The sequence below is a fragment of the Camellia sinensis genome, chromosome 12 (genome assembly GCF_055761805.1).
Source record: "Camellia sinensis isolate YWXY chromosome 12, ASM5576180v1, whole genome shotgun sequence".
NCBI lineage: Eukaryota > Viridiplantae > Streptophyta > Magnoliopsida > Ericales > Theaceae > Camellia > Camellia sinensis.
The window spans coordinates 132,939,220-133,011,308 of NC_138972.1; the positions used below are offsets into that span (position 1 = coordinate 132,939,220).

The 72,089-nt window shown below is 39.7% G+C and overlaps 5 protein-coding genes and 1 pseudogene across 6 annotated transcripts in view; 5 read left to right on the forward strand and 1 right to left on the reverse strand.

The window, feature by feature from the left end:
- LOC114275469 (COP9 signalosome complex subunit 5-like) overlaps nucleotides 1-1,394 on the forward strand; it is a 9,879-nt pseudogene extending 8,485 nt beyond the window's left edge. Inside the window, exons 3-6 of the transcript XR_014347202.1 lie at nucleotides 104-250; nucleotides 434-516; nucleotides 900-977; nucleotides 1,097-1,394. The product of XR_014347202.1 is annotated as a COP9 signalosome complex subunit 5-like (transcript). The remainder of the gene's footprint in view (nucleotides 1-103; nucleotides 251-433; nucleotides 517-899; nucleotides 978-1,096) is intronic.
- Nucleotides 1,395-7,021: 5,627 nt separating this feature from the next.
- On the forward strand, nucleotides 7,022-7,668 carry LOC145803880 (uncharacterized). Its single transcript, XM_082897263.1, has 2 exons — nucleotides 7,022-7,047; nucleotides 7,305-7,668. Exons 1-2 carry the CDS (start codon nucleotides 7,022-7,024, stop codon nucleotides 7,666-7,668), a joined length of 390 nt encoding a protein of 129 aa, XP_082753389.1.
- Nucleotides 7,669-47,107: 39,439 nt separating this feature from the next.
- Nucleotides 47,108-52,845, forward strand: LOC145803881 (uncharacterized). Its single transcript, XM_082897264.1, has 2 exons — nucleotides 47,108-47,531; nucleotides 52,751-52,845. Exons 1-2 carry the CDS (start codon nucleotides 47,108-47,110, stop codon nucleotides 52,843-52,845), a joined length of 519 nt encoding a protein of 172 aa, XP_082753390.1.
- Nucleotides 52,846-57,431: 4,586 nt separating this feature from the next.
- Nucleotides 57,432-59,123, forward strand: LOC114275487 (uncharacterized). Its single transcript, XM_028217524.2, has one exon. It carries the CDS (start codon nucleotides 57,432-57,434, stop codon nucleotides 59,121-59,123), a length of 1,692 nt encoding a protein of 563 aa, XP_028073325.2.
- An 8,008-nt stretch (nucleotides 59,124-67,131) lies between these two features.
- On the forward strand, nucleotides 67,132-68,934 carry LOC114259503 (uncharacterized). Its single transcript, XM_082897265.1, has one exon. The coding sequence runs from the start codon at nucleotides 67,132-67,134 to the stop codon at nucleotides 68,932-68,934; it is 1,803 nt and encodes a 600-aa protein (XP_082753391.1).
- A 1,644-nt stretch (nucleotides 68,935-70,578) lies between these two features.
- Nucleotides 70,579-72,089, reverse strand: part of LOC114259568 (putative E3 ubiquitin-protein ligase RHY1A) — a 3,566-nt gene continuing 2,055 nt past the window's right edge. Inside the window, exon 5 of the mRNA XM_082899910.1 lies at nucleotides 70,579-71,243. Within this exon, the coding sequence (XP_082756036.1) occupies nucleotides 70,793-71,243 (451 nt within the window). The 3' untranslated portion in view covers nucleotides 70,579-70,792. The remainder of the gene's footprint in view (nucleotides 71,244-72,089) is intronic.

The following is a 72,089-nucleotide window of genomic DNA, read 5'->3' on the forward strand; positions in this document are numbered from 1 at the left end:
CCTCCTCCTACTTTTTTTTTTGGTGTGTGGAACTTGCCCACCTGTACCTTTCTCAAAATCATGGTTTAAAGCTGGATAACTTAATCTGACTGTGTTTTTGCAGTATTATTCATTAGACATCACAAATTTCAGTCATCACTTGACTGCCACCTCTTGGATCTGCTATGGAATAAGTTTTGGGTGAATACTCTTTCCTCATCACCTTTACTGGGGAATAAAGACTACGTTGCAGGACAACTTTCTGATCTAGGTATCTCTCACTATTGTTGAGGTATAGAGCTTTCATATTTAGTACTCGTATAACTAACTATTGGTACATTAAACAAGTTTGAATTACTGCAGTAGCTGATCTTGCCTATGAATGAGATGAACAGACTTGTTTGCTGTGGTTGATTCATAATTATTAATTATTAATTTTCTTTACATGATGCAGCTGAAAAGCTTGAGCAAGCTGAAAATCAATTGTCTCATTCACACTTTGGGCCCTTAATAGCACCCTCTCAAAAAAAGAAAGAGGTTAGTGGATATCTGTCCCAGTGTTATATTGTTTGGTGTACATACTTCAATGGCTTGTTTCTTTTATTCCCTTCATCTTTTTAAAAGCTTTGTACATTGTTGCTAGGATATTTGGCTCGGTAACTTATAATGTGTATCCATCTAGTAAAATGGATGTCTACTCAGGAAACTGGCCATTAGTTAACTATCTGCTGCTCCAGTTTTGCTTTTGAATTTACAAGTTTCTGCACATTGGTTAAGATTCCTCATTTTCTTATGAGCAGCTACAATGTGGTTTCAAGATGGATATATGTATATAAAAAGGCAAAAGATTATGTGATACTTATTGCAAATGTTGCTTGAATTCTTATTGGATACCACTTTTTAAATTTTTTGAATTGCAGGAAGAATCTCAACCTGCAGAGATTACTTGAGATAGTGCAAAGATAACTGTTGAGCAGGTCCATGGATTAATGTCTCAGGTGATTTTATTTTTTTTGGGTGAAAATTCTTTGCTTCTTGCATGAATAGCAATGCAAGCATATGTTAGTTTTGTTGTGACATTCTTGTTCATCTTTAACACCTTTTCTTCACATTTTAGGTTATCAAGGATATATTTTTCTACTCAGTTCATCAGTTAAACAGGCCTCACACTGAGTTATCTGGTCCCAAACCCATGGTTGACAGCTGATGATGGTTTTTGAGTGTTGCGGCAACTAACGAATCCTTACCTCTCACCAACTCAACCTTATCCCCAAATGTTTGTGTAAATCCTGAACCTCTCCTTGAATTTATACTGCATTTTGGATTTCTTCACACTGTGAAGGTGATGGTAATTGAAGACTAGGCACTCTGCCTCCATTTTGATTAGCAATTTAATGATTAGGAAATTATTAACATGTCCTATGCTTGTCGAATTTGGTGCTAAATATATTTACCCATGCTCCCACTTTGGTTTTTTGTGAAATTTTCTGTTTGAAACAACGGACTAGTCACATGTAAGTTTTGGGATGTAAGACCATCTACTCTACGGGATCCTATCACTGAACACAAGTACCGTCTTCACCATCCTATCTCTCTTCGGCTTTTTGGTAAAACCAACGGGCAAAATTATTTTATATTCTTTCTGAAATTGTATTTCTCACTGCACACTCCAATGGCTTAGCAGTCTTTTGTGTAGTGTTGTGTGTTCTTTATCTAGTGAGTGTGAGCCGTATAAGCTCTCCATTCATTTGTGCTCTTATAAGCCCTCGATAGAATTATAAATTACTGTATTGCATCATGAACATTTTCTGAAACTGCTTCATGAAAATATATTAGATGTGTTGGTACATATCATACATCAATCATGTACGAATAGATCCCCTGAATTCTTATGCAGAAATGGCTGATTTCACACCTGTCTAAAAAACATAGCCACTGCACTCTTTGACAACCCATCTACAGTGGTTACCCCTTTGTGCTTCATCCCAGGGTTCCAAAACAGTCTCCGGCATTGTCCCGTACCCTCAGATTCTGATAAATCCACCTCAAATACAATTAGAAAATTTAATTTCTTTCTAAAATTTGAACTTATTATTATTTTTTTTCTTAGAACATAAAGATACCTAATCTATTTTGTTATATCAAATTATATGGAATGCTTGATCTTTCCATGAAGCTGGTGTAGTCTGTAGATAACGATCATACTATTAAAATTAGGGTCGTGGTAAAGGAAGAAGATTTTCGCCATCACTTTCTTTGTTAACTGTTAATTGTAACTTTCTAAAACTGTTTCTTGAGGGGGGGTGATATCAAAATTATTAGATTCTCAATCCATTTTTCTTATTTTTATTTATTTCTTCTATATATTTTTGGGTGCTCGGGCCAAAAATCCAAAATTAGATTGTTTTTGGGTCAAAGGTCCAAGCAGAGAAATAGTTTAAGCTAAAGCAAGCGAAATGATCACAATGTCCTTTCTTATATGTATCTCTCTATACATATCTCTCTCTATACATATATCTCTCCACACAGTCAAAACGCTAACAAAGTCACTCTCTCTCTCTCTCTCTCTCATGTAGACTCCGTCACCTTCGCCATTGCTATTGCTGTGACCACCACCTCCGTCACCGGCCTCTCTCTCTCTCTCTCTCTCTCTCTCTCTCTCTCTTCTTTTCACTGATCTTCACTGGCCGTCAGCCTTCGCCTAAACATTTCGATGGTGGTTTCATCTCAGTCGTTTTTCACCCACAATCTATTCGAATTTGCGGAAGAGACGATGCCACCAGCACCCAACGCCAGTGCTAACTAGATTGGCTTAGATCTCAAAAAAGTCTGATTCGTCGAGGATGAAGGCAAATTGGTAGTAACAAACTCATGAGAGAGACTGAAGATCAGTACCTATCTGACCTTCTTTGAGATCTATGATTAACGAAGTCAGATCGTCGGCGAAGAAGGTCAGACTGTGATCAAATGTCTCTCTCTCTCTCTCTAAATTGCAGTTGAGACGGCTCGTATTCTGGCGGAATTCTTGGAGGTTGTGGTCACTTCCGTCGTCTCCTCAAAAGAGTATACCCTCCAGGTGAATGTTCTTCCCTCTAATTCTCATATATGTGTGTATTCACTTGAATCACTACTATCCCCTCGTTTGGCTCCCGAGAAAAATTATAAGAAAGAAAAACAAATACACAAATGATAGATGATTGTTGATTTTATATATACAAATGAGGTTTTCTTTATCCCGAATAATCAGAGACCTCGAATCAACGAAGTTCTATGTGCGAATTCAATTTTTTTTTTTTATTTGAAGCAATCAACCCGATTAGGGTTTATAAACATTCATAATTGTATTTTTTTTTAATAGATATTCTTTGGCTCTAATTCGTTCTTTGTTTCATCAGCAACAGTGGTGCTCGGGTTCCAGCCAAGGCAGAGAGTAGCGTGGTCGGGTTGAGTCGTGTCCCTGGTTTTTTGTTTTTTGCTGTTTGGTTACATCAAAACCCTGGCTTCTCTGTGAAGATCTATTTTCTTTTTTTTCCAAGCTTCTGAATACATATTTTTTTTATATGTGCAACTTTTGAAGAGGTTGTTCTTGTTAATTTTTTTGTTTTTGTTGTTGTTGCTGTTGTTTGTTGATGATTTGCCTAAGGTAGTTTCATTTTGTACAGATAATTGATCATCTGTGTGCTATTTGGTATTGGTGTTGGTGTTAATGATGATCAAACAGATAAATTTTCGTTTTTATTTTCGTATTGAACATATAAGAATGATGGAGAGAGAGAGATAGAGAGATGAGAGATTTGAACAGATAATAAAATATGTTTAAAATTTGAACAAATAAAAAAATTTAAACAGATAAAAAATTGAACAGATAGTTTTAAACAAATAAGTGAAAAAATTGAATAGATAATAAAATTTGGACAGATATTTGAACAGATAAAGGATAAAAAATTTGAACATATAGGAAAATTTTTGAATAGTTAAGAAAAATTTTGAACAGATAGTCAACGAAAGTCAATAACAAAAAAGTTAACAGATAAATTAAGGCGTAAAATTAAAAATAAAATGTCCTTCAAAACTATCGAACTTCTCACTAAATTATTTTACAAATGATGCACCTCTCATCAAAATAAATAAATAAAAATAAAAATGGACATAATACTTTAGACATTCTCTAAATTAAATTTAGCACTAATTTATTCTATACTTTTTAGGGAGAATTATTTATAAGTCTTATTAGGGAGACTTATATAATGTAAAGTCTTGTGTAATTTCTTATAGAGTTTGAAGTTCTATTTAAATTAGAAAGTGTTTCACAATGTCCTATAAATTGTGTTTAAATGGTATTAGTGTACCATTATACCCTTTATATATGTTTCCATGGTATAAGTTATTAACCGTATTATTTATTAGAGACTTTTAGGAAACTTTATTGTGTAGGCTTCGTCTGGTGCCATGATCTGCGCCATGATCGCGGAGGTTGGCGGGTTTTGAAAATGTTACTGGTTTAGATGGTTTTGTTGTTTGATTTTGTCGATCTGGACTCAAATTATTTGAGGAAAGGAGATAAAGTTGTCTGCTTCTTCAATTGGTAAGTGTTACTCTATGTTTGCTGATTGTTTTGTTTTCAATGTCATCATATATGATATGGATTTCGCAATCTGGTACAGTCATTCATTGGCACACTTTCATTAGTCTCCATTGAAGTTAGATTTAGGTTGTAATGATAATCACGCATCAACTTGTGTGGTAACGTTATTGTATTGTAATGTTTATATACGTGTCACATTACGTTTCGTAAAAGTACATTACGTTCGCTTATTAAGTTTTATTTAAATGTGAGAATGTTGCTGAGTTGTGCGAAATAGTACAGCCATACATTGGCACAATTCCGTTAGCCTCAAAGGACGTTACGTTTAGGTTGTAATGTTAAACCACACCTGTGATGTTGTCATTTTTGATCTGTGTTACGTTCGTTTGTATTTAGTTTGTGTTGTGCAATTGTTGTACTTATTGAAAACATATGTGTCACGTTACGTTTCACAAACTTGTTGGGTTTTTATTTTTTCCATTTTAATGTCACAATGTTGCTTGTTCGTGGAAAGTATTGGAATGTATGTGAATATAACTCACATACACATGGATATGTTCATGGTTTTTGTATTATTTATTTTGTGTTGTCCCATTGTTGTATTTACTGTGGACATATGTGTCACATCACGTTTCGCAAACTTATTGGGTTTCTATTTTTTCCAATTGAATGTGACAATGCTGTTGGTTTATGGAAAGTATTGGAATGTATTTTAATGTTACTCTTACTTTTCATTATATATTATTCAATTTGGATTTTTATTGTTTAGCTATAAAATTTCTTATGATTGATTATGGGTTGAACCACGTTGTACGATGTCGACATTACTGCGCTCATATTTGATTACATATCACATATCTTCAATGCCTTGTTTTTTTTGATTTTTTGCAGAATGTAGTAACACGGTTAATGTTTCATTTATTTTGTTGCGCAGGATATGGACATCATGCTATTTTGCATCTTCGGTTCATCCACTGTTGCTATTAGGGGTGTTAATAGATTGACATTCAAACAATTGGTTGAAAATTTATGTGATAGGTGGGTGGATGTGACACCATCATCGATTTCCATATCTTATAAACTACCGTGTCACGAGAACCAATTCATGATGAGTAATGATGTGGACATGGAAAACATGTTTTCCATTACAAGGTCCTTCCGTGTTACCCATATCAACGTTGCGATTGACTCGCAAAATGAAATGACTGATTTGATTTGAGGTAATCAATACGGTGGGACTATCTCTGCAAGTCAAATGGATCCTAACATTGAACAATTATTAGGTCCCGAAACTAACGTAGATTTGTTGCTCAATTATTGTCGCCATAGTGAGAAAACGTTGATGATAGTTGATTGGTCACACGACATTAGTCACGTAGGCCAATGTTTCGAAGGGGGTGCTGCTGCATTTCGTTTGGTTCTGTCCAAATATGATATTGAGTATGGGTTTGACTTCAAATTCATGAAAAACGATTCAGTGTGCGTTACAGTTGTATGTACGTTGTGAGAGCAAAAAGGGTGTACATGGTTGATAGATGAAAGGGTTCAAACATGCAATGGATACTTTTATTTGAAAAGGTTGAACAACTTGCATCATTGTGGTGTTGTTGTTCGCATTGGGAAGAATAGTAGACTCAACTCTGAATTGGTTTGCAATGTTATTGGTGATCGGTTACGTGATAAGCTATTTACACGTCCCACTGACATCGTATTTGACCTAAAAAAGGAGTACGGACTGAATGTTAGTTATCACATAGTCTGGTTAGGCGTGGAGAAGGCAAGAGGCGAAGTGCATGGTGACTATGATGTTTCATTCGATCAACTTAGGTGGTATGCGGATGAGGTTATGCAGTACAACCGTCGGAGTTATGTCAACTTGGATTTCGAGCAGTCAACCAACCGATTTAAGCGGTTTTTCATATTATTCAAATCTTGCATTGACGGATTCAACCATATTCGCCAATTATTGTTTCTTGATGGCACTTTTTTGAAAGGGAGATTTAAAGGCAATTTGCTTGCAGTGATGGGGAAAAATGGTGACAAAGGTACATGTCTTATGATGATTACTTCAAAATTCCATATAGTAACGCATCACATTACGGCTAAACATTTTTTATTAATCCACTATAGCAGTGGGGGATCCCTAGTGGTAAGATTGTTTCCAATTTAATATTATTTTCATATCATTGTCTATGGTGCGATTTGAATTGTGAACAATTGTTAATGTGAATGTAAACTTTGTTAAAAATATTACACATCTAACATAAAACTTGTCAAATCTGCTAGGTTTATTCCTATTAGCTTTTGCTATTGTTGACTCTGAAACGACTGCAAATTGGACTTGGTTTTTACAGCACCTGACAAACGTTGCCAGTAGTGCTTGCACATTAACTTTCATATTTGATCGTAATGCTGGGTTGCTCGAATCCTTGCCTACTGTATTCCCATCTGCATACCATGCGTACTGCTTACAACATCTCCAGGCAAGTTTGAGGGACAAATTACGATGGGTTAACAATTGTGTCCATTTTGGTTTAATGGCCAAGTTGTGTGAATGTGCATATGCTCCAACTGAGGCTTCGTTTTAGCACCATTTGACCATGCTAAAAGGATCAGGACGATCTGGAATAAATAATTTCTTGGAAGATATGCCATCGAACCATTAGGCCAATGCGTATTTCAGGTTTGTACGATATTTACATGTGATAATATTTTCATTATGTTTTCAAAATATCAACAGGGGCAAACGGTATGAGGAGATGACCTCGAATGTTGCAGAATTGTTTAATAAATGGATACTTGATGCCCGTAATTATCCAATCACTAGGTTAATTGATACAATCAGAAATCAGATAATGACTATGAGGGCTGAGCGTAAATTATTGGCTACTAATTGGAATGGGTTACTTTGTTCAAAAATGGAAAGTCGTGTTAAGGAGGCGTACTCTAATGGTTGCACATGGATTGTTAGCCAGGCAAATGAAGACATATACGAGGTCCATTCATTTCCAATGGTGTTGGTAAACATTGGTAAGCGTTCATGTTCATGTTTCCAGTGGCAATTGAATGGATTTCCATGTGCACATGCGGTGGTTGCAATATAGAATAGTGGAAGGGATTTTAGTACATGTGTTGAATAATTTTTCACCGTTGATCAATACAAAGCAACTTATTCCGGATACATTCAGTCAATACCAACAGTTGACAAACCCTCATTCTCGGAAGATGACTTCATCATATATCCACTAGCAGTTAAACGTCCTCCAGGGTGATCGAAGAAGAATCGGATACCATATCGGGGAGAGAAACTAAGTCAGATAAGGTGCGGTCGATGTGGCCGCATGGGCAACCACAACCGAAAGACATGTAAAGAACCAATTTAGTAATAGATACTTAGAGGGCAAGTTTTATAATCACTTTTGAATAGCAACATCGTATTATCGTAGTAGAATGTAGCGACACAAAATGATGACAAATTTTAATGAGTGAACACATTATTTATAAGTCATTATTCAGCTAGTTTTTTCCTTCACACTGCTTTCATTCATATGTTAGGTTTATATATTTATTTATTTGTTCATGCAACTATATGTTTCAAACCAGCAAAACACGTTTGGGTAATGCATTGCACGATGGCCTTGTATGTGAGAATCCATATTTTTTGAAGCTAGGTCACATTGGTATTATTCTGTCAGTGTGACACAGGTTATCCTACAACCAGTTCATCAATCTTAAATTACAACATATTCTTGAGAGATTAAATTGACAAAGCACATCTCTAACGTTAATAAGCCAACATATATACTGAGTGAATGACAATTTCAAAATGTGAGGCATCTACAGACAACGTGACATTTGGTAAATAAAAATTGAACCACATCTATCTAACAAAACCCACCGCCCTCAACATCTTGTGACAAGTAGTAAACACTCCAATACATTCACCTTCATAATCTTTAAAGTATACATGGGAAGTCAAATTTTGTTACAACAATCCACCATCGACATGTAACGTGAATGTCCAAAGCAACAATTTTAGCAACGTAAACAACAAATGGCATATTATCAATCCTCAATCTTTTTAGTTGCATTTTCCAACTCCCTATGACAAGTACCAAACACTGTTATACATTGACAATCACAATCTGTGTATTAGAGACGGACAACCAAGATCCCTTCTGACATTCATATTCACATTCACAATCAAATTAACATTTGCATTAACATTTACACAACCACATTTACATTTGCATTTTCCAACTCCCTAAGACAAGTACCAAACACTGTCATACATTCACAATCACAATCTGGATATTAGAGATGGACAACCAAGATCCGTTCTTATATTCACATTCACAATCACAGTAACATTTACATTTATATTTACACAACCACATTCACATTTGTATTTTCCAACCCCCTAAGACAAGTACCAAACACTGTCATACATTTACAATCACAATCTGGGTATTAGAGATGAACAACCAAGATCATTTTTGACATTCGCATTCACAATCACATTAACATATATATTCACATTTATACAACCACATTCACATTTAGTCACCCAACATTCCTACTGACATTACTGAATGATACATAAAGCCATATTACCAAAACCAAGTGCATACAAAAAATAATGAATGAACCATTGTAATATATTTCCAAAACAAAATGTACGAATCCTCAATCTATAATGTCAATGCAACCAAAAACATCCAAAACATCCAAAATTTGTTTAATGTCAAACATGCTATACCATTCGAAAACTAATTAACCATGAAATTATACCAAAAAAAACAATGATGCACCCATCTATCACCATTGGAAGATTGTTTCAATTGTCATTTGGCAGCAACAAATGACCTTTTCTAGTCATTCACAAATGACTTCACCATACCGGCTCGCATCGTTTTGTAGCTCTCTCCTCCTATTGACTTGTCCACATTTAGGTGACGCACAAGTTACTTCATAATGAAGCATACTATAATTCCACAATCAGCCCTATTAGAAATATTTACGACAGTAGTAACAACATCAAAACAGACCACGTGCAATGTATGGAAACATGAATGACATACGTTGCAAACAAACGTAACCCACACTTACGAGTTTGCTTTTTGTTGCGGACAATAATCAACCACTAAAAGTTCCTTCAGCAAATCATGCGTTTCAACTACGCCAACCTTCAGTCTCCGCTTTATGTAATCCTCAAAGTATCCCTTCTACGTTATTATCAAATTTATATTACCAAGTAATTAGTTTTGTTGTCCAAAATAAAATACAAAGACCATTGCAATTAAGTAATTCACGTTTACTAACCAGCAACCATGCTTCCCAGTAATGTTTGTCTTCCCTCTCGCGTCTTGGTTTCATTGAGTTGTAATGCATCCAAAACCTCTCCTCAGTGTCATAAACCATTAGTGTCCAACGGTTATCTAAGTGGATTAGGAATTGAATATATCTAGCTTTGAGGGCATGAGGGGCACACACGGCCAAGTACCTGCCACGTACATCTTCGCCCACATCTCTAATCGTAGGCTGCGCACATTCATTTTTGTGTTCATTAGCACAAACACAAAATGACTAAAAATAATTAATCAAACCGCCACGTTTTACCAAACATAACGTGCTGAAAATGTATGATTTTTCATCATCCGTGGATGCAAGTGCTTTGATTTGCTGCTCGTACATTAGCATTTCCACGTATGCATCAATTACCTACGTGTACAAATAAAATATCTATGATTTTGCTTCCCTCGTATATATTTGCGTAAATTGCGTACGTATGTTAAGAAGCTTCAGAAGTTTGAAGAATAATTAGAGATACCATACTTTCATTGCCTCGTAACGTTAGCCCCTTAACGATTGCTCGTATGTCATTAAAAGACACAGAATTTGAACCATTCTGCTCAGTCCAGACTTGCACACTAACAATTAAACAAGACATTTGTTGAACACTAAATTCATGTACAAATACAAAACGGTAATAGTAAGTTTGGAAACCTACCTGTCCCTCAATTTCTCGTACGCTTCTTTAAGCTTGTCTTTCTCTTACGTTGATAACAACTTCCAAATCAGCAAACGATTACTCAAGTCGAATTGAGAAATTGTCCTCTCCGGCTCTGCAAGGTCATCAACCTCTATGATCTCATCGTGCATTGTTTGTTTATCGACACACTCACCCACATTGACCACACCACTATCAGATGGTTTTATCAACCTATCCAAAACCAATGTGTATTCATACTCTGGCAGTTTGTGCTCCTTTTTATTTTTATTTTTAATGTTTCTCACAAGCGAGTTCTGCAACGCAGTTGTTGTTCTAGTATTTTGACTTATCCCAAGCATTATATCCACATCACATGCCACATGACTAATGTCGTGGGTCGGGGTCACATGAGTATCTACCCCTCGTAACTTTGTCTTCTCATTCATATCAGATGGAAATGACGTTGACAATGACATAATGTCAAGTATGTTTGCCTCACAATGGTACATGTTCTGATTACTTTGCTTCATCTTCTGTACACCAACAGTTGCTTGGGTGTATTCATGCACTGTGTATTCTTCTAACTGATCCATAAGCTTTGTGTTTTTGTCGTTAAGCTCATCCACTAGCTGTTTCATCCTTTCAATCTCACATTCCTTCTGGTTATTGGTTAGTGTGATTTCATATGCTAACTTCCTACATTTTTCTTCGTATGATGACCTCATTATTGATAGTTGTGTCTTTAAAGCAAATATGGCATCAGATTTATAGCGGAGTTCTATCTCGAGCACACCAATTTTAACCAATGCTTTCTGATATTCTTCAGACGTAGACGCACACTGACCACAATGACCATTACTATTAGCACCACCTCTGTTGGCATCTCTTCATGTGTACATTTTACGTTATGTTGTCCAGTACATGGACACGAATTCCATCAATTGAACCCAAAATGTTGCCATCTACAATTGTCCCAGTAGTCGGGCCCATGTTCCCACCAACCCCACTGCGATACGAACATTCAGTAGTTGCTCCAATTTCTTTAATGTCTTTCACCTTCGTGATAGTCCGTTTAGAATGACTCATGTGCAGCTCTCCTACTACAACTTGCAAACAAAATGAAAAATAAAAATCACAAATAGAAATTTCCACATCTCATATTTACGCTAACAGTACACAAATTCATACTTTAACATCATGTGGCTGATCGATGTCCACTGCTCTTATCTTTGTGACCAACTTGCTGATATTTCATTTTATAAACCTCAAAAATTCATCTCCACGATCAGCTTTTATCAAGTTGGTGTGCTCACATATCCAAAACTGTGTAACCATGGGTTAAAAACACAAGTTGTCAAATTTATTCGAAACAAATACACGTACCAAACCAACCAAACAAAATCAAAATTATAGTGGAGGAAAAACAAAAAACTAGAGCACTTACAAGCAGGGCAGTTACACATCCAGTAACTTTCTCAGGCTTAGAGTAAAATTCCTTAATTGACTCCATCAAAGTTACGCAGATTGTTGCAGCCCAATTATATGCTTTCATGTTCTCTAGATCCTCAACAACCCGGACGAACCCCCATCACACGGTCTCGCCCGAAGTGGCAAAGAATAACTTTCCACATAAGTACAAACACAATACCTTTGCAACATCCGGGTGATCCTGATTAGTGTGTGCTATGTTAGGGCACATTCGTTAGATGAAGTCAGTCGGAAGTCTTGGCCTATGTGACACAGCTAAACTCTTTTTGCCACCATGGATTCTGTAATAACCCCGACCTCCGATTAATGCTAAACCATGATTAATTATGCCTAACAGTAATTTAGAAGGAATCCAAAATTAAATTGCATATGTATTGCATTATCTTTGTGTTTTTATCTGTTTGCCATAAAACGATCTGTTCATGTTTCATGTTTTGAACTGCAAATTGAAAGCCATATCGGCGCCCGATTTCGAAATTGATTAGTGCTATGTGATAATTAGAATTTATGTGACTTTATGGTAGATTTAATTTAAATTTGATTTGGTATGATTAAATAAAGCTAAATTACATTAGTTAGACTTATCTACCATTATGCCACTTAGTGGCTTGATTTGGAGACCAACCTTATTACACCTTGAAACATATTTCCTCAGCTATTTTCCTTGTCAAAACCGACTAGAGAGAGAGCTAGGAGAAAATAGGATTTATTTAGAGATTTGGCTTGGAGCTTAGGAGAATTGAAGAGTAGCTTGCATATTTGAGCTTCTAGGCTTGGAATTTAAGGCTTAAGGTAGGAGATTCTCTTTTCAATTGTGCATTTAAGTTTAATTCTTGCATGGTTCATGGAAGATTAGAGATTAAAGTCAAGAATTGGTTGAAAATGTTGAATTGAGGCTTAATTCATGCATGCATGCACATTTTCTTGGATTTTGGAGTTGTTCTTCATGAATTTCCACATGTATGTCCACATTTTGGTTTTAGTCCATGAATTCATCCTATTCTTGAGCTTAAGCTTAATCTTGTTTTGGAGCATTAGAAGTCATGAGAATTCATGCATGTTACATTTAAGTTATGTTCTTAGAGTTCATATTGAGTTTTGCACAAATTGGTTTATTCTTGGGCCATGATTTCTTGAATTGAAGCTTTAAACATGTTGTTTTATGGGTTACCAAGTGTTTTCCAAAGTTTTGGCCCAGAAAAATGAGTTTTGGTTGGTTGAAGGTCGAGTTTCATGCTTGGAGGTCAATCTGGATTTTCCAGAATTTTGACCCACGCTCGAGCGAGGACTTTCACGCTCGAGCGTAAAGCCTGAGTACACGCACTTCCGCTCAAGCGGCGAGAGTCACGCTCGAGCGTGAAATGCGTATATCCAGAAGTTTGTGTGTTTTGCAGTCCGCTCGAGCAAGGGTCTATGTCACATGCTCGAGCAGGGGTCGAGCGCCTGTCGAGCGTGAATTTCATGCATCCAGCACTTTTTCATAAGTTTGCAGTTCGCTCGAGTGGAGAAGTCCATGCCCGAGCGGGGATTCTTTTCTGCATGTCTGCTCGAGCGGGGAAACCCACACTCGAGCGTGGACCTTATCTTCAGCAAAATTTGAGAAATGTTTTCCAAGGCATCTTTGCATCCTCATTCCATCCTAGGCATTCCTAGGCCATGTTTAAGACTCTTTAGTGAGGATTTAGGGTTAGAAGCACATTAAGAACCAACGACATAAGTTTTGTACAATTAGAACGTGTGTTTTAAGTTTGTATCTGTTATGTGTTATGTGGGTCACGCGCCGCGTGTCGTGTGATCAATCCGCTCCGTCTGTCTGTTTCAAGGCCAACTGTGAGTAATAATTTAGTAAAGTTATGTTCAAACTGTATCTACTTTCTCTGTGATAAAATAAGATCTGTTTTTCGAAATGATATGTTTTGTACAATGAATGATTGTTCAATTTCTGATATGTATTCGTGACATCCTTAGCATCATGTGATATCTGTTAGCTGTTACCCGGTATCGGAGGTTCCTTTACGAAACTTATTTCTGTCTGCACTCTGTTACCCGTACCGGAGGCCCTGTCACGGGGGTTCAGTTCAGTTCTGTTCTGTTACCCGGATCCGGAGATTCCTTTATGGAACTGGTTATTCGTAACCTTACGTGTATACGTTTTGTTCTGTTCTATTCTGTTCTGTTTATGCTAATGGATGTATCACGTAAACTTAATCATGACTTATGATTTCTGTCTGTATATGATCTGGACAAACTATGATTTTGATACGAACTGAATTATGATTTCTGAATCTGTACGAACTCATTCATTGAAACCCTTTACTCTATTATTATTCACTGGGCTTCGCTCACAGTTTATATTATGTATGTAGGTGAGCCGGCACATGACCAGGGCCAGAGTTGACGGCCTTCTATTTTGTTTTGTCAGCCAACTGTTGCGCCTCCCGAGGAGGTTTCGAACGAAGCCTAATGCCATGGCTTTTTTTGTTTACATGCTAGTCTTTGTATGTGATCTGTAAAGTTAGGTCTTGGAAAGTACAATCTGTGAATACCTTGTAAAGATTGTGCACCTGGACTGGCATGTTTATGTATTTATAAATAAGTTTTGAAATGTTCTGTCCCATGTACGTTATCACAGCTCATTGGACCTTGTTTATTTTGTATTATTGCTTCCGTAGCCCTTTATCATTTGCTAATCTGTTCTGAGGCCTTTGGTAATCCACAGATTACTGGCCAGTTACGGTGCTAAACCTACAGGGGCGGGTTTGGGTTGTGACAGAGTGGTATCAGAGCACGTGTTCTACCGCACACACAGGCCCGTATAAGCTTAGGATGTCCTAGTAAGAGTTAGGGGCATTCCATCTGCATGTGTGAGTGTGTGGTAATTCAACTGAATATGAAAACTGAATGTACACTGAATCAAATGAATTGAAGGAAACGAATAAGAGTATGCCCGTGTTTATTATCATTTGATGTCTGTATAGTAAGATGGGCAATGTAAGGGGAAGTGGTGAAAGTAAATTCTCAGAGGCACGCATGGGCCGAATGGAACAGATGTTAGCAACGTTGACTGAAGCCTGGACACAACAACAGAGACAACAACCTTTGCCCCCTCCGTCTCCACCGGCACAAGCCAAGGTAGATAATACTGACATCATCAATCTGACACAGAAATTTATGAAAATGAAACCACCAACGTTCTATGGTGGAATTGAACCTTTGAAAGCTGATACGTGGTTGCTTGAGATGGAAAAGTTGTATGAAGTATTTCCTTGTTCGTAAACTCAGAAAGTCCTCCTAGCCACTTACACTCTAAAAGATGAAGCCCGCAGGTGGTGGTTACTGATCCGAAGTGGCAATGGAAATATGACATGGGCACAGTTTAATGCTATCTTCTATGACAAGTACTTTCCCCAATGTTTCAGGGATCGGATTTCTCTGAATTTCAGGAACTCAAACACGGAAGAATGTCTGTGGAGGAATATGAAGCTAAATTCACCGAATTAGCACGGTTTGCTCCACATATGGTGGACACTGATTACAAGAAAGCACGGAAATTTGAAGGTGGATTGGATTTGGAGGCGTTTGATCGGGTGGGCGTGTTGAAATTGCCTACTTATGTGGAAGTCTTGGATTGATCCCTAATGGCATAAGCTACCATAGCCTCCATGAAAGCCCCAGCAACTACAATAACTGAGTGGAGAGGAAAAAGATCCGGGTTTGGTTTTAAAAAGAGCTGGCCCTTTGTTAGTAAGAAGCAAAACACAGGGACTTCGAACAGCTCGAGCCAGAGTAGTGGGTTTATTCCGGTCTGTTCTGATTGTGGTAAAAGGCACTGGGGTGTGTGCTACCGTGCGTCCGGTGCTTGTTTCCGGTGTGGCCAGCCAGGTCATGTAGTGAAAGATTGCCCACTCAGGTCTGAGACTACTAGCCGTCCTGCATCAAGTTCAGTGGGATTTGCTTCTATGGCTAAAACCAATGCCAATGCCAATACTGGGAAAGAACCTCTGAGACAAGGCCGAGTGTTTGCCTTAGCGCCCGGTGACGTACCGAACACCTATACTGTGGTGTCAGGTACACTCTCTATATGTTCTCAAAATGCATGTGTACTGATAGATTCTGGTTCTACACATTCCTTTGTATCGTATGCTTTTTCTCAAAAATTAACTAGACCCTTAGAACTTATGACCTATGTATTATCTATGTTTACGCCATCTGGGGATTCTATGATGTGTGTTCATATTTATCCAGCATGTGATGTTATGATTGGCGATATGATGTTATATGTCGACTTATTACCCATGGACATTAATCATTTTGATTGTATTTTGGGGATGGACTGGCTAACTAAATACTGTGCTACCATTGACTGTGCAAATAAAATTGTTGTGTTTAGACCACCGAGTATGGCTGAATTTATTTTCATTGGGAATGGAGTAGTTCCTCCCCCATATTTGATTTCGGCTATGAAAGCTGTAAAACTCCTTAGGAAGGGATGTAGGGGTTATCTGTGTTGTATACTGACTGCACCATCTGACAGTGTTACTGTAGAAACAATCCCTGTTGCTTGTGAATTTTTCGATGTGTTTCTAACTGACTTACTGTAGACGTCCCCGAACGCCCCGGGAGGGTTAAGTCCCGTTCTGTTCATTTGGGGGCACTACAGCTCGGACTCTTAAATGTCACGGTTCCTAATCTGAACCAAAGAGTCCAAATCCGGCAAATCGTTTTGAGAAACTGATTTTTTGAAAAAGTAGTGCCAAATATGGACTGCTTTGCCAGATACAGAGTCGCCACCTAAATATTTTATTTTGGAAAATTTAGGAAACCCTGACTCGGTGCCAAAAGGCCACGTGTCCGTCATCACCAAAGTTGCCTCGGCTCGGGAACTTGGGTACGATTAGGGAAGGTCACTTCGTGAGCACCCCCGCTCACCCGGTCATAGACCGGCTTCTACTAACCATGATATCTAGTTTTGAAAACATTGTGAGTTCTTATTCCGGTTTATTAGCCTAGGTTACTATGTGATGCACACAGCATACAAATATAGACCGAGTCGCCTGAATTGGAACGAAACATTTCATGCTTGTTTTTTTGAAAGTGGTTTGCTACCCGCAGGTAGGCTTTAAAACATTTGATGATTTATTCCAATTTAAGTAACCCAACCTTCACCCACAGGCATTCAGGCAGTTATATTAGATAAGCACATAGCCTCATGGTAAGCATGCTATTCATGGCAGTCACTCACACGCATGCAAGGATGCTAAAGCATAAAGCTTACCGAGTACTCCAAGCCAAAATAAGAATTCATTAGAAATCATGCATGATTCTAACTATACAGAAATGCCTAATGCAACGCATGCAAAAATGCAACTATAGCAGGCTCGGCTATTCTAAGATGGTATATGGAATGCTATAACTATCATGTATTCAACTTTGAAATTGAAAGTACGATGCAGTTAGTATGATGCGCCGAGCCCGGTGCATGCAATACAGATGAATGAATGCAAACATGCTGTCATACTGTATGCTAATTTAAATATGCCCTAATCTAACCATCATAAGCGGATAAATAAAAGGGAGAAAGACGTGGGGTTGGAAGACATACATCACACTCACGCACACTTATTACAATTATGCCCTCGCAGAGAGGGTCCGAATAAATAATACAGTCCAAATATTACAGTCCCGAATAAAAGAATATTACAGTCCGAAATATTACAGAATCCTAATTAATTAACAAATTAACTAAGAAAACAAGTAAAACTGGCGTGCAAGCCAGGGACTGCCTTGCTTCTGATGGATGATGCATGTCCAGGTTGTCTTGCGCGGAAATCCACCGGAATGCCCCAATTAGCCTCTGTTTACGCCTGTTCTTGAAATGCGTGCCAAGCCCCAAAAAGTTGCTGATTCTTCGTTTTGCTGCAACAGAGAGCAGGAAAGGGGCATAGCAATGTATTTGCACAGATATATGCATGTCTCGATCCTCGTGCCACCAATCACGCATACCGAGGCATGATGGCCGAGGAGTCGAAATGCACAATTCAATATAGGATGAATGCACATGAAACTACAGCTAAAACCTAACTCCATCATGGATAATCCGGAGTGTCGGTGACTGGGGAATTGAGACACATTCCGTCACTCGGAGTACGAAATGTACCTCGTTTCCCGTGCCCGGGCTAACTCCTATCCCGGACATGACGCAATATGCATGATATGCATGAAATGCAACTAAGATACAATCCTAACATATACAATGCTATGGAAATGAAATGCCTCGAAATGCGTGCACACGGGCACGCAAACTGGGAAAATGACAGAATGCAATCTAAGATACAACCTAGTATGCACAATGCTATGAAAATGATATGCCTCGAAATGCGTGCACACGGGCACGTAAACCGAGAAAATGGCAGAATGTAATCTAAGATACAACCTAGTATGCACTATGCTGTGAAAATGAGATACCTCGAAGTGCGTGCACACGGGCACGCAAACCGAGAAAATGGCAGACGCAATGCAATGAAAATGAGATGCCTCGAAATGCGTGCACACGGGCACGCAACCCGAGAAAATGCATGAATGCAATGAAAATGAGATGCCTTGAAATGCGTGCACACGGGCACACAAACCGAGGCGATGGCAAACGCAATGCAATGAAAATGAGATGCCTCGAAATGCGTGCACACGGGCACGCAAACCGAGGCAATGGCAAAATGCTATGAAAATGAGGTGCCTCGAAATGTGTGCACACGGGCACGCAAACCGAGGCAGTGGTAAACGCAATGAGGTGCCTCGAAATGCGTGCACACAGGCACGCAAACCGAGACAGTGGTAAAATGCTATGAAATGACATGAAAACGTGATATGGGCTTATACCAACATGAGTGAGCCTCAGCCACACTCACATAGGATGCCGGCGGATAAAAATGGGGTGCCTCGAAATGCGTGCACACGGGCACGCAAACCGAGGCGATGGCGGAATGCGATGAAAGGACATAGAAAACATGATATGGGCTTATACCAACATGAGTGAGCCTCAGCCACACTCACATAGGATGCCGACGGGTGAAAATGAAGTGCCTCAAAATGCGTGCACACGGGCACGCAAACTGAGGCGATGGCAAAATGTGATGAAATGATATGGAAACATGATATGGGCTTATACCAACATGAGTGAGCCTCAACTACATTCACATAGGATGCCGGCGGGTGAAAATGAAGTGCCTCGAAATGCGTGCACACGGGCACGCAAACTGAGGCGATGGCAAAATGTGATGAAATATGGAAATATGATATGGGCTTATACCAACATGAGTGAGCCTCAGCCACACTCACATAGGATGCCGGCGGGTGAAAATGAAGTGCCTCGAAATGCGTGCACACGGGCACGCAAACCGAGGCGATGGCAAAATGTGATGAAATATGGTAAAAATGATATGCAAGCATGCTAATGGAATTTCAGCACTAAAATATGGGGGAAAACAGTCCCGAAATGAGGCGAAATAACATGAAATGCATGGAATTGTCCCGAAATGTGAATTTAGGCACCCGAAATGACCTATAGCTATGCCAAACATGCACAATATGGACATGCAATGCAAAGACAGAAGCTAGATAGTCCCAAAAAATGCACTTTCACAGTTATAAACATGGCCAAACAGCAAGCATAGGTATGGTAAAAATGGCATGCAAGAATAGGGGCCAAAAGAGGGGTAATGAAGCAAGTGATACAAGAAAAATCCAAACTGAAAAATTTCCTTCTACAACATTGAAGAGGGACCAAAAATATGCATATTTACAGTTTATGGCAGCCTCAAAATCAGTATACAAACATGCTAAAAATGTGATGCAAAATAAGGCTCAAAAGTGGCTATAACATGAGGTATGCAAAATAATCATCAAACAGCCAAAGGCCCTTAATAAAACATGTATAATGGACCAAAATAAGCACTTTTCCAGAACTGTAAAATGGCCAAAAACAAAAGCATGGTAGGCTAACTAAACATGCAAGAATGGGGAATAAAAGAGGGATATAACATGAAGTGACCTATGGAGGCCCCAAACCATGAAAGGACCTAAATGAAACATGAAGAATGGACCAAAATAAGCACCTTTTCAGAACTGTAAAACGGCCAAAAACAAAAGCATGGTAGGCTGCCATTGCATGCAAGAATGGGGAAGAAAAGAGGAGTATAAAGGTAGGTACAACATGGAAGTCCCAAATGGTGTTGAGCCCTTCTTCAATGTTGAAGAGGGGCTCAAAATAAGCCTAATATCAGTTTACAACATGCTCGAAAATAAATTGCTCATGGGCCAAAAATAGCATGCAAGATTGTTACATATAAGAGGATCAATGAAGCAAGTGTGTCATGGAGGGCTCAAACAGGGTTGAGCCCTTAATGAAAAGTGAAGATGAGCTCAAAAGAGGGCCTTTTTCAGTTAGGGCTGGAGCTTGAAACAAAAATAAAGTGGGGCTTACAAATAGATCAAGAAAAATGGTCAAAGTGAAGAAAAGGTTACTCACCCTTGAAGACTCAAAATTTTGTTGCTTCTTGGATCAATTTGCAGCTTCTTTGGCCTTTTAGAAACCTTCCTTGTTGCTGGAAATGAGGTGGTGGTGGTAGAGCTTGGTGGTGTAGAAGAAATGATGGTTAGGGACTTAGAGATTTTTAAAGAAATGAGAGGTATGGAGATGGAGTTGTGTATGGAGGCTTGAAGGTGAAGTTTTCTAACCCCAACAAAGGAGGCCACCAGCTGGTTATAAGGGTCAAAAAGGGGGTGTAAAGGTGGGGGAAAAGGAGAGTAACTTTCCCCCAAGAAATATCCCCCGGATAAAGATCTTTTCTGGGGGATAAAGCTCCACAGCTGTAAAGTGCACAGTGCAAGGAATACGGCCGGCCTGGTACTTTTGTTGCAGGTGGCCGGCCAGCCACACCCCCTAGCCGGCCGGCTAGGGGTCAAAAGGGTCAATCAGATTTTCTGGCCAGCCACCAACTGGTAGGGTCCTCCTATGTGTGTACAACACAACCCTGTGGTTCAAAATCCAAGAAAGTGGGTCCAAGGGGTTCAACATTAGCTCGGAAAGAGAGGTTCAAAAGGGTCAAGTGGAATTACTGGCCGGCCATGAACTTTTAGGGTCCTCTCATGTGTGTACATCACAAATATGTGGTTCAAAGTTCAAGAAAAAGGGTCCAAGGGGTTCAACATTAGCCCGGAAGGAGGGGGTCAAAAGGGTCAAGTTGAATTAATGGCCGGCCATGAACTTTTAGGGTCCTCTCATTTGTGTACATCACAAATATGTGGTTCAAAGTTCAAGAAAAAGGGTCCAAGGGGTTCAACATTAGCCCGGAAGTGCGAAAAACGGGCGCCGGAGGGCGTCGGAGGATGTATAATTGGTTGCTGCAACAATTACTGGCCTCTCACCCTTCAGTGACCTCTCCGGTGATAAAACAGAGGTACCTGCCAAAAATGAACGAAAACCGTTGCAAAATGAATGTTCGGGGGCCAAAACACGCAGTTCGGGGTCCCGAAAATGGGCTGTTAAGCACCGAAAGTGGCATTCGGCCACGAAGTGGGTTTCTCAGACCCCAGTGTCCCTCAAAAGGGAGAAAATAAGATGTATGCCAAAAATCAGAGCAAACGGAGATGGTTAGGCGGTCCCGAACCGAGGCACACGGCCAACGGTCCCGAAAACCGGGAACCGGACTCCGAAATGGAAAAAATGGCCTACGGCCACCAAATGTAGCCTACGGACATTGAGAGATGGTCTACTGGACCTCTCCCTCCCCTCAGGAAAAGAAACAGAGAAAACCGAGTCTGGTTCGCAAACCGAGACAAGGCACAGAAGAGGGTTCGGAAGTCCGGAGGCAGGGCTCACGGCCGTGACTCTGAAACTTCTGAACAAGCACATTATGCAACATCACCAAGTGCTCAATCGGTGACGTCTGAGTCTTAAGGTCGGTCAAAAATGGGGTGTCTACAGTTGCCCCTCTTTGACAGAACTCGGAAGTCATAAGTGACGGGAGTGAATGTCAAAGCCCAGAGACGACCCATTTTTGACAAGGCCGAAGACTTAGACAAACAGACAGGATAAATAGAGATGTGCCCGCAGGCATGCCCGCAGGCAGGGGCAAAGTGCAAATGATATGCAAGAAGCCGAAGGTAACCCAATGATCATGCAAATGCAGCAAGCTGTAATGAAGCAAGTATTCGCAAATAGATGCAACAGTTTTAAGCAAGAATGCAAAGCAACAACTATATTTCATGCAGTTAAGAATGCGGAGGATTATTCAATCCCTGCCACGTCTCACATGGAGAAGATACGATACCTGTGCGATTCGTCTGGTCGCACCAGCCTCAATTGAACCGTACATAGAATATCGTGCCTGCAAAAGAGAGAAATTGCAACAAGCACAATATGCTAACAACATGTATTTAATGTGATTTCGAAAGTTCGACACACGCAGTGCCGGTGAGTGAATGCATCGCAATGCAAGAATGGAACATGCGTGACAACGCATGCTCAAACATGGAGGTATGCCAATATCAAGAAATGTACATGACAAGGCAAGTATGCTCATGAGAATGCAAGATAATGTGACACGAGCATAAATCAGGGTGTTCATTTGTCATGAAACAACGAGTACGGAAACGCGTGTTTTGGCGAAGGCAACTCGATCGCGGCCTCCGACCCACTTCCCTGAAAGGTTACAACTCATTAAAAAAGGATACACTTTGATTTCGATGAGTGATGATGAGACACATGTCAGAACTTGAAGCCGAAGTTCCGGCGGAGCTATTTCGCGACCGGAAGTGTACTTTTCTTGAACTTTTTCAGGTCCCGGGAACTCCGATCTTCCTCAAAATTTGCAGAGAGCTAGGTGGGCATGTGAGGAACATGGCCGGCCGTTTATCTTCCCAAGGGAAGGTGGCCAACCGGTTTCCCATAAAGCTAATGGCTGGCCGGCCAGTTATCCAAAAAGCAGATAGCTGGCCGGCTAGAAAAAGGGGCCGGCCGGCCATATGCCAGATCCGAGGGCATTTTGGTCTTTTTCACCCCCTTCCTTCATGCTTCTTCAACCAAGACTTGAGGTCTATAAAAGGCAGCCGAGACTTTCCCCTTTCTTGCCTCCTATTCCACTTTCCTCTCCAGATCTGAGTTTTACGCGCGTTTTCTAACGCCCCGTGTAAATTGTTTTCGCAAAAACATTCAGTTTCAAGCACTTTGGAGCGATTAAATTCCGGCTTCGGAGCTTCTTTTCGTATTTTCGCCACTTGAGGTAAGTTTGCCTTAATATTTGGAAGATTTTCTCGGGAGTTGACTTTTGTTGACTTTTTTATTTCCCGAGAGTTGACTTTTGTTGACTTTTTCCAATTTCGGCTCATTTTGCTCATTTTTGCTCCCTTTCGCAGATTCTTTTGAAAATGGCGGGCAATTCTCCCCACGGCGGAGGTTTTCCAGGTGCCGGAGATGATTTCGATCCCATGACTCTACCCCCGAGGACCCGACCTTTCATTCCCGGGAGGTACCGTCCGCCAGCACATGTCCTCCCTCGTGCTGTCTTCCGTCACTTTACTAGCTTTGACGAGCGAGCACCCGTGGATCTGCTTCTCCGAGAGCCGGAGCATCACCTCTCTCATGAGGCCCGAGAGGTATTTACTTCATTTTCTGTATTTTTCGTACATTTCGCACCTTTGCCATGCTTGAACACGCAGTTTAGCTTATGACATAGTACTTTGCTTGCATCCTGAACATGTAATTTCAACATTCGAATTTCTGAACGCTCGACTCATTAATTAATTGCGAACACACAGCCCACATTAGAACACACGGCTCAAACACTGATTTGTCGAACACACAGCCCAAATTCGAAAGTGAACACACAGCCCACACTTTAAATTTTTTGAACACGCAGTCCAGATTAGATAGTGAACACGCAGCCCACAATTTAACTGAAAGTTGAACACGCAGCCCAAACTTCAAATTTTTTGAACACGCAGCCCAGATAGATAGTGAACACGCAGCCCACAATTTAACTGAAAGTTGAACACGCAGCCCAAACTTCAAATTTCCTGAACACGCAGCCCAGATTAATAGTGAACACGCAGCCCACACTTTAACTGAAAGTTGAACACGCAGCCCAAACTTCAAATTTTCTGAACACGCAGCCCAGATAGATAGTGAACACGCAGCCCACAATTTAACTGAAAGTTGAACACGCAGCCCAAACTTCAAATTTTCTGAACACGCAGCCCAGATAGATAGTGAACACGCAGCCCACAATTTAACTGAAAGTTGAACACGCAGCCCAAACTTCAAATTTTCTGAACACGCAGCCCAGATTAATAGTGAACACGCAGCCCACAATTTAACTGAAAGTTGAACACGCAGCCCAAACTTCAAATTTTCTGAACACGCAGCCCAGATTAATAGTGAACACGCAGCCCACAATTTAACTGAAAGTTGAGCACGCAGCCCAAACTTCAAATTTTCTGAACACGCAGCCCAGATAGATAGTGAACACGCAGCCCACAATTTAACTGAAAGTTGAACACGCAGCCCAAACTTCAAATTTCCTGAACACGCAGCCCAGATTAATAGTGAACACGCAGCCCACACTTTAACTGAAAGTTGAACACGCAGCCCAAACTTCAAATTTTCTGAACACGCAGCCCAGATAGATAGTGAACACGCAGCCCACAATTTAACTGAAAGTTGAACACGCAGCCCAAACTTCAAATTTTCTGAACACGCAGCCCAGATAGATAGTGAACACGCAGCCCACAATTTAACTGAAAGTTGAACACGCAGCCCAAACTTCAAATTTTCTGAACACGCAGCCCAAATTAATAGTGAACACGCAGCCCACAATTTAACTGAAAGTTGAACACGCAGCCCAAACTTCAAATTTTCTGAACACGCAGCCCAGATTAATAGTGAACACGCAGCCCACAATTTAACTGAAAGTTGAACACGCAGCCCAAACTTCAAATTTTCTGAACACGCAGCCCAGATAGATTTGTATGTAGTTTATTTCACTTTATCGGCATACAGCCCATTTCATCTCATTGGCACACAGCCCACTTCATTTCATTGGCACACAGCCCATTCATTTCATTATTGACAAATGTATTCATTCTGAATGCAGGTTGGTTCCCGCAGTGTGCGGGGGTATGGTTCCACCATCGCACGGGACTGATACGCCGAGCTCCCGGAGGCCGTCCGAGATTTGGTAGATTTGGCAGGATTCGGGCCTTTCTGCGTCGGGTTGTCACGTTGTCCTGCCAGGAGGACACTGATGGCAGCCTTGGTAGAGAGATGGTGGGACACCACCAACTCTTTTCATTTCTCTGCTACCGGGGACATGACCATGACCCCTTTTGACTTCGCTGTATTGACCGGCCTTGACGTTGGAGGTTGGTCCATCCCCTACGATGAGGATATGGGCGAGTGGGAGGCCGCCTGGATGTATTTATTGGGGGCTCGCCCACCTGTTGATAGGGTCTCTGGGAGAGTCCGATACACTTGGTTCTCTTCCCATTTTCGGCGGGCGGAGATGGTGCCTGAGACTCCCGAGGAGACCGAGCAGTATGCCCGTGGTTTCTTTATGTTCCTCTTCGGGACTACCCTGTTTGCCGACAGAGGGAACACAGTTGGGCTATACCTGCTGAGCGCTCTGGTTGACCTATCACAGGTCCATCGATATGACTGGGGTGGCGCCGGCCTGGCTACCCTTTACTTTTATATGAGCGCGACCTCCTGCGGGCGGGGCGATTTACTTGGCGGCTACTGGAGAGCCTGGGAGGTACTTTTCTGTCCTCTTGATTTACATTTCTGCTCTTCATTACTTGTACATTGCACACACAGCGCACTTTTACAGTCTGTATTTTGCTCTCAGCATTTCGTACTTACATTCTGCACTGCTTTTCTCAGCTATGGGTCTATGTATACTTCCCATCATTAGCCCCAGAGCTGGAGGTGGCGGGGATTCTCATGACCCTATATTCATTGGTGTTCGAGGGCCCGCACCGGCCGAGACCTCGAGAGACCCTCCTCAACCTACGACAGTACTTCGACACTGTGCGACATTCAGAGGTACCTCAGAACTTTCAGTTCCTTTCATTCTCATCTTTGATTTTCTCTGTATATTCTCGATTTCTGATTGGTTTATGCATTTATCATCCGCAGATCACATGGCAGCCCTGGGTGTCCCTGGGTGATGGTCTTCGACTTCAGTATACCGGAGCGTCGGACATCTCCCAGTATAGGGTCCTGCTTGAAGGGCCGGTTGGCAGGGCATGGTTCCTGGGGGAACGCTTTCTGCGCCAGGTATGGGGGTATCTTTCTCAGGATCCTCCCGCAGTACCTCCAGCCAGTATGCGGACTGCCGACAGGCTCTCTTACTCGGAGGTAGTCGGCGCCATGCTGGGCAGTGATGCTTTACTATATGTTGAGGAGGGGGACTACGCCACTTACCGTCACATATATTTGATGCCTCCATTGACGGGAGCTCATATCCCGATGATGAAGCCTGCCGGTATGTCATCCTCGGGCCAGGCTTGGGCTCGGGCTGCAGACGCCCCTTCTACCAGCAGGGCTGGTACATCTAGAGGTGGGAGTAGACCGGTTCCTCCGACTCCGTCGACTCATCCTCATCCCGGATGGCCAGATATGCCGACTGAGTTGATGGCGTGGCAGTATGGGGCTATCTCTCCGACTCCGATCCCGCTAGAGCCTCCGATGCCCAGTGATCGATACGCCATTGATCCGGACTCACCGCCGGTATGCTCCACTTTTTTCATTCATCATTCAGATGTTTAGACACTCTTCTGTTCACTGATGATTATGAGCTCATTTTTGCAGCCATCGCGAGGGTACATGGAGGAGGTGGTTGGACTGGTGGCCACACTCGAGGGCATGGTCCTGCGTAGGGAGGCACAGTTGTCTGTCGCGGGCATTCAGGTACCCTTCAGTTTTCTGGCATTTATCATACTTCTGATGACATGCTGATTTCTACTGCATCGATAGACCACTTGTGTAGAGCACATCTGACACACACCCCACTTGTACACTGTATTTACATGCACCCACTTTACGTAGCCTTTGCTTGTATCTGTATCTGATGTATATATTTGGACTGATGTATTTGAATTGAACTCTTTGTTTTCAAATGCCTTCATCGTCCGGTCAGCCGCAGGCCAGGCCACCTGGGCCTCCTTGGGGAGCTGGGCCATCTGGGCCTTTCCATGGAGTTGGGTCATCCGGGCCTTTTCAGGGGGCGGGGTCATCTCGGCCTTCCCGAGAAGCCGGGCCATCTAGACCTTTTCGAGGAGCTCGAGGAGGACCTGTCCGCAGACGCAGGGCTCACGTTGTGGAGGTGGAGCCTGATGAGGAGGAGGAGGATGCTGAGGAGGAGGAGGAGGCTACCGACCGTCAGTCAGAGACATCTGCTGAGGAGGGGGGCTCCGGTTTTTGCTCGGGGAATAGGGGCGAGGCTGAGGGGGATCCTGAGGATGATAGCTCTGACTCAGATGATGATGATGGTGCGGAGATTGTCCCGCAGAAGAGGATGAGGAGTGCTTCTCGTTCCCGCTCCCGAGGACTTTGATGCTGCTATTTCCTGCTTTATTTTTCTTTTTTGCTAGTAGTTTGTAGCACTTTGCACATTGTTAGGTAGTTTTATTTTTTTTGTAAAACTTGTACCTTTGTTCGTTGTAAAGCATGATGAAATGAAATAGCTTTTGAAAAGATGTTTGTATTTTAAACTTTTAGCATCGTATCGCATCATTTATTTCGCACAAAAATGAAATTGAATGGAAATGTGCATTGTGTAATCACCAAGTCAGGTAGTGAACCGACGCAACAAACTAAACAACTCGACTTACTAAGATATAACAGAATCTTTAGCAAGTTTACAACTCGATAAGCAAAATGCAACAACGCAAATAAACAAGACTTTAACAAAAATTGCTTAAACAGAGAGCAATGACTCAAAAACACAAAACACGTCCGCTCGACAAACAACTCGATAAGCAAAACAACAACTCGATAAACAAAACTCAACAACAACAAAGTGTACTTCTGACGATCTGGGCATCGGAACACATCCGAAACGGAGGGAGATGAAGGCTTTTGACTCTCCCGTTACATGGAAATGCTTGGAACTTTCCCTCAAAGGGTAAAACAGGGCCAAGGGGATACACTGCAGCATTGCCGGCCACCTCTGGGGGCCGGCCGGCCATTTTTGTGGAGAGAGACAGCTGGCCGGCCATTTCTGCAAAAAGTAAATGGCTGGCCAGCCAGAAAAGGTGGCCGGCCGGCCACTCAGTCCTGCAGCCACCAGATTTTTGACACGTGTCCCCGTGAATAGTGTCTTTCCTTCTATAAAAGCCTCAACTTCGGGAACATTCATTTCATCTTAGTTTTAGACAAAGATGGAGGCGTTTCTCGCAGAAAATGTCACATCTTGGATCTCTTCTCTAGATGGCTCGGAAAAGCTGAATTTCCGGGGTTTCGGCTTGAATGCACTATTCACGCTGAGCCGTACTCCACTACAGCTCCCTTTTCTCCATGCCGCAGCAAGGTTCTGGAATCCAGTGACGCACGTTTTTAGCTTCGGCGGCCAGGATATGTGTCCCACTTTCGAAGATTTTCAGGTTTTGATGGAGTCTGAATGCTCTGAGGTGATCTTGCCCCAGCTCCGTTTTGGCCATGCTCAGGCTTTAGGGCGGATGTGTGGGCTCACGGTGCTTGACGTTCGATCTCTGATCTGCAGTGGGGAACTGGACATCCTCGGCTTGATCCATCGTTTTTCCGACGCTGGTGACCGCAGCAACCATTATTGGCAGGGTTTCCGGCAACACGCCCTCTGCTTATGTTTGTTGTCTCACTTTCTGCTTTCCTCGGGCTTCGGCGGGGCTAGCATTCGCCTGATTGAAGTCGCCCAAGGTTTGAGAGAAGGAAAGAGCTGTATTGCCATGACCTTGGCCGAGACACTGATGGGCTTAGATTCTGTCTATCGCCGAGAGGCGACTAGGTTTGCTGGGAGTCCACTGCTGCTGCAGGTAATGTTTCCCACCCGACCTCACATATATATTTGCTCACATCACTCGACCCTCAGGCTCATTTTTTTTTCTCACAAAACCCTTGTCTTACTTTTCTCTCATCGTACATCTCTCTATTCTTTATTCTCTCATTTTCCATCCCTCCCCTAGGTATGGTTAATGGATAAGTTGCAGGTTGTGGACTCTTGCCTGGCTTATTCAGCTTGAGGCTACTTCTTTCGTCAGCGTCTAGTCAATGCTCTTGACGAAAGGTGGTGGTTCGATTGGATGTGCAATTTGTCCGCAGACGGCATTGCTTGGCGTTGCCCTTGGCTCAACCTCCCGGCAATGAGCTATAGTATGTCTCGGCTGATTGGGATCCAATTGATTGGTCTAACCCACTGCGTATTCTATTTTCCGTTCCGGTTCCTGCGTCAGTTTGGTCATGATCAGACCTGCCCACCGGAGGGGATTGAGTACCCAGCCGCTTTCCCGATCCGGGGCGCACAGCTTGCCCGATATGCCACAGCATGGAGGACTAGAGAGCTCCTGGCCCCTGCTTCAACTTTCAGTTGCACTTTGTCCGATGAGTGCTTGGATTGGTTCAATGAGGAGGCACAGGTTGGGCCTAGCTTGGCATCAGATGCTCCGTCCAGTTCTGGGAGGGGACGCAGAGATACTTGATTCAACTATGCTCCAAATTTATTGCTTATTTAGCATTTTCAAGTTTTCTTTATGAATGTACTAAAAAGCAACCTCGATTATAATGCAAGAGCAGGAGAACTCAGTTTTGAAATCAATGAAATTGAAAGTTGTGGTACTGAAAATTTTCCGCTTTTGGTCCAAAAATGGTCTTAGTCGTAAAAAGATTGATTTGAACAAAGTCAACTTTTATTAAAACTTTTCAAAACTATTTTCGATGTGGATCAGAACTGGACACGCCGAAGATCTGTCACTGAGATGCACAACCCCAGATCCCTGCAATTGGAAAGTTGCCCCTAGTCTGAAGAACAATGCGGCACTTCAAAGCAACGGAAAGTTGCCCCTAGTCTGAGTAACTTTGCATCGTCGCGGCAACGGAAAGTTGCCCCTAGTTTGAACAGCACTGTACCGGAGATCACGATAAATGCTGATGGATAAAGATGACTGAGATGATCAAAATGGACAGAGTTGATCGGGGAAAAGTTTATGGCTGAACTTCGATGTGAAGTTGCCTACGTATCCCAAAGATGGGAATCAAGCCTTACGTAGTTCAGGCTCAGGTTCGCTCGAGTATTTTCACTCTCCTTTTGCGCTCTAACTTTTGCCAAGGCCGCCCTTTGCGGGTTTTCAACCTTGCAAGCTCAGTTTTTATATTTTCTAATTTTTTGTGCTCTGACTTTTGCCTAGGTCGCCCTTTCGGGTTTTCGGCCTAGCGAGCCTCTCAAGGATAGTATTTCTTCAACTTGTCCATATTGATCGGTTGTGAGAACTCCGAGCCATCTAGATCCATCAGAACCACAGCTCCACCTGACCAGATAGCTTTGATGATGTAAGGACCAGTCCAATTAGGTTTGAACTTGCCCCTTGGGTCGTGGATGGGAGCTCGGTTGTCTTTGAGCACCAAATCTCCCTCTTTCAGATTCCTGGACTTAACCTTCTTGTTGAAAGCCCGGGCAATTCCTCGTTGATAGCCTTGGATGTGGTACAGTGCTTTCAGTCTTCTTTCATCAAAGAGCATGAGTTCTTCGAATCTACTTTGTTGCCAATCTGCTTCGGCTATCTGGCATTCAGCCAACACTCGTAACGACGGAACCTCAATCTCAATGGGTAGAACAGCCTCCATTCCATAGACCAATGAATATGGAGTTGCTCCAGTAGAAGTTCTGATTGAAGTTCTGTAGCCCCACAGAGCAAATGGCAGCTTGTCTGGCCAATCCCGATAGGTTCCCACCATCTTCTGCAATATATGCTTGATATTCTTGTTGGCGGCCTCAATCGCTCCGTTGGTCTGCGGCCGATATGTAGATGACTTATGGAAAGCCACATTGTATTTTTCCAACAAGTCTATTACTTCTTTCTTGAAATGGGAACCATTATCTGAAATTATCTCGTTTGGCACCCCGTAGTGACAGATGATGTTATTTCTGATGAACTTTGCGACATGCGACGCCTTCAACACCGCGTATGATTGGGCTTCGACCTACTTTGTGAAATAATCTATCGCTACCAGGATAAACTCATGCCCGTTTGACCCCTTCGGGGTAACAGCTCCGATTACATCAATTCCCCAGACTGAAAAAGGCCATGGCGAAGTCATGTTGTACAGCTTTGACGGCGGGATGTTCATGCGGTTTGCATGAATTTGACACTTGTGGCATCGCCGAACAAAACTAATACAATCCTCCTCCATGGTTGACCAGTAGTAGCCCTGTCTGAGGATCTTTCTGGCCAGCATTACTCCATTCATATGTGCTCCGCACTCTCCCCCATGGATGGCTTCCATCAGGCGTTTTGACTCTTCAGCTTCTACACAGAGCTTATGCATTCCCAGATGACCCCTTTTGTACAGCTTACCTCCGCAGATAATGAACTAAGCGGCCATTCTTCTGATGGCCCTCTTGTCCTTGGCATTTGCCTCTGGTGGATATGTCTCCTTTTCCAAGAAGTTCCAGATGTCGTAATACCAGGGGTTGCCGTCTTGAACCTCATCTATGGCGGAAATTGACTCGTATGCTGGCACGAACTTCTGATCAATAATGACTGGACGCATCCGGACTCCGGACGGGATGTCTATCATAGAAGATAGAGTTGCTAATGAATCTGCAAACCTGTTGTTCTCTCTTACGAGGTGGGTGAAATTCAGCTTCTCAAACCGAGGAATTAACAAATCCAAGGTTTGGTGGTAGATTATCATCCTTTCCTCCTTGACTTTCCAATCTCCTTTTGCTTGAGACACAACAAGGTTTGAGTCCCCAATGACGTCCAACCGTCTTGCCCCTAGTTCCAGGGCTGCTTCCGGGCCAGCAATACATGCCTCATACTCTGCTTCGTTGTTGGAAACTTTGAACCGGAGCTTGAATGCTAAAGGAATACGGGAATCGTCAGGCGCTATCAGCAACACCCCTATCCCATACCCATACTGGTTTGACGCTCCGTCAAAGTACATCGTCCAGGTTTCATCTTCGACGTGCAGAATGGCTTCATCTGGGAATAGATACTCAAACGCTTCATCCCCCTCAACCGGGTGGTCGGCAAGGAACTCCGCTACCGCTCTCCCTTTTACTGACTTGCGCGTTACATACGTTAAATCAAATTCGGAGAGCAACAGCAGCCATCGAGCTAGCCTACCCGTAAGTACTGGTTTCTCGAAAAGATATTTGATGGGATCCAAACGCGAAACCAACATTACTGAGTGAGCTAACAGGTAGTGCCGCAGCTTCCTGGTCGCCCATACCAAGGCCAAACAAGCCTTCTCCAGCGGTGTATAGCGGGTCTCGTAATCCAGCATCTTTTTGCTCAGATAGTATATGGCCCTTTCCACTTTGTCTTCTGACTCCTGCGCGAGCATGCAGCCCATGGTAGTCTCAGTTACTGAAAGGTACAGTATCAACGGTCTCCCCGGCTCTGGCGGTGACAACACGGGTGGGTTCTGTAGATACTCTTTGATCTGCTCAAAAGCTGCTTGACATCAGCCGTCCCATTGGAATTTCTTTCCTTTCTTCAGGAGACCAAAAAGTGGTTCACAAGTCAAGGTTAATTTAGAAATAAACCGTCTTATGAATTGCACTTTACCCAGAAAGCCTCGCACCTCCTTTTCAGTCCTTGGTGGTGGCATTTCTAAGATGGCCTTGATTTTGGAAGGGTCGACCTCGATGCCCCTTTGTGTAATCAGAAACCCTAGCATCTTCCCTGCTGTAACACCAAACGTGCATTTCTGGGGATTCAGTCGCAGCCGAAACTCTTTGATCCTTTGAAAGAATTTTTGTAAGGCGGTGTAGTGGCCCTCTCTATCTTTGGATTTGACAATCATGTCGTCCACATACACCTCGACCTCTTTATGGATCATATCATGCAATATTGTAGTTGCTGCCCGTTGATACGTAGCTCCAGCATTTTTCAACCCGAATGGCATCACTCTATAACAATATGTACCCCACAGGGTAGTGAACGCAGTCTTCTCCCGGTCTTCGGGTGCCATTACTATCTGATTATAGCCTGAGAAACCATCCATAAATGAAAGCAAAGCGTGTCCTGCCGTGAAATCCACCAATTCATCAATGTGCGGCAAGGGGAAGTCGTCCTTCGGACTGGCCCTGTTCAAATCTCTGAAGTCTACACAGACCCGAATTCTGCCATCCTTCTTTGGCACCGGAACAATGTTGGCCAACCAAGTTGGATATTCAGATACCAGCAGGAACCCTGCGTCAATTTGCTTGGTGACCTCTTCTTTAATTTTGAGGGCCCAGTCCGGGCGAATCCTTCTGAGTTTCTGTTTGACAAGGTGGGCCTCGGGATCAAGAGGGATCCGGTGCTGTACGATCTCAGGATCGATTCCAGGCATGTCTTCATAGGACCACGCGAAAACATCTTTGAAATCTTTTAATAAAGCGACTAAGCGCTCGCGCTCCTCTGAAGACAACGTGGACCCGATCTGGACCAGCCGCGGGTCCTTCTCAGTACCAACATTCACAGTAGTGATTTCATCCATTAAAGGTTTAACAAATCTTTCCTACTCTTGATCAATTAATCGTTGCAAAACTGGGGGAATTTCTCCCTCGTTGTTTTCATCAAAATTTTGAAAATCCTGATTTAAGCAATAAATCAAAGGCACAGAAAAATACTGAGAAACCACATCCACATCATTCTCATTAAATACTTCCAAGCCGTCAGATTCCTCTGTTACAACAGACTCAAAAGAAAATGAAAAAGACGACCTAGACAGGACTGTGGCATCCGGGTTATCGCCCCCAGGAATACCGAACTCAGACTCAGTCGAGCTGGAATCTGATTCCGACGCACAAGATTCGGTGGAATCAGATTCCGGCTCACTACCTGACCCGGAACTGCTAGATAAAAAGCCTTCTTCATATTGCCAGATGAGAGAAGGTGCGATAGATGCATCCAAGATCGGCGCTGGAAAGCCCGCAGCTATTTCATCTCCAATCACAGAAACCGAAGAGTTATCCCCCAAGCACTCTTGGCCGATCGGAGGATCTGATAGTAGACTCGCCAGTGCTACCCCCATTTCAAGCTCTGTGCCCTCAGGATCCACTGCTTCACATTGCTCAACCTCGGTTGGTGGGTCTGTCTGCGCTTCGGCAACGTCATCCCCAGATAATTGTATGTCGAAGAAGATTTCAAAACCAGGCACGCGCGTCCCTTCCGCGTTTAGCCATGGCTCCGGGAAGCCGCAGAATGGAAAATCTTCCCCCTCCCGAACGAAGCGTCCGTTTAGGGTACCCCAGATGGGCCTGTGCATTAACTCAAATGGCTTCCCGGCCTTCTTTGCCCTGGCCCTTCCGGCCATTTCTTTTCCTTTCCTCACCCAATCCTCCTTGGTGGGCAGATAACCCAGTCCAAAGGCGTGAGGGTTGTGTGGCACTTCGGCCAACACTGAGACGCCCTTCCGGCCGCTTCTCCCTAATCCCATCCCGGGGGTATGTTTTAGCTTGTTCATGAGGTAGATAGATTGTGCACTAACATACATGCCCTCATTCACAGCCATGACATTCTGCACCACTTGAGCCTCGGCCAAAGTGAACCCCGACAAAAACACATCCTCCGTGCCGTGCTCGATCTCCAAGACGGGTGTGGACACTTGCGGCGGCGGATGGATTGATGAATTCCCAAAAACGATCGCTACCCCTTTCCCGTGGGGGTACTTTAGCATCTGATGTAGAGTGGAAGAGACTGCTTTGACCTGGTGCAACCACGGTCGCCCCAAAAGTAGGTTAAAGGTTGCGGGAACGTCCAAAATATGAAATTCGATGCTGTGTTGCCCTGGACCAACCTTAGTTTGAATTTTAACAGTCCCTATCACTTCTCTGCTGGTATTGTCGTATGCTCTGATCACTTGGGTAGTTGGGACGAAGTCCACAGGTTTCAACCCGATTGCATATGCCGTTCTGGTCGGGCAGACATTAATCGCAGACCCGGTATCAACAAGTACCACCGGTATCCACTTATCTCTACATTCCACAGAGATATAGAGAGGTTTGTTATGACTTGTGCCCTCAGGCGGTAGCTCCTTGTCCGAAAAGGTTAATGCCGGGGAACCTCCTCCCGGAAAAATCAGCCCAACCAGCTGTTCAGGCGTGGTGTCTATGGAGAGTTTGGACTTGTCCATAGCAGATAGGACAGCTTCTCTATGTACTCGTGATGCCATTAGCAGTCCCCAGATGGAGATGTCTCCTTGTATTTTCTTTAACTGTTTCAGCACAGCTTCATCTTCACTCTGCTTCTCCTTCTGTCTCTCCGCTTCTCTATCCTTCCCGGATGCCTCGGGTTGGTCCAGGTGTGGGGGTTTGAAGTACCGCCCACTTCTTGTCATATGGTCCACTTCATCAAGATACCAAGTATCATCCGGCTGGCCACTTCCCCAGTCTTCATCGGTGTGGGCAAGACACAAGTCGTCATCTTCCCACCACATTCCGCTGGCAGCCAACAGACACCTGTCTGGCTCCGGTCCACTCGCACTCTCAGTGCTCTCTGTCCATATGCTCGCGGCATTGTCTGTCTTCGTGCACACAGCACTTTCAGTCCCCTCAGGGCCCTTTGCCTTCCTGGCTCTCTCAGCCTCCTCAAACTTTTCTCGTTCCAGCTGCATCAGTACAGCTGTTTGTTCAACAGTTCCCATCTCCATAATGCCCATGTCCCGAGCGGAATTCTTAACACCGGCGCTCTCCGGCGATACAACTTGGCTTTCGGCCATTCCGGCCACAAATGGTACTTCTGCCCCTGCCGGGCTCTGTTCTGGTTGGGCTTCTCCCATTGCATTCGGTTGATCTTCGAGCCATCCAGTGGCCTCCTCCGATCCCTCATAATCGTACCAGTTAATCGACGCATCCCCCAGTTCTTGGTCGTCAAGAAATTGCAGGTTGGCAAAGTCCTCCCCTGCGGCTGTCAAATCATCTGCCCATAGCCCAGATCCATCCCCCCGGATCATGCATAGCTCTCCTGTCTCTGGCAATTCTACGCTTAGCCCAATTCGGCTCGTTGATAGGATGTGCTTGCTTGGATCATAGGCTCCCCCAGCAAAATTCTGCCCAGTCCCAGATTCAACAATCTCATTTTCTCCCAAAATCTGCCCTGCCCCGTCTTCGACGGTCACCACCATCGGTTCTGGTTGGGTTTTGGAGATGTCCACCATGCACAAGAAATCAGTGCAATCGGGGAGGAGCACCTCTGGCTTGGGTAGGTGGGTGGGCGTAATATAGATGCTAGGATCGTAAGATACGACCCCAGTCTGGATAAAATTAATTCTTTTGGGAGGAGGAGCTTGGTTATGTGGTGGGAGAGGGTTGGTGGTGACATTGGGTTTATCAGGAGGTGCGATCACCTGTTTGTCAATAAGATCTTGGATCTCATGACGCAATCTGTAACAACGGTCGGTGTCATGACTGTGTTGTTGGTGATACGCACAGTATTTTGACGAGTCGTAAGAGGGGGGGAGTGGATTCGGTAATGGCTTTGGTTCCAGGGGTTTTAAATGATTTTTTCTGATCAATATTCCCAGAACTTTGGTCAGAGGCATATATAGTGGGGTAAAGGTTCTTTTGCCTCGCGGTTGGAATCTGTTGGCTTGTGTGTTGCTTCCGGACGCACCGGAGAAGGGTGTGGCAGTCATGGGCCTTGGAGGGGGAGGGGGAGTGGTGGTGACCACACTAACTTCCGAGGCTCTCGTATTTGCAGCGCCACTCAGGCCCGCATTGTTGTTACGGTTGAATGTCCTCCTCGGTTGTTCTCTGTCGTGGTCAAACAGACCTTGTCTCATTGCGTCTTCGATTTGCACCCCCATCTCATGTAAGTCTGCTAAAGTAGGGAAGGGGACTACAATCATCCTCTGCATTAGCTTTGGGTGGAGATTGTGCACAATCATCCGGATTTGATCTTTGTCCGTGGGCCTTAAAGTCATCATTGACGCCTTTGCCCTCCATCGGATCACAAAGTCCGAGAAAGTTTCTTTGGACTCTTGCCTTGTCGTTTCGAGATCACGAGTTGTGATCTCGATCTGAGTGTTGTATGAATATTGTGCGACAAAGGCCTCAGCCATTTCATCCCAGTTCCTCTTCACTTCGTCTTGTAACTTTGCATACCAATGGGAGGCCACACCCGACAGGGTTCGGCCGAATAATGAGAGCTTCTGTGGTCGTGTTAGGCCCATTGGCCGCAAGACGTCTGCGAACAGTAGGATATGGACCATGGGGTCACCGGACCCATCAAAACGGTCGATTTGTGGCATTTTGAACCTATCGGGGAGTGTTACGGCCTCCTCGGTATATCCATCTTCGATATCCGGCATAGCCTTGACCCCTTGGGATTTCTTGAAGAGCTTCTCCAGTTTGCTCAATTTCAGAGCTGTGTGATCAACCTTGACCTCGAATGGAGAGTCCGGGTGATTGGATGTATGGACCATGGACAGTTGTGGTGGAAGCGGGGGCGGAGCTGGCCCCGTTGGAAGACTCGTGTCCTCTTGTAAGTTTTGGACATTTGGTAGGGTATTCTGGGCATTTGGTGGGGCGTTCTGAATAGTAGGTGCCTGCTCAGGTAACGGAGCCCCTGCCGGAGGAGGAATTTGTTGCGAAGCAGACGCTGTATTCTGTTGTTGCAGTCTAGTGATTAATTCGGCCTGTTGGGCCATGATCGCGGCTTGCTGTTTGGAGAACTCCGTTTGACGGGCGGCATCATCATGCATCTGTCTCATGCTCTCCTGCATCTGGCGCATTAGAGCCTCCATCCCTGACGTGTTTTGTTGATCCATCTGTCTAACTGGTATGTCTATTTCTACAGCATTAATTGAGACCTCAGTCCTATAGTCCTCTGATGAAGTAACCCACTGCTCTGACAACCTCTGTTCTGACACACTGCGCCTTTTCGGCTTCCTTCTGGTAACAGGGGGTAGAGAATGGAACACTGGCTGTCCGTCGATTAGATCCTCAGATCGATGGAGTCGACGACCTCGTGTCCAAAGTGCTTGGGGAATGCTTATTGGGTTGGAAGCAATTGTGCTAGAACTGACTTAGCAAAAGATAAATAAAGCGAAAAGGAAATAAATAAACAGATAAACGGGCAGCATAACAGCTTAAAATAAAATGCATGACACACAGTCGGGCATAATCAACACACAGTCAATAAGCTGAATACATACTGTCCTCAAACACTGATTATTATCCCTGTATCACTGTTCCCTAAAACAGAATCTGATATCCGCAGATAACTAATTCTCAAATACTGGCTGATGCCCGCAGGCCTGATACCCATAATACTGAACTGATGCCCGTAGGCCTGATGCTGACAATACCGAACTGATGCCCGCAGGCTTGATATTCAAACTCATATACTGATTTGATGCCCGCAGGCTTGATACTGTCAATACTGAACTGATGCTCGCAGGCTTGATACCCAAACTCATATACTGATACATGCATTCCTGTAGAGACGCACTCTAAAGCACATAACAGATAAGTGAGAGCCAAAACACCTCTATGTTGGGGTAGGGTTTCCCTGTCCTATTTTGTCAGGAACTAGGGTTCCACTACGCACACAGCGGTTTCAAACAACCTATAAACGGGTAAGCAACCTGTCCTAATTTGGAATGGTCACTATGGATCCGAATATGCACTAGGTCGAATGGTCAAAGAGAGTGCCCCAGTAAAACCGGGGTTTGTGTTCCCATACTGGCAGAGCCCACAACCGGTCAGCCTTATGGTCATGCCTTGACAAGACAAGCCTCCGGCAAACCGTTCAGGAATAGCAGATGGCAAACACGGTGTCCTAGGCGCACCAATGCAAATGCAATGCAAAGAAACACACAAGTGTAGTCAAAAACAGATATCATGAGTTCGAGTCAAGCTCTCTAAATCCCCAGCAGAGTCGCCAGAAACTGTAGACGTCCCCGAACGCCCCGGGAGGGTTAAGTCCCGTTCTGTTCATTTGGGGGCACTACAGCTCGGACTCTTAAATGTCACAGTTCCTAATCTGAACCAAAGAGTCCAAATCCGGCAAATCGTTTTGAGAAACTGATTTTTTGAAAAAGTAGTGCCAAATATGGACTGCTTTGCCAGATACAGAGTCGCCACCTAAATATTTTATTTTGGGAAATTTAGGAAACCCTGACTCGGTGCCAAAAGGCCACGTGTCCGTCATCACCAAAGTTGCCTCGGCTCGGGAACTTGGGTACGATTAGGGAAGGTCACTTCGTGAGCACCCCCGCTCGCCCGGTCATAGACCGGCCTCTACTAACCATGATATCTAGTTTTGAAAACATTGTGAGTTCTTATTCCGGTTTATTAGCCTAGGTTACTATGTGATGCACACAGCATACAAATATAGACCGAGTCGCCTGAATTGGAACGAAACATTTCATGCTTGTTTTTTTGAAAGTGGTTTGCTACCTGCAGGTAGGTTTTAAAACATTTGATGATTTATTCCAATTTAAGTAACCCAACCTTCACCCACAGGCATTCAGGCAGTTATATTAGATAAGCACATAGCCTCATGGTAAGCATGCTATTCATGGCAGTCACTCACACGCATGCAAGGATGCTAAAGCATAAAGCTTACCGAGTACTCCAAGCCAAAATAAGAATTCATTAGAAAACATGCATGATCCTAACTATACAGAAATGCCTAATGCAACGCATGCAAAAATGCAACTATAGCAGGCTCGGTTATTCTAAAATGGTATATGGAATGCTACAACTATCATGTATTCAACTTTGAAATTGAAAGTACGATGCAGTTAGTATGATGCGCCGAGCCCGGTGCATGCAATACAGATGAATAAATGCAAACATGCTGTCATACTGTATGCTAATTTAAATATGCCCTAATCTAACCATCATAAGCGGATAAATAAAAGGGAGAAAGACGTGGGGTTGGAAGACATACATCACACTCACGCACACTTATTACAATTATGCCCTCGCAGAGAGGGTCCGAATAAATAATACAGTCCAAATATTATAGTCCCGAATAAAAGAATATTACAGTCCGAAATATTACAGAATCCTAATTAATTAACAAATTAACTAAGAAAACAAGTAAAACTGGCGTGCAAGCCAGGGACTGCCTTGCTTCTGATGGATGATGCATGTCCGGGTTGTCTTGCGCGGAAATCCACCGGAATGCCCCAATTAGCCTCTGTTTACGCCTGTTCTTGAAATGCGTGCCAAGCCCCAAAAAGTTGCTGATTCTTCGTTTTGCTGCAACAGAGAGCAGAAAAGGGGCATAGCAATGTATTTGCACAGATATATGCATGTCTCGATCCTCGTGCCACCAATCACGCATACCGAGACATGATGGCCGAGGAGTCGAAATGCACAATTCAATATAGGATGAATGCACATGAAACTACAGCTAAAACCTAACTCCATCATGGATAATCCGGAGTGTCGGTGACTGGGGAATTGAGACACATTCCGTCACTCGGAGTACGAAATGTACCTCGTTTCCCGTGCCCGGGCTAACTCCTATCCCGGACATGACGCAATATGCATGATATGCATGAAATGCAACTAAGATACAATCCTAACATATACAATGCTATGGAAATAAAATGCCTCGAAATGCGTGCACACGGGCACGCAAACTGGGAAAATGACAGAATGCAATCAAAGATACAACCTAGTATGCACAATGCTATAAAAATGATATGCCTCGAAATGCGTGCACACGGGCACGCAAACCGAGAAAATGGCAGAATGTAATCTAAGATACAACCTAGTATGCCCTATGCTGTGAAAATGAGATACCTCGAAGTGCGTGCACACGGGCACGCAAATCGAGAAAATGGCAGACGCAATGCAATGAAAATGAGATGCCTCAAAATGCGTGCACACGGGCACGCAACCCGAGAAAATGCATGAATGCAATGAAAATGAGACGCCTTGAAATGCGTGCACACGGGCACGCAAACCGAGGCGATGGCAAACACAATGCAATGAAAATGAGATGCCTCGAAATGCGTGCACACGGGCACGCAAACCGAGGCAATGGCAAAATGCTATGAAAATGAGGTGCCTCGAAATGCGTACACACGGGCACGCAAACCGAGGCAGTGGTAAACGCAATGAGGTGCCTCGAAATGCGTGCACACGGGCACGCAAATCGAGGCAATGGTAAAATGCTATGAAATGACATGAAAACGTGATATGGGCTTATACCAACATGAGTGAGCCTCAGCCACACTCACACAGGATGCCGACGGATAAAAATGGGATGCCTCGAAATGTGTGCACACGGGCACATAAACCGAGGCGATGGCGGAATGCGATGAAATGACATAGAAAACATGATATGGGCTTATACCAACATGAGTGAGCCTCAGCCACACTCACATAGAATGCCGGCGGGTGAAAATGAAGTGCCTCGAAATGCGTGCACACGGGCACGCAAACCGAGGCGATGGCAAAATGTGATGAAATGATATGGAAACATGATATGGGCTTATACCAACATGAGTGAGCCTCAGCCACACTCACATAGGATGCCGGCGGGTGAAAATGAAGTGCCTCGAAATGCGTGCACACGGGCACGCAAACCGAGGCGATGGCAAAATGTGATGAAATGATATGGAAACATGATATGGGCTTATACCAACATGAGTGAGCCTCAGCCACACTCACATAGGATGCCGGCGGGTGAAAATAAAGTGCCTCGAAATGCGTGCACACGGGCACGCAAACCGAGGCGATGGCAAAATGTGATGAAATATGGAAACATGATATGGGCTTATACCAACATGAGTGAGCCTCAGCCACACTCACATAGGATGCCGGCGGGTGAAAATGAAGTGCCTCGAAATGCGTGCACACGGGTACGCAAACCGAGGCGATGGCAAAATGTGATGAAATATGGTAAAAATGATATGCAAGCATGCTAATGGAATTTCAGCACTAAAATATGGGGGAAAACAGTCCCGAAATGAGGCGAAATGACATGAAATGCATGGAATTGTCCCGAAATGTGAATTTAGGCACCCGAAATGACCTATAGCTATGCCAAACATGCACAATATGGACATGCAATGCAAAGACAGAAGCTAGAAAGTCCCAAAAAATACACTTTCACAGTTATAAACATGGCCAAACAGCAAGCATAGGTATGGTAAAAATGGCATGCAAGAATAGGGGCCAAAAGAGGGGTAATGAAGCAAGTGATACAAGCAAAATCCAAACTGAAAAATTTCCTTCTACAACATTGAAGAGGAACCAAAAATATGAATATTTACAGTTTATGTAAGCCTCAAAATCAGTATACAAACATGCTAAAAATGTGATGCAAAATAAGGCTCAAAAGTGGCTATAACATGAGGTATGCAAAATAATCACCAAACAGCCAAAGGCCCTTAATAAAACATGTATAATGGACCAAAATAAGCACTTTTCCAGAACTGTAAAATGGCCAAAAACAAAAGCATGGTAGGCTAACTAAACATGCAAGAATGGGGAATAAAAGAGGGATATAACATGAAGTGACCTATGGAGGCCCCAAACCATGAAAGGACCTAAATGAAACATGAATAATGGACCAAAATAAGCACCTTTTCAGAACTGTAAAACGGCCAAAAACAAAAGCATGGTAGGCTGCCATTGCATGCAAGAATGGGGAAGAAAAGAGGAGTATAAAGGTAGGTACAACATGGAAGTCCCAAATGGTGTTGAGCCCTTCTTCAATGTTGAAGAGGGGCTCAAAATAAGCCTAATATCAGTTTACAACATGCTCGAAAATAAATTGTTCATGGGCCAAAAATAGCATGCAAGATTGTTACATATAAGAGGATCAATGAAGCAAGTGTGTCATGGAGGGCTCAAACAGGGTTGAGCCCTTAATGAAAAGTGAAGATGAGCTCAAAATAGGGCCCTTTTCAGTTAGGGCCGGAGCTTGAAACAAAAAGCAAGTGGGGCTTACAAATAGATCAAGAAAAAGGGTCAAAGTGAAGAAAAGGTTACTCACCCTTGAAGACTCAAACTTTTGTTGCTTCTTGGATCAATTTGCAGCTTCTTTGGCCTTTGAGAAACCTTCCTTGTTGCTGGAAATGAGGTGGTGGTGGTAGAGCTTGGTGGTGTAGAAGAAATGATGGTTAGGGACTTAGAGATTTTTAAAGATATGAGAGGTATGGAGATGGAGTTGTGTATGGAGGCTTGAAGGTGAAGTTTTCTAACCCCAACAAAGGAGGCCACCAGCTGGTTGTAAGGGTCAAAAAGGGGGTGTAAAGGTGGGGGAAAAGGAGAGTAACTTTCCCCTAAGAAATATCCCCCGGATAAAGATCTTTTCTGGGGGATAAAGCTCCACAGCTGTAAAGTGCACAGTGCAAGGAATACGGCCGGCCTGGTACTTTTGTTGCAGGTGGCCGGCCAGCCACACCCCCTAGCCGGCCGGCTAGGGGTCAAAAGGGTCATTCAGATTTTCTGGCCGGCCACCAACTGGTAGGGTCCTCCTATGTGTGTACAACACAACCCTGTGGTTCAAAATCTAAGAAAGTGGGTCCAAGGGGTTCAACATTAGCTCGGAAAGAGGGGTTCAAAAGGGTCAGGTGGAATTACTGGCCGGCCATGAACTTTTAGGGTCCTCTCATGTGTGTACATCACAAATATGTGGTTCAAAGTTCAAGAAAAAGGGTCCAAGGGGTTCAACATTAGCCCGGAAGGAGGGGGTCAAAAGGGTCAAGTTGAATTAATGGCCGGCCATGAACTTTTAGGGTCCTCTCATGTGTGTACATCACAAATATGTGGTTCAAAGTTGAAGAAAAAGGGTCCAAGGGGTTCAACATTAGCCCGGAAGTGCGAAAAACGGGCACCGGAGGGCGTCGGAGGATGTATAACTGGTTGCTGCAACAATTACTGGCCTCTCACCCTTCAGTGACCTCTCCGGTGATAAAACAGAGGTACCTGCCAAAAATAAACGAAAACCGTTGCAAAATGAATGTTCGGGGGCCAAAACACGCAGTTCGGGGTCCCGAAAATGGGCTGTTAAGCACCGAAAGTGGCATTCGGCCACGAAGTGGGTTTCTCAGACCCCAGTGTCCCTCAAAAGGGAGAAAATAAGATGTATGCCAAAAATCAGAGCAAACGGAGATGGTTAGGCGGTCCCGAACCGAGGCACACGGCCAACGGTCCCGAAAACCGGGAATCGGACTCCGAAATGGAAAAAATGGCCTACGGCCACCAAATGCAGCCTACGGACATTGAGAGATGGTCTACTGGACCTCTCCCTCTCCTCAGGAAAAGAAATAGAGAAAACTGAGTCTGGTTCGCAAACCGAGACAAGGCACAGAAGAGGGTTCGGAAGTCCGGAGGCAGGGCTCACGGCCGTGACTCTGAAACTTCTGAACAAGAACATTATGCAACATCACCAAGCGCTCAATCGGTGACGTCTGAGTCTTAAGGTCGGTCAAAAATGGGGTGTCTACACTTACCTGGGGACTTAGTAGATAGAGAAATTGAATTCACTGCTGAGGTGTTTCCGGGGACACAACCTATTTCCAAGACTCTCTATAGAATGTCTATCTCTGAATTGAAAGAATTGAAAACCCAACTTCAGGAACTGTTAGATAAGAATTTTATCCGTCCGAGTAGTTCACCTTGGGGTGCTCCAGTTTTGTTTGTCAAAAAGAAGGATGGATCTTTGAGATTGTGTATAGACTACCGAGAATTGAACAAAGTGACTATAAAGAATAAATACCCTTTGCCCCTAATAGATAACTTGTTTGATCAACTTCAGGGTGCCCAAGTGTTTTCAAAAATTGACCTCAGGTCCGGGTATCATCAATTAAAGGTTAGAGCTGAGGACATAGAGAACTGCATTCCGAACTAGATATGGACATTATGAATTTTTAGTAATGCCGTTTGGGATGACCAATGCACCTGCAGCTTTCATGGATCTAATGAATAGGGTGTTTAAATCATATCTGGATAAATTCATCGTTGTATTTATTGATGACATTTTGATTTATTCTAAAGACAGGAAATAACATGAGAACCATCTGAGAACTACCTTGCAGATCTTGAGAGAGAAAAGGTTGTATGCTAAATTGTTCAAGTGTGAATTCTGGCTTGACAGTGTGGCATTTTTGGGACATGTAATCAATAAGGATGGAGTTTCTGTTGACCCTCAGAAAATTGAAGCCGTTGTGGATTGGCCTAGACCAACAAATGTGATAGAAGTCCGAAGCTTTCTGGGACTTGCAGGTTATTATCGGAGGTTTGTGAAAGACTTTTCCAAGCTTGCCATGCCATTGACTCAGTTAACTCAAAAAAATGTGCCATTTGACTGGAACGAACAAAGAGAGACAACTTTCCAAGAGTTGAAAACCAGGTTAGTGACTGCACCAATCTTAACCTTGCCTAATGGTACTGATGGGCTTCAAGTGTACAGTGATGCTTCCTATAAAGGCTTGGGGTGTGTTTTAATGAAAAACGGAAGTGTGATTGCCTATGCTTCTAGACAACTTTGACCTCATGAAAAGAATTACCCAACACATGATCTTGAATTAGCAGTTGTGGTGTTGGCTTTGAAAATCTGGCGTCACTACTTGTATGGGGGTGACCATAAGAGTTTGAAATATTTCTTCACCCAAAAAGAATTGAATATGAGACAGAGACGATGGTTGGAACTCATCAAGGACTATGATTTGCAAATCTTGTATCATCCGGGAAAGGCTAATACTGTAGCTGTCTGCCTTGAGCCAAAAATCCAGTACGAATTTGTCATGTTTGCTATCCAACCGAAAAGAATTGTTGACTGACCTAGAACAAGATGGGCTGTTAACTGCTATTTCCGCTCAACCTACAATTCTTGACGAGATCAAACAAAAACAGTGCGATGATGAATACCTGAAAAAGATCGCGGAGGAACTTGATTCAAAGCCGAGGCCCGGATTTGTGTTTGAGAATGATGTGCTGAAGTTTCAGAACCGTCTTTGTGTGCCCGATTGTTATGATTTGAGGAAACGTGTTATGACCGAAGCTCACAGTAGTAAATTTGCTATGCATTCGGGGAACACGAAGATGTATCATAATTTGAAACAGAATTTTTGGTGGCCTGGAATGAAAAAGAGTATGGCAGATTTTGTGGCTAGATGTCTACATTGCCAACAGGTTAAAGCCGAACATCAGCGACCCGCTGGTTTGCTACAACCACTCCCAATACCGGAATGAAAATAGAAGCACATTACTATGGACTTCATTGTGGGACTGCCTCGTTCTTCTCGAGGTATGGACTCTATCTGGGTTATAGTTGACCGTTTAACTAAGTCTGCCCATTTTTTGCCTGTCAAAACTATTTATAATGCTGATAAATTGGCCAATATCTATATGACTGAAATTGTGAAATTGCATGGAGTGCCAGTATCTATTGTGTCTGACAGGGAATCAAAGTTTGTATCGAGATTTTGACAGAGTTTGCAACGGGCTTTGGGGACTGAATTGAGACTGAGCAGTGTTTATCACCCACAGACAGATGGCCAAACTGAATGAACGAACCAAACTCTGGAAGATATGCTCAGAATGTGTGTGTTAGACTTCCAAGGAAATTGGGAGACTTACTTGCCATTAGCTGAATTTGTGTACAACAACAGTTACCATTCAAGCATTGGAATGGCTCCTTACGAAGCTTTGTATGGAAGAAAATGCCGTTCTCCGATATGTTGGGCTGAAGTAGGCGATAGACCTTTGTTAGGACCGGAACTTGTGCAAGAAACAACCGAGAAAGTGAAACTGATATAACAACATCTGAAAACTGCACAGAGTCGGCAAAAGAGTTATGCTGATGTTCGAAGAAGAGATAGGGAATATGAAGTTGGGGACCACGTGTTCATAATGGTGACCCCGATGAAGGGTCAAACTCAGTTTGGTGTTAAGGGCAAGTTGGCGTTGAGGTATGTTGGACCTTATGAGGTCCTCGAAAAAATCAATCCGGTATCATATCGGGTAGCCTTACCTCCAGTAATGGAACATATGCACAGCGTCTTTCATGTATCGATGCTACGAGAATATTTGAGAGATCCACTCCACGTCATAGAGCCAGCACATGTGCTTTTGAAAGATGATTACACCTATGAGGAAAGACCTATCCAGATTGTGAATCGCCGGATCAAAAGGTTGAGGAATAAAGAAATACCGTTGGTAAAAGTTGATTGGCAAAACCACGGAGGAACCTATGCAACCTGGGAAACCGAGGAAGACATGATAAAAAGATATCCAGATTTGTTCCCATTTGACCCAATGTTGATCTCGAATGAAGGTAATTCGAGTTTGGAGGACCAAACTCTTTTAAGGGGGGAAGACTGTAATAACCCCGACCTCCGATTAATGCTAAACCATGATTAATTATGCCTAACAGTAATTTAGAAGGAATCCAAAATTAAATTGCATATGTATTACATTACCTTTGTGTTTTTATCTGTTTGCCATAAAACGATCTGTTCCTGCTTCATGTTTTGAACTGCAAATTGAAAGCCTTATCGGCACCCGATTTTGAAATTGATTAGTGCTATGTGATAATTAGAATTTATGTGACTTTATGGTAGATTTAATTTAAATTTGATTTGGTATGATTAAATAAAGCTAAATTACATTAGTTAGACTTATCTACCATTATGCCATTTAGTGGCTTGATTTGGAGACCAGCCTTATTACACCTTGAAACATATTTCCTCAGCTATTTTCCTTGCCAAAACCGACTAGAGAGAGAGCTAGGAGAAAATAGGATTTATTTAGAGATTTGGCTTGGAGCTTAGGTGTAACAACCCTCGCCACTGTTTATCGATTAACCACTGATTACTGCTCAACTGAGACTGATTATGATTGGTAACTGCATTGATTGAATTACTGAACTGATTGACTGAAATCTGGAACTAAATTGATTAAGTATATCTGTTCAATTGTATGTCTATCTGTTGACTGTTTGATTATCTGTTCATGCATTTGTGTTTAAATTGCGAATTGAAGGCCTTATCAGTGGCCGAATCTGAAATAGATTGATGATTGGTGATCCTTAGAATTAATGTGATTTTATGGCATATTCAGTTAAAATGTGATTCAGTATGATTAAATTAAATTAAAGAATGTAAAACACATAGGTTGCCTTATCTACCAAATTGTCATTGTGAGTGGGCCACTACCTAGGACATCTTTGAGCCTTATTACACTCAAACAAAAACATTTCCTCAGCCCCTTTGTCCTTGCTAGCCAACCAAGAGAGAGTGATAGTGAGAGTAGTGAATTCAACATAGAGATTTGGCTTGAATCTTGAAGAATTGAAAGCTTAAGTGCATAATTGAGCCTCTAGACTTGTAATTGAGGAACCTAGGTATGAATTTCCTTCTTTTAATTGTGTATTTAAGTTCCTTCTAGCATGGATCACGGTAGATTAAAGAGTTAAGTCATGAATTGGTTCAAAAGTGTTGAATTGAAGCTTAATCATTGCATGCATGGCATATTCTTGCATTTTAGAGCTTGTTCTTCATGAATTTGCCACATGCATGTCCATGTTTTGATCATAAACCATGTTTTCACCTTGTCTTTGAAAGAATTGGCTCATTAGAGCATGAAATTGAAGCTTTGAAATGATTTGGATTTCATGCATGTCTTGGTTATAGCATGTTCATAAAAACTTGGTTTGAAGTTGAGTTGTTTGAAACACCCTTGGGTTTTGATTTTACAATTGAGCTTTGAATCATGTTAAACTATAAGTTTTGATGTGTTTTCCAGCAAACTAGCCCAAGAGGATCGAAACTTATGTTTTAAAAAGTTGAATTTGAGCTTGAGGTTCAAATCTGAAAATTCCAGATTTTGAACTCACGCTCGAGCGGGGTTACTGGCGCTCGAGCGTGAAATTCGTGCTCCCAGTACTTTGCACTGTTTTGATGTCCGCTCGAGCGGAATAATTGACGCTCGAGCGAGACATTGTGTCTCATGCTCGAGCGGGTGTCGAGCGCCCAATCGAGCGTGATTTTCACCTATCCAGCACTTTTGACTGTTTTGCAGAACGCTCGAGCGTGTAAGTCTACGCTCGAGCGGAAACCTTTGTCTGCATGTCTGCTCGAGCGGAGTAACCTACGCTCGAGCGTGACCCCTGTTTTCTGAAAATTCTGAAAATGCTTTTAAAGTGCATCTTTGCATCCTCATCTCATCCTAGGCATTATTAGGCCTAGTGTAAGGCATCTTAATGAGGATATAGATGTAGAACACACCGAGGCAAATTAGGGATTAAGTTATTATTTTCCCAACTGTGTAGCTTAGTGTGTGTTCAATCTGTAACTGTGTAGGGTTGGCGACTGGGGACGCGCTCTAGCTTTACTATAGCCCAGAACTCTGTGAGTAACAACTGTGTAAAGATATGTTCAAAATGATTATCTTCTAAACAATTGAACTGTACTGCTTTCTGAACTGATACTGTTAATTGAATGAATGTATGTCCTATATTCTGAACTGTATTGTGGCATCCTTAGCAACTACTGTTACTGTTACTGTTACTGTTACAGAGATCTCTGTCGGTTTCCTTGTCGGAACCACTATTGTTTACTGATCGATGGCCATCATTTACTGTTCGGTCTTTTAAGACCTACTGTTTACTGTACTGTTATGCTAATGGATGTACCACATATGATTGTACTGACTGAACAACCGAAATACTGATTTAATGAACTGTTTTCATTATTGTAAGGACATTCATTCTTAACTTCTTTACGCATTACGTTATTCACTGGGCTTTAGCTCACTACTCATATATATATGTAGGTGTACAGGCACCAGACCGTGGCTAGAAGCGTCGGGGTAAGCTCCAGTTTTGTCAAGCCAACCACTGTGCCTCACTGCGAGGTTCCGAGCCTGTCAAGTTATGGCTTAGGGGTGTTTTTAATTTCCCTGTCTGTCTCTGTATCTGTTTTGTATAACTGTATAGACTGTTACGGTATTGTTTAATAGGGATTAGACTGTTACGGTACTGTTTAATAGGGATTAGGTCCTGAACTGAATGATTGTTGGTATGTACATACTGTTCATGTATATGTGTATGAAAAGTCTTTTTGGCATACAGACTGTCACAGCTCATTGGACATTGTTTATTTACTGTTTTGGCTTCCGCCATGCCCCTGTACTCTAGATTACTGTGTTACTTTTAAGCAGGCCTTCGGTAATCTTGGATTACTGGCCGGTTACGGTGCTAAACCCATAGGGGCGGGTTTGGGTCGTGGCATTAGGAGAATTGAAGAGTAGCTTGCATATTTGAGCTTCTAGGCTTGGAATTCAAGGCTTAAGGTAGGAGATTCTCTTTTCAATTGTGCATTTAAGTTTAATTCTTGCATGGTTCATGGAAGATTAGAGATTAAAGTCAAGAATTGGTTGAAAATGTTGAATTGAGGCTTAATTCATGCATGCATGCACATTTTCTTGGATTTTGGAGTTGTTCTTCATGAATTTCCACATGTATGTCCACATTTTGGTTTTAGTCCATGAATTTATCCTATTCTTGAGCTTGAGCTTAATCTTGTTTTGGAGCATTAGAAGTCATGAGAATTCATGCATGTTACATTTAAGTTATGTTCTTAGAGTTCATATTGATTTTTGTACAAATTGGTTTACTCTTGGGCCATGATTTCTTGAATTGAAGCTTTAAACATGTTGTTTTATGGGTTACCAAGTGTTTTCCAAAGTTTTGGCCCAGAAAAATGAGTTTTGGTTGGTTGAAGGTCGAGTTTCATGCTTGGAGGTCAATCTGGATTTTCCAGAATTTTGACCCACTCTTGAGCGAGGACTTTCATGCTCGAGCGTGAAGCTTGAGTACACGCACTTCCGCTTGAGCGGCGAGAGTCACGCTCGAGCGTGAAATGCGTATATCCAGAAGTTTGTGTGTTTTGCAGTCCGCTCGAGCGGGGGAATCCCCGTTCGAGCGAGGGTCTGTGTCACACGCTCGAGCGAGCGTTGAGCGCCCGTCGAGCGTGAATTTCATGCATCCAGCACTTTTTCATAAGTTTGCAGTTCGCTCGAGTGGAGAAGTCCATGCTTGAGCGGGGATTCTTTTCTGCATGTCTGCTCGAGCGAGGAAACCCACGCTCGAGCGTGGACCTTATCTTCAGCAAAATTTGAGAAATGTTTTCCAAGGCATCTTTGCATCCTCATTCCATCCTAGGCATTCCTAGGCCATGTTTAAGACTCTTTAGTGAGGATTTAGGGTTAGAAGCACATTAAGAACCAACGACATAAGTTTTGTACAATTAGAACGTGTGTTTTAAGTTTGTATCTGTTATGCGTTATGTGGGTCACGTGCCGCGTGTCGTGTGATCAATCCGCTCCGTCTGTCTGTTTCAAGGCCAACTGTGAGTAATAATTTAGTAAAGTTATGTTCAAATTGTATCTACTTTCTCTGTGATAAAATAAGATCTGTTTTCCGAAATGATATGTTTTGTACAATGAATGATTGTTCAATTTCTGATATGTATTCGTGGCATCCTTAGCATCATGTGATATCTGTTAGTTGTTACCCGGTATCGGAGGTTCCTTTACGAAACTTATTTCTGTCTGCACTCTGTTACCCGTACTGGAGGCCCTGTCACGGGGGCTCAGCTTCTGTTCTGTTCTGTTACCCGGATCCAGAGGTTCCTTTATGGAACTGGTTATTCGTAACCTTACGTGTATACGTTCTGTTCTGTTTATGCTAATGAATGTATCACGTAAACTTAATCATGACTTATGATTTCTGTCTGTATATGATCTGGACAAACTATGATTTTGATACGAACTGAATTATGATTTCTGAATCTATACGAACTCATTCATTGAAACCCTTTACTTTATTATTATTCACTGGGCTTCGCTCACAGTTTATATTATGTATGTAGGTGAGCCGGCACATGACCAGGGCCAGAATTGACGGCTTTCTGTTTTGTTTTGTCAGCCAACTGTTGCGCCTCCCGAGGAGGTTCCGAACGAAGCCTAATGCCATGGCTGTTTTTGTTTACATGCTAGTCTTTGTATGTGATCTGTAAAGTTAGGTCTTGGGAAGTACAATCTATGAATACCTTGTAAATATTGTGTATCTGGATTGGCATGTTTATGTATCTATAAATAAGTTTTGAAATGTTCTGTCTCATGTACGTTATCACAGCTTATTAGACCTTGTCTATTTTGTATTATTGCTTCCGCAGCCCCTTATCATTTGCTAATCTGTTCTGAGGCCTTTGGTAATCCACGGATTACTGGCCGGTTACGGTTCTAAACCTACAGAGGTGGGTTTAGGTCGTGACAGTTTCCAAATATTAGTTGCATATCGATGCTCGTCAACTCAATGTGTTTACCACCAATCATGAAAGCAGACTTCTCTGGAACAAATGTTTGAATGATCCTTATTACAATGTCATCGCATTTTTGGAATTCATGTTGATTTAGATTAGTTTTTCGCATTGCATCAAACAAAAACCAAAACGGTGTTTTCTGAAGATGATTCAAATGCTTATCTTTTAGATTTGACGCTGCCACAAGCTTCACAATTCCAGCGATGTTGGAATGGTAGCAAAATCTTGGTTGTTTGGTCAGTGGTTGTTGAGGTTCATATTTGACCTTCTTTCATTTTCGGACACTGCTTTGCCCTACTGCGTTCACATTCCGTGACGAAGTTAGACACTGTTGTCTTTTACGAGATGTAGTTCCTTCATAGATGTTTACTTTCGCTTTGGACCCCTTTTGTGATGTACCTTTAATTGTACCTCCTGAGAAATATGCCACAAACATTTTACATTTTGTATACAAACAAGTGGCCAGTAATAACTAATGTGAATAGGTAAATTAATAGCAATATATGACAATATAAGTTAATATGTTCCTCGTAAATATTAAAATGTAATACGATAACATGTGGTTGTACATGTATTCAATTCAAACCCATTCACATACCCACACCCTACATTGGCATTCTAATTGAATGACAATACAACATTTCAAGACTAAAACATTCTCTACGTATGCCTCAAGAACTGTTTTTACTTCATTCAATAAACGTTAAAATTAATTACAACATTTTGACATGCCATTTCGCTTTACTCATGTTAGACTAACATGTCTTTTCTGAGTAGACACCATTTAATTCACATCATTCTTTAGTATGAATGTTCTTATAAATTATGTAAACATAATCTAAATGACACAATAGCATTGTGATTCAAAGTACCACAACACTGTTGGTTCGTTACAAAAAATTAAGAAATGACAACAATAGGTTTATGAGGGTTAACGTCTTCAGCCCAAAACAAAACATCTAGCATAACGTGGCGCATGCTATTTTATTAACTAATGTCACAACAAAAGCCATAATGTGAAATGAGTCAATTTCCGTGTAACACACCCCGAACATGAACGTGACAACATTTAAAGGACATGTGCATGTGCCACTTTGTACATGTGTCATTGTGTGAGACAATGCAACATATTCTAGTTCAAACACGAACGAAATCTACAAAACACAAACCACAACCCGTAGGCATATTATTCAACCCGCATAACACAAATTTATGATGATATGGAAATTACTCCATCAAATATTTCATACCTTAACACATAACTATACATCCGTTCACAAAAACGTCAGTAGAGTATGCAACATAAACGTCAATAATCGGAGACATGCCAATTCGCTTATTAATATCAAAATGTAAACAAGACTGACCTATGTGAATATTGATGTACAACAAACTACAAACACGAACACGAACGTGATAACTTAAAATGTGCAAGTGAAACCACAACCACATCCCGAGGTCGTGTTATGCGCATTATTTGACTAACTGTGACAATAAACTTGCGTCGTTCTAAATATTCACTTGCACATTCATAGTTCAAACATGTAATATTCTCCCTGCGAATTCCAGTTGACATTATGACGAAAATTACCTTCACATAATTCACAAATTAAGAAGTAATTACGCACCCACATACACAGACACGCTTTCAAATGTGATTGTGAAGTACTCGACGTAACCATGAATAATGTCATACATGCCGATTAATGCAATAATCTGAACAAAAAAATAAACGAAAATGTGTTACGTGAATCTTGGCAACCAAACCACTACGAACATGAACGTGACTTGTTCAAATGGTGACATGAAACCACAACTACACCCCTAAATCATGTTACTTGCATTGTTCGTCTCCCTGTGACAATCTACAAACAGTGTCCCCCGAATATCTTGATACATTTACAAACCTTAAAGTACATCAAAATAGGACGTGACACTAGCCACGTTTGGCAACTTTTATTTCTGAATGAAAACAACCAAACGACACCGTACCACAACGTGGCACTATATGCACAGTCTAACTTACATGTGTTGCCACTCACATTAAACAGTAATTTAACATTGGGTCACAATCACATTCATAAACTGTACAACACATAACACAAAGACGTGACACCATTCACATCCAACAACTTATTTCTTTAAGTTAATGCGCACAACCAAACGACATCGTACCACAACGAGAAACCTCCAAAAACAGTCTACCAAACACGATACTTTGCATGGTTAAAAAAAAAACAAAAACAAATAGACCACGTACCAGGCAATACAACAACGAATCAAGCACAAAACACCCATATTGGACAACCCGTTGAACCCCCTATCTTACAACCCCTACGTACATAACTTCAAATCAAAAACTATAAAATCCTTTATTCCTCACAAAACTCACAAAACATACAACTAACATTACATATTATGACTGAAGTTAACTGAAATTATCAAAAACCCTATATTCACATAAACCCTAGTTCTGGGTTGTTAATCAAAATCAAATGAATGAACATTGCAAAACAAGGAGCAAAGCCACACTTACGTTTTGGAGCCATCATTCCTCCTCGTTCACCAGAAACAGTATTTCGTTAGCACTTTCCCGTCAAACGTAGCGATCGAATCGCGCCCCTTCTCTTGTTCGTGGTGGGTTTCAAAATGTTATCAAATGAATCAGCCGTTCACATTAGAGTAGAGCCACAAAACATATCTAATTCTTTTTGTTCCCTAAAATTTTGCCTAACTGAACCTGTAATTTCCACATATCACGTGTATTTTGAATTTCAAATTCACATCCATATGGATATGATTTATGGTAACATTCAATTTCCTATATATAGTTTTCATATTATTTATGATATTAACAACTACTATTAACGGTAAATGTGTCATCTAACTTCTCACAGGACTTATGGGAACATAAGTTTTTACTTAGAACCATATGTAATAATTCATCCTATTTTTTACATGTAAGGATAAGATCTGAATGTTTTATATGTAAATAAAAAGACACTCCAATAGAAAAAATAGCTTTTAAGCATGAAAAAAGAAAAGAAAAATAGCTAAAAATCAACAACAACTTCCTAAAAGTTAGCAAACAGATACACCCAAACACACAGATGGACTCAACCAAAATCCATTTAACATACAATGTATTTGGTTTTAATTTTTTGAATTCAGATTTTTAAAAATTAATTTTTTTTGTTGTATTTTTAGTGAATATTTTTAAAATTTTAAATATGTTTTTTTTACTTTTTAGATACACTTTACTTAGATGTATCTAAAAAGTAAAATATTTATAAAAAAAATATTTTAAAAAATTAATAAATACACAAAAATACTAAATTTTCTTTTTTATTTTTTTATATTTTTGTTATTTAGTGAATTTTTTAAAGATTTTTTTTCACGAAAATTATACTTTTTAAGTGTATTTATGGTAGGCGTGTCTAAAATTTTTAAAAATTACTTAAAATATTAAAAAATCAGTAAAAACAAAAAAAAAATGAAAAATAAGAAAGTATAATTTTCTGAAAAGTATTTTAAAAAAATTGAAAACAAAAATAGTGAAGTTTTTTTTTTTTTTGGGTATGCACGGTCAATGCAAATAAATAAAATTCTAAAATTAATGACTTGCTAAAGAAAAAAGAAAAAAACAATTGAATTAATTGAAAACTGAAGTAGTGTTAATTTGGACAATTTAGTCTTTACATTTTCAATTTTATTTCAATGTCTTCGCTCAGTCATATATTAATGTTTTGACTAGAAAAAAATTATGTGCAAAACTAAAGGGATCAAAATGAAATTCAAAACAAACTATAGAACCATGGTCCTTCTGGTTTTATACATAGTTTTTTTTCGTTCCAAATTCTAAAAGTAAGTGACAGAAGGATTACATTGCAACAAAATTAAAAGTGTAGGAACTAATTGTTCAAATTAAAACTACAGAAACTAAAGTGACACTTCGTTTAAATTATAAGGACTAACATTGTAATTTACCTTAAAAATAAAGAAACAATATGAGTGTTAAACATAATATTTTAGAGTAAACTATAAATATGTTCTAATAGTTTGACTTAATTTTCATTAAGTCTTATTAAAAGTTAGCCTTAATAAAATGGTTGTTAAAAATAATTTTTTGTGACTTTTTTTTACATATGTCGCTAAAAATTAACAATTAATGACTTTTTGTCATGATTATTATTAATTGTTGCTAAAATTTACAATTAGTGAAGTTTTTATGTGATGAATTTTTCAAATTATCACTGAAAGTAGAAAATTAGTGACTATTTTTGTAACGATTTTTTTACTGTCGTTAAAATTTATAATTAGTGATGTTTTTTATGACAATTTCAAATTGTCGATAAAAATTAACAATTACTGACTTTTTTAATAGTGTTTGATAAAAAATGTCATTAATTGTTAGGACTTATTAGACAGTAAATTCATTTATTAAGACCTACACGTAAGTATTCCAATATTTTAATGTTTTAATTTAATTATATTTATTTATATAAGTAAAATGTTATAAGCCTCAATTTTTCTACTAAATAAATGACCAAATGGAGTCCACAAAATTATAAACCCTACAACCATATAAGACATTTGATAATTTATTTAATAAAAAAATTGGTATCGCTAATATTATCCTTCATATAAAATGAATGGGGAGAAATTGTCTTTCCCCAACTACAACTACTTGGTCCCCAAACGATCTATGATTTATAAATCCAAAACAAATTGGGAAATAACTTGGTGCCCAAGTTCTTACTAAACCGAAAAAACTTGGTGCCCACACAACCTTTTGACCTGAATAAGTAATCTAGGAACTGACAAACAAGTGAGTGAATATTAGTCTCAGTATGTACTACACCCTCCTCAAGCAGCTAACTGGCCCTCCAATTCTCCACCCTCCAAACACCGCCGGAAAACTACTTCCGGCCAATACCACCGGAAAAACCCCTCCTGATTCCTCTCAAAAACCACTTAACAATGTCTTGCTCCACCTCAACCTTAATGGGCTGCCGGAAAATCTGACCTCTTGGTTAAAACATGCTTGGAGTAGTAATCCACTGACCACTCTCAAGCTCATATGTCACCTCTGTAGTTGTCCTAACAAAGAATGGTTTTACGCTGCGGTGATTTGGCTCCACCAAAACCACCCCCTAACCCTAGCTTTCAATATTAGGATTTTTTCCGGTTTTGGGTGCTTGAGAGATTTTCTTGTGATTCTTGATAGATCATTGGTTGATCCTGAAGAACAGACTCGTTCGGTGACGAAGAAGGAGAGAGAGATTACAAGGGCGAGGAGGGTTGTCGATAAGTATCGATGTGATTCTAATTATCGACGCTTGCACGACAGAGTATCTGATTTGTTTGCTGAGTCTCTGAAGTCTGATCTTGAGTTTTTGAAATCTGGTGATGTAGAAAGGATCGGCCTTGCTTCTAAACATTGTCCATCAATTGATTCTACTTTCGATAAATCAACATTGATATGCGAGGGGATTGCAAGAAGAATTTTCCCACGAGAATCGGATTCTGTGTACGTAGAAATTAAAGAAGCTCATTATGCATATAGGGTTCGAGAAAGGTTGCGCAAAGAAGTTCTCGTCCCTCTTCGCAAAGCTTTAGCAACTAGAGAGAAGGATTCAATTTCAGATCCACAATCTGCAAGAACAAGAAGAACAAGCACATTTAGGAAGGTTATTGCAAAAGGGGTCGATAAAAGGTTTAGGTTTTACGCTATGATCGCTGCCAAGTATGCAAACAAGAGCGATGAATCGTTATTCGCTCATCAATTCACGTCTGCATTCGACCCCAACACCTGCAGCGAGACTGCAGATACTCAGCGGCGCAGACTTGTTGAGGACTTGTTAAAAACAGAGAATTTGAAGAACAGTATCGCAATTTGCGACGCTTCGGGGAAAGCAGCAATAATGAATATTGGACTTGCAATGAGCTTATTGATTTCAGAACTCAGCGACGGGCCATGGAAAGGGAAAGTATTCACATTCAACGATCGTCCCAAGCTCCGAAAAATCGAAGGAGACAATCCTCACGCAAAGGCACAATACATCAAACAGTTGGCGTTCAGCAACAACGACAACCACAAAGTCGATTTCTGCAAAGTTTTCGATCGAATTTTGCAAGTTTTGATGAATGGGAAGATGAGCAAAGACAAGATGGTGAAAAGGGTATTTATGTTCAGTGAAAATGAGTTCTGCAAAGTAGCCAAGAACTATGAAAAGGAAAATTACAAAGAGGTTTGGGAGAATTATAGGAAGAGAGGACACAAAACAGTGCCCGAGGTGGTGTTTTTCAACCTCAGAGACACTGTTAATTGTTGTGTGATGATTGTCACCCCTACAGGGATGAAGAGTGTGGAGATTATGATAAGTGGGTTTTTGAAGAGATTGATAAACTTGTTCTTGAAGAGAGAAGGGGTTGAGAATCTGGATGTTGTAATGAAATCGCTTCCCAAACAGGAAGATTTGATAACACTGACCGGTCTTGGAGAAAGATACAAGGATGTGGATCTTCTTGTTTTTGACTGATATTATATATCGAGATTTTAAATAAAATTTTTGGAAGGCCAATAAATTTGATGTAAGCAAACTATTTTTGTTAAAATAATAAATGGTGGATGGTATGAATCGTGATTTTTGTTATTTAGCATTATGTATAATATTAAGCATATCACGTGTTATGTACAGAATTAAATAATAATTTGATAAATTTTTTTTTAAATTAATTAAAAATAATTTTTAAAAAATAATAAATAAATAATATTAAGTAAGTTTTAACTTCTTCTTTTTTTTTTTAACAAAAAGAGTGTTTGATTAAGTGGTTTTTTGAATTTTTTAAGAGATAAAAAAAAAAGAAGAGTTGATGTATGTAGGAATGAGTTTTTTAATTATACGAGAAAATGCAAATATTTTTATTTGTTACTTAAATTTTCCGTTTTACCCTTCAAAAGGGAGTAAATACCTTGTCCTCACTCACAAAAATTATTAGTCTTTCCAAACTAGTACAAATTCTTTTTTTTATATATGCCAAACACATTTTACAGCTCTTTAGTTTCTTGACTTTTTAATAAAAAATCTCAAACATGGCATGAGTTACACAAATTTATTTTATTTTATTTTTTGTTGCTATTAATGTTTTGTCTGAAGTATTATATAACAAATAGATATATAATAATTCAATTGGTAAAATCAAAACAAATGAATTTTTGAAAATTAAAAAAATTATATTTTTGGTCAAGTATAATTTCATGATCAACGAAATTCGTAATTATAATTCATCGTACCACAATTTGTCAAGTGATATAATAATCTTATTTTACTTTTTTTTTTGGGGTCTCTCTTCCTTTGTCCCACTCATCTTCTATCTCTCTTTATTTTTAAGGCAATGGGGCACAAAAATAGAAATGAAATATTTTTATTTTTATTTTTATTTCAGTAAGTACATTAGGAAAAATATTATTGTATTAGTAAAATTTAGTTTGTCAATTAACAGAACATAATAAATTTAAGTCGATCGTAAAATGTAAGGGTATTTTTAAATTTTTTAAAATTTAACTTTATTTTTAAGTCATGTTAAATTTATGTCAATCAACACAAAATGAAGAGTCACTTGACCAATTTGTTTATGTAAATATTTTTTTTAATTGGTAAACATACATCATTAGTAAAATAAAATAAAAAACAAAAAAATAAAAAAATCGTAATAAAATGTACATATTTATGCATATTTAATAGCTTTGAAAAAATAGAATAATTTAATTTTTTTTATAGTGAGATACTGTAGATATTTTTATAATATTTTAAAATAGAATTAAACAAAAATCAATTCAAACAAAATTAAACAGATATTTGTTTATGTAAATATTTTTTGAATTGATATTTTTAAACAAAAATCAACTGCAAATAAAAATATTAAAGTGAAGTTATAAAAGTTGTTAGGTTTTAGTAATTGACAATTTCGTTTGATAAAACTCATTTCAGTTGTAATTCTATTTGTTCTTTTGTTTCAATGAGGATGTAAGTATTTAGATATAAATCCAACCCGAATGGTGCTTATGCATAGGAGTTTGTGATCTTGAGGCTTTCATGTTTGTCACTTTGTTGACTATGTACCAGTATCAAACTACTCGGTCAAATCGCAGGGGTCTAGGATGTTTGACCGCTTGAGCGATCATTTGTGCGCTTCAGCGGTGAAGTTGAGCGTTAGTATCTCTGTCTGCAAACTGAACATCTGGGAAGCAATTTTTATCATTCGAGAGGTGAATGTTACGCTCGAATGGTTAGCCTATATGTTTTGTATCGCCTTCACTTACACCGCTCAAGCGGTGAAATGTGCTCTTTAGCGGTTTTTGCGATCTTGTTTACTATAAAATGCGTCATTTGTTATTTTAGGGTTCAATCCATCCAGACTTTTAGAGAGGAAGAAAAACCAAAGTATGGTATATTGGAGGGTATTTTATAAGTGTTTCCTTGATAATTTGAGAGTGATCAATGAATCTACGAACTTCATATTAACTTCATTTAGGAGTTGTTTTTACTGTTACGTTCACAAAAGAGAGGTATTCTTCGGTGGATTCCAAGAAACTTGAGCCTGAAACTTTGGTAGATTCTGAAGTGACTTATAGTTGTGGATTCGACATCAGTATTGTAGATTCAATGTTGGGCAAGACAATTCTGATGTGAAGACGGTGGTAGAAGAGACACATCGGGGTCAGTTCAATTCGGGTGTGGATTCACTAAGTAATTGAGGGTACACATGTGTAATTTCTTTTTGTCTTCTTAGTAAATTGCTTTGTGATTTTAGCCCGTGATTTTTTTCACGTTAAATCGTTGTGTCGATTTGTTATTAATTGTTTAATTAGGATTGATATTTGTTTTTTAAAATTGAAACATAATCACAAATCAATATATAAGGAATTTTAAATTTTTCAATAAAAATATTAAAGAAAAAATAATTACTACACCAATTGTTAATTAACACATATCATGATGTCACAAAATATCAAAAGCAAAATAAAAAAAGAAACATAAAATCAATACAAAAAAATTATTAATAATGATTTGGTTATATTTTGATCTATCACTTTATAATAAAGAGTCATTAACATGTTTTTTATTATACAAATGACACTATCACATCATTTTAGGGTAAAATTTGCATACAAATTCTACCGAAATAATATTTTTTCAACCAAAAAAAAAAAAGTTATAAGAAAATAAATAAATAATGGTCAGGAGAGAGTAGAGAGACAAATGATACATAAAATATGAAATGTAAAAACAAAAAATGGTCAGAAGTAAAAATTTAAAAAAAGAAAAAAAAGATGTACTTAAAAGATGAAAGAATCTGTTTAAAAAATAAAATAAACTAAATATTAACAAACCTTCAATTGTCTCATAAAGATAGAGAAAAAATAATAAGTTGCATCATTACATGAATGTAATATTTATTGGATGAGGAGGACGTGAATGATTTGGATAAGGTATAATGAATGCCGGCTAGGGTTTTGGGATAGGAGAAAGAATTGGCTAGAGAAATAGTGCACAAAAAAGATCTTCATTTTTCTTTTTCTAAATCATAAATCATGAATTCTTTTTTTTTATTTTTAAATTATTTTTTTAAAACTTCAAAATTCACTAATTTTGTGTGGAAAAAACCAAATAAGTTTATTTAATTTGTTTATAAGGAAATAACCAATTAGTTTTCCAAATTAATCATAAGGAAACAAAATCAAACAAAACAATTTAAATAGATTTGAATTGATTTTTGTTTAATTTATTTTAGGTAATGAAAGATTTTATGTAGAGATTTTAGAAGATGAACCAATAATTGGAAGGTCAACAAACCGTGTTTCTATATTTGATTTTAGGAAATGAACATCTTTTAGACAATGATTGTAGGAGATAGGCTTGAAATTTTTTTATTTATTAATTCAAAAATTATGTGAGCCATGTGAATAGTTTATTATTTTAATTGAAAAAAATAAGAAATTGAGATTAGACATGTGGAGGCCTTAGGTACCGTTTGGGAAGCAAAACTGAGGTTATTTTAGCCACGTTCGGACAAATTAGGCTTATTTAGCCACGTCCAGACAAAACAGAAATCAATGTGTTGGGTTCAATTCCTTGTGGGGTAAATTTACCAAAATACCCTGAAAAGAGAAGAAGCTATTCTTGGCATTGTTCCCTCAGCGTGACTTTTGGGTTACTGACCCACTGTCACTATTTTTTGACATGGAAGGATTTTGGATTTTTTTTCCCCCCTAAAATAATCATAAAAGAATAAAAATAAATTTTTTAGTTCAATAAAATAAAATATTATATTAAGAGATTGTTTAGGGTGTCCTAAATAAGTATACTTTTTATTTTTTTGACTACAAAATTGAAAAAAAAAATATGAATATTTGGGTTAACTTTTTGATTTTTTATGAAAAAATATGTATTAACAAATTGTATAAATTAGTGTGTAGGGAAAAATTTTAAAAAAAGAATGACAAAAAATACGGCTCATCCAAAAAAAAAAAAGTTTTAAATATTTTAATTTTTTTGTTATGTATTTGGTTATGATTTCAGTATAGAGTTCTAAAAGTAGTATGAAATTTCAAGTTATGTGTTTGGTTATGAGTTTTAAAAATAATTTATTAATTGAGTTTTATTTTATGTGTTTGGTTACGATTTAGTGTACAGTTGTTTTTAAATTTAAAATATTAACATTTTAAATTATTTAAATATTTTGAATATTTAAATTATTTAAATTTTTTTGTTAAAATAATTTTTTGAATATTTAAATTATTTAAATTTTTTGAATATTTATTTTAATTTTTTGCTTATTAATTTTTTAGATTATTTACATTATTTAAATATTTAAAATAAATTACAATTAAAATAAAAATTAAAATTAAAATAAAATTAAAATTAAATATTTAAAATTAAATTAAATTAAAATATTTAAATTACACAGGACAATAAAATAAAACCTCACTTTTTATCATTTCACAGAAAATGAAAATAAAATAAAAATAAAAATAAAAAACACATGAAAAAACCATTTGCAAAAAAAAATTAAAATACATAAATTATTTTAAATAAAATACGCCTCATTCAAAAATATTTAGTGCGAATTAAAAAATTACAAAAACGTAAATTGAAAAAAAAAACGAATGACAAAAATACACCTCATCCAAAAAGATAAAAAAAAAAAAAAAAAAAAACAGAAATTACCATTTGCCATGTAATTTACAAATAAATAAAACACATGAAAACCCATTTTTAAAATATAAAAACAAATTAATGTGTACGAATTAAAAAATGACAAAAACGTAAATTAAAAAAAAATAACGAGAAAAATACGCCTCATTCAAAAATATATAAAAAAAAACATAAAAACATAAATTACCATTCGCCACGTAATTTACAAATAAATGAAACACATAAATAAAAAAAATGTTATTGTATACCAATAAAAATAAATAAGACAAAAAACGTAAATTAAAAAACAAGAACTAATTAATGTATAAAAAAATAAAATGACAAAAACATAAATTTAAAAAAAAAATAAAAAATAAAACAAAATACGGCAAATCCAAACCCAAAATAAAAAAATAAAAAAATAAATATTTTACCAAAATATGCCAAAATAAAACCCAAAATAAAAAAAATTAAGCAAAATACGCCAAATCCAAACCCAAAATCAAAAAAAAAAAAAAAAAAAAGAAGTTAGCATAAAAAGCCAAATCCAAACCGAAAATAAGAAGAAAAAAAAAAAAACAACAACAACAACAACAACAAGAAGAAGGGCACTTTGGTAAATGAACAGGAAGACACCTCATCAAAAAGTCAAAAAGTCAAAAAAGTCAAAAAGTCATTCCCAAACCAGGCTTTTTAGCCCCAGGCTAAAATAGCCCAAAAAGCCAAAAAGCCAACCCACTTCCCAAACGGAGGCTTAGAGACTTTCTTGCTAAAATCCTCCTTTGCTTATATAATATATAAATAAATTATATATATTTATATAGATATAAAAATACACACATATTATTTAAAATAAATATATTAATATAATTAAAAGATTAAATTATATATACACATATATCAATATTAACAGTGAATATACATGCAATATGTATGCAAAGGTATGTAATTTAGTAATAAAGAAAATGAAAAACAAGTCCTACTTGCAAAGGTATAATACATCATACTCGATCTTATAATCACTCAAAGACACAATACACCGCATTAAAACTTATAAAATAAACGAATTCAATCATTAAAAAAAACTTTTGGTAAGTCCAAATGCTCAAACTGAACCAATCCGATGTAATTGAGACGAGGAAGAGTACCCAACTTGATCCTGTGAGTAAGCAAAGTGCATTCTTGTGATGCATCATAAGTACAAATCTATAATTAGTTGTAAATGCAAACTAAAAAATTCTTACAGAAAATTTATATATAATGAATGAAAATTCTTACAGAAAGCTAACAGATATATCAATCCTGCTACGTAGCTTGAAAAAATAGAAGCTCGAGTGGCTCAAAATCCCAAAATGACGTTGTTTTGGACTCTTTTTTTTATTTTTTTTCATCCTTTCCATAACTCACAGAAGAAGAAGAAAGAAAAGAAGATGAGAGATTCAAATCATCAACAACCAACACATCATCATCATCATCAACAACCAACACATTATCATTATTATACAAAGACTTCACACACAGAGAGACATACAGAGAACGAGAAAGAGAGAGATACACAGAGAGAGAGAGACACACACACACATCTGTGTATACACACAGAGGATGGTAGGTGCCGGTGATGGCAGTGCCAGTGATGGTCTGTTCCCCTTCCCTTTTCTCTCTTCCTCTCTACTCCCCCTTCCTTCTCTCTCTCTCTTCCTTCCTTCCTTTGTTTCAAATATAAAAGAGGGGGAAAAAAAAACCAAAACAACATCATTTTGGATTCGGGCCACTCGAGCCACGGAAAATTTGAGTTCTAAAGCATTTTTCTAGATATATTAACTTGGTTTTGAGCCTAACATTTAAAAAAAATAATAATCATTGTAAATTAGGCATCAAATTCAATTGGCAAACCAGATTGAGAAATTTAGCCAAAACTCATGTATTAGACCTTGTTTGATGAAAAGGACCATCCAATTTATTTTACTCCATAAACCCCTTAAAGAGAAAACACATAATTGGGACAAAGTAAAATATTTTCTTTTTTTTTCTTGGATAAAATTGTTAGAGTAACACGTTACTGTCAAATAGAGTAATATGTTACTATTACTGTTTACATCAATTTTGACGGTAATAATTTTTTTTTTTTAAAATTTCATAGTCAACATGGATCTTATTTTATAGATCTTGATGAGAGAATTTTAAAAATATTAATTTTATTAAAAACTAACATTTACATCAAAAGTTATATTATTTTAAAGTTTAATATTTTAATAATAGTGAAATGTATTTGACTTTTTCAAAAATAACCTTTTTATAATTATTTTTAATACATTAAAGTTTTATTCATAAGGAGGTTTGACCACATCCCCAAACGAGATTTGCATCCTTTTAAGTCCAATTGGATGATATCAGCCCATTTAGTGTCACTTATGAGTTAACATTTATGATTATACGTTTTAAATTATCAGTTTAAAAAATTAAAATTAATTATAAATATGTTTAATGTATTTTTTGATAATATGTTAAAAAATTTAAACTTAATATGTATTTTTTGATAATATGTATTTAATGATTTCAAATAAATTAAAAAATTACAATTTATAACTTAAGAAAATTTTACTTTTTTGGACAAATAAATTATAATTCAAAATTGTAACCAAAAAAAATAAAATAAACTAAATAAAACTTCTATATGTGCTACCAAACAGGTATAGCATCTCACAGACACATCCCAAAGATATTTAAAAAAAAGAAAAAAAAATCACTCTACTTGGTTTTGATTTTTAAAATTTAATTTTAAGAAAATTCTACTTTTTGTTTTATGTATTTTTTTTTTCATTGAATTTTTTTTAATATTTTAAGCTTTTTTTTTTAATTTTTAAACACGCCTAACATAAATACACTTAAAAAGTATAATTTTTGTAAAAAAAATCTTTACAAAATTTACTAAATACCAAAAATACAAAAAATACAAAAATTCAATATATTTTTCATATTTTTATGTATTTATTAATTTTTTAAAATATTTTTTCACAAATATGTTATTTTTTAAATACATCTAAATAAGATGCATCTAAAAAAAATAAAAAAATTACTTAAAATGTTAAAAATATTCACTAAAAACAAAAACAAAAATAAAAAAACTCAATTTTTAAAAATTAAATTAAAAAAATTAGAACCAAACACACTAATTAATTTTAATATAATATATATATTTCGTTGAAAATGAGATTTATGTAGCTTTGCGAAAAAATAGCCCAAAATAAGTGCCCAAGTAATCGTTACGTTAATTATCGGAATCCATCCTTGGTGCCCAAGTAATCGTTACGTTATATATACTGAAACTAGCCTCACCATCATAGCATTCATGGCTCCTCCCCTAGATCTCTTAGGCCCACCGTGTCTCCGACGCCTTCCTCCACCACCTGCTGCCGGTGGTCTCAATCAACCACCACCACCGCCACAGCCAATTGGTCAATTACAAAACCTCCCTCCCACTTTATTACCCCCCAAAAACCCTTGCTTAGATTTATTTTTCTCAGATTCACTGCTCCCAAATCTGAACCACCTCCTCCAAGAGGCTTGGGATCACGACCCACCAACCACTCTCAAAATCATATGTAGCCTCCGCCGTGCTCGAGTAGCCGGAAAAAGCTCCGCCGCCACCGACAATAATGACGTTTTCTTTGCAGCAGTGCTTTGGCTTCACCAACACCACCCTCTAACCCTAGCATGCAATGTTAGGGTTTTCGCGAGTCATGGTTGCCTGAAAGACTTGCTTGAGATTCTCCTCAGAGTACTTGAAAAGTCTAAAGATCAAAGAACCGAGGAGAAAAGAGAGAATAGAAAGGAGAGAGAAAGTGCCCTGGAGGTGGACGAGAACGCAAGAGCTTTGAAGAAGAAGAATGAGATTGAAAAGGCAAAAAGGGCTGTCAAGATGTATGAAACCGACATTGCTTACAGGTTCTTGCACGATCAGATAGCCAAACTCTTTGCTGACCTTCTCAAGTCCGATCTTCAATTTCTTGATTCTGGTGAGACTGAGAAAATCAGTTTGGCCTCAAAATGGTGTCCCTCTCTGGACTCATTTTACGACAAATCAACCCTGATATGCGAAGGCATTGCGAGGAAGCTCTTTCCTCGCGAGTCAGAAATGGAATACAAAGAGATTGAAGAGGCTCATTATGCTTATAGGGTGCGAGACCGTTTGCAAAAACAAGTTCTTGTTCTTCTCCGAAAGGCCTTGGAGAGCGCGAAACGTGGCTCACCGGACTCTATGAGAGAAACCCAGAAGAGGTTTGTCAAAAAAATGCACGAAAAACTGTTCAGAGCTTACCAGAAGAATTACTTCAATCTGTTTTCAAAAGATGATGACGAAAGGTTTAGGGCTTTCCTAGAAACTGCAGAAGAGTGCAGTGGCAGAAGACTTCGGCTTCTTCCCCACCAAATTGTAGCTTCTTTGGATACTGAACTTGCAGAGCGTCAATGGCAGGGATTGGTCGAGGACATGGCAAAGAAGGGGGACTTGAAGAACTGTCTGGCGATTTGCAATGTCTCCGAAGCCATGAGAGGCACTCAGATGGGCTGCTTTTCCATTGCAATGGGGCTTCTGATTTCAGAACTCAACGATCATCCATGGAAGGGAAAGGTTTTATCATTCGACACTGATCTGAAACTTGTTAATATTGAAGGAGACAATCTTAGATCCAAGATCGAATTCATGAAACAAATGCAGTGTGGGTCGAACATACGCTTTTCGAAGGTGTTTGAGCAAGTCCTGCAAGTTGCTGTTGCAGAAAGGCTAACCTGGGATAAGATGGTGAGGAAGATATTCGTGTTCACCGAAATGGGGTTCGAGAAGGCGGCTAATAATTTCTGGGGAGTGTGGGCGAGCTTTTCGATTTATCAGAGCCGAGGGTACAGGGCATTACCAGAGATTGTATTTTGGAACCTCAGTGACTGTGTTGGTAACCCGGGGATGAAGCATAAAGGGGTAACCACTGTGAATGGATTTTCAAAGAATGCAGTGGCTATGTTTTTGGACAGAGGTGTGATGCCTACTTTAGAGGATGTGGCGAGAAATGTAGCAAAATCACTTCAAACACCGGATGATGTGATGAAATCAGCCATTTCCGGAGAAGAATTCAGTGACCTATTCGTACTAGATTGATGTATGTATTTGACAAATCCAATAAAATATTTTCATGCAACAGTTTCAGAAATATGTTCATGAATGCAACACATTATACAGTAAAATTTCAGGGATCTATAGTAACAGAGCATTTGTACCATCTAATCATCACTTTGACAAAAACAACAGCAAGATAGCAGTTTAAATTGATTACAATAACATCAATAATCACAGGTTATTGACTGATAATTGTAACAAGCTTGAAACTTAAAAATTATGCTATTTTAATGATTGGGACAATGAAGTGTGTGTTTGATATATAGCAGGTAAAGCCAATAAAGGACAAGAAAGCAGTAGAAACTTCAAACTACCAAATTGAGAACTGTTAAGGTCTCCCATTGGCAACACTGAAATGGCAACTAAAGTTTTAAACTACCAAATTGAGAACTGTTAAGGTCTCCCATTGGCAACACTGAAATGGCAACTAAAGTTTTGCAAACGCCAAACAAAAAGAAGAAACTGAAACAAACAATTTCAAGAAACAGAGCCACACTTGCTTTCTTGCATGGTTTGTAAGATCAAGGCATCAAACATAGAAGCAAAAACAAAAAAGAACTATATGCTTTGAAGCATTACATTACTAAACCTAGATATGATGTTCAACAATGTACAAATAAGTCAGTCTTAGGAAGGTAGTAGCAATGCTGACAAAATAGTAATTATGGGTTTAGGCCAATGTTGTCAAATTTGATTTGGAAGGTCCATGTTTGATAAGCCATTTACACTACATGATCCCTTTTCTTTTTTATCAAATATGACGCTGTTGGCTCAAACCCAAATTACCACTTCACTATTCTACAAACTAACTTCTCCAAATATGTGTCTGCCAACAGCTCTGCATCACATAGTTACCAGAAAACTCTCTTCAATAAAGGAAGTTTTTTTCTAGAATGGAGGTGAAACTCTACTGAAATTTTAAGAGAAACTTCTATGAAATGTTCTCAAGACATTTCAAAAACTCTAGTATAATTTAAAGAAACTTAACAAAAACTCATTAAAAATGATAAGGAAATTCTCTAAAAATGAGTGTCATAATTTTTACAATTTTTTATGGTCGGAAATCTTATTTGTTAGCAATTATATAATTGTTCTAGTATGTTTCTATAGATATTGTGTAGCATTAGTATTTTAATATTTTATATTATTATTTTTAGGAATTTTAAATTTTATTTTATTTATAAATATCTTGTTGAATTTTTATCATTTAGCATCTCTTGTTTTGCATAATACTTTTGGATCACATTTCCGATTTTCATATCATTTCTTGCTTTTATTTCCCATACTGGTAAACTATAATCTCTCCAATTGCTTACATGTTATATAAAATTTTAATTCTCCTGGCTGCTACAAACAACATTTCAGTCAGCTAGCTAGTCACTTGAGTTTGAAATTTCAGAATTGAAATTCTGAGCTCATCAGAACAAGAAATTATCAATATATCAGATTTGAAGTCTCATGACTTCTTTTTCTCGAATACAAGTTCACGTGAATCTTTTAGTTAAGATAGAATACAATGATAATGAGATTGAGATGCTAAAATAACAACTTTTAAGTGCACTTGTTCATAGAAAGAGAGAGAAATGCTTAACTGGGAGGTAGAACAGAAAAAGTCAACACAGCAAGTGACAGTTTAAACTTCCATTAATATTTAGATTTATCATTTATCCTGATTTACAATAAAATTAAGCCACAGCTACTACTTTAGATCATAAATCAAACACACTCTTTAAAATACAAAGAAATCAACTGCACTCTAATGAGGCCAAGTTCCAAATCTCTGCTAAGGTGTAAGAAAACCTAACACAGCCGCATATCAATGAAAGGTTATTATGTTTTTTCATTGCTCTATAGGACTAGTTACAACAATACCTCTTCGACAGTAAGGGCAATCCCCACAAGTCCGAACCCAGGGATCCAAACAGCAGGAGTGGAATTTATGCCCGCATGGCAAACATATCAGCTCATCTCCTTCCAGGAAACTCTCCAGACATATACCACATTCTCGTGATGCCCTTGACTTTTCTGCTTCATCACTGCATTCGGTATTGCTGAAAACCTCCATCTGCAAACAGCCCAGGGCCTCCTGAGTGAGTCCAGGTGGTCTATTGCTAATTTCTTGTGGCCCTAAAAGCTGGTCAGTTTGAGACATTGGATCAGTATAGAGGATGTCTCCAGATAACCATTCCCTCGAAGTTTCAGTCTCCAAGTCTCCTGCAACAATAAGCCTAAAAGCATCCCAAAATGTGAGATCACTGCGATTGATGCCTGATGAAGCCGTGTTGCTTTGCCTATAATAATAAACAACACAAACAACCAATTACCCAGCATATCAATGCAAGAGAGAATGCAAGTTGTAATTCACATATTCTGAATCAATTTGTTAGAAAAGGATTAACTATTTTCAAGGAACTATTTATAGTATGATTTTGCTTCTAGATTGAGTACTGCATCAGGCTTGTGCCAAAGAGCGGCCCATACGCAGTATTTTAACAACAAAATTCAATCAGGTCATGTAACCCCAACAGAAGCTACTATTACTACTAGTCTACTACTGTACTACTACAGGTCAAGAAAATCATAACCCAAGATAGTAAACATGGTGCAAGCCCAAAAGACAGTAACTCTACTGTGCCAGTTCACACAAAAGTAGACTTGGAAAAGCAGCAGCATCCAGGGGACACCAAGTTTTTTATCAACCTCCCTCAAGGAGCAAAATTACCTAATAGCTTGTGCAAGAGGGTAGTCAAAGAAGAGAAGAGAACAGTTTATCATCTCAACCAAATGCTTGGGGGCACAAGTTTAAGTTCATTTCAGAACTTCAAACTTTTGATGGCCTCATGGGCTATATATTTTTAGAAGGGACCTTGAGGAACAAATTTCTTGTCTAGGGAATAGAGGAAAAGAATTGGAGCTTTTCCTTAACGAGAGAAAGAAATCCTAGACAAAAATCATGGTTTCAAATCTTAGAAGAAACAGACATATTCAGCAAGTCGGTGAGAAAAAGAAACAGCCTAAAGCTTCAAACTCTTGGGATCACATCTGGAGTTGTAACATTGTTCACCCGTATTTTATAGTGAGGCATTTAACTATGAAAGATTAGGTACAGCCCAAATACATGATGGAGAAAAAAGATT

Bases quoted from the DNA above. Each gene is read 5' to 3' on its own strand.
- LOC145803880 (XM_082897263.1), top strand. From the start codon at position 7,022: ATGCGTACTGCTTACAACATCTCCAG. The intron at 7,048-7,304 runs GCAAGTTTGAGG...AAATATCAACAG, and splicing joins ACTGCTTACAACATCTCCAG to GGGCAAACGGTATGAGGAGA.
- LOC145803881 (XM_082897264.1), top strand. From the start codon at position 47,108: ATGGTGACCCCGATGAAGGGTCAAACTCAGTTTGGTGTTAAGGGCAAG. The intron at 47,532-52,750 runs GTAATTCGAGTT...CTTATCTTTTAG, and splicing joins AATGTTGATCTCGAATGAAG to ATTTGACGCTGCCACAAGCT.
- LOC114275487 (XM_028217524.2), top strand. From the start codon at position 57,432: ATGTACTACACCCTCCTCAAGCAGCTAACTGGCCCTCCAATTCTCCAC.
- LOC114259503 (XM_082897265.1), top strand. From the start codon at position 67,132: ATGGCTCCTCCCCTAGATCTCTTAGGCCCACCGTGTCTCCGACGCCTT.